Source organism: Vicia villosa, linkage group LG6 (genome assembly GCF_029867415.1).
Source record: "Vicia villosa cultivar HV-30 ecotype Madison, WI linkage group LG6, Vvil1.0, whole genome shotgun sequence".
NCBI lineage: Eukaryota > Viridiplantae > Streptophyta > Magnoliopsida > Fabales > Fabaceae > Vicia > Vicia villosa.
The window spans coordinates 149,885,887-149,957,975 of record NC_081185.1 but is presented as its reverse complement, the minus strand read 5'-3'; the positions used below and the strand labels follow the sequence as shown (position 1 = coordinate 149,957,975).

The 72,089-nt window shown below is 35.4% G+C and overlaps 5 protein-coding genes, 1 long non-coding RNA gene and 1 other non-coding gene across 9 annotated transcripts; 2 read left to right on the top strand and 5 right to left on the bottom strand.

Moving 5' to 3' along the window:
* The first annotated feature begins 14,433 nt into the window (after nt 1–14,433).
* On the top strand, nt 14,434–17,328 carry LOC131610483 (probable WRKY transcription factor 47). The gene is made up of 6 exons (XM_058882441.1): nt 14,434–14,743; nt 14,841–14,912; nt 14,988–15,131; nt 15,512–15,724; nt 15,810–15,923; nt 16,057–17,328. The coding sequence occupies exons 1-6, from the start codon at nt 14,582–14,584 to the stop codon at nt 16,645–16,647; spliced, it is 1,296 nt and encodes a 431-aa protein (XP_058738424.1). The 5' UTR covers nt 14,434–14,581; the 3' UTR covers nt 16,648–17,328.
* A 6,024-nt stretch (nt 17,329–23,352) lies between these two features.
* On the bottom strand, nt 23,353–26,730 carry LOC131610481 (probable polygalacturonase). Of its 3 annotated transcripts, none has more exons than XM_058882438.1 (6): nt 26,153–26,730; nt 25,423–25,740; nt 25,004–25,124; nt 24,678–24,923; nt 23,803–24,477; nt 23,353–23,717 (listed from the first exon to the last, which is right to left on the bottom strand). In XM_058882438.1, the coding sequence occupies exons 1-6, from the start codon at nt 26,174–26,176 to the stop codon at nt 23,692–23,694; spliced, it is 1,410 nt and encodes a 469-aa protein (XP_058738421.1). In that variant the 5' UTR covers nt 26,177–26,730; the 3' UTR covers nt 23,353–23,691. The 3 variants fall into 3 exon arrangements, with proteins under 3 accessions (XP_058738421.1, XP_058738423.1, XP_058738422.1); XM_058882440.1 differs by having other exon boundaries at nt 23,353–23,714; XM_058882439.1 differs by having other exon boundaries at nt 23,353–24,477; nt 26,153–26,728.
* A 5,643-nt stretch (nt 26,731–32,373) lies between these two features.
* LOC131612742 (uncharacterized) lies at nt 32,374–34,136 on the bottom strand. The gene is made up of 2 exons (XR_009287468.1): nt 34,046–34,136; nt 32,374–32,865 (listed from the first exon to the last, which is right to left on the bottom strand). It is a non-coding gene; the product is annotated as an uncharacterized LOC131612742 (long non-coding RNA).
* Nucleotides 34,137–36,864: 2,728 nt separating this feature from the next.
* LOC131610480 (proline--tRNA ligase, cytoplasmic-like) lies at nt 36,865–41,302 on the bottom strand. Its single transcript, XM_058882437.1, has 12 exons — nt 41,011–41,302; nt 40,852–40,937; nt 40,623–40,715; nt 40,296–40,412; nt 39,845–40,032; nt 39,453–39,519; nt 39,132–39,254; nt 38,883–39,035; nt 38,506–38,790; nt 38,181–38,399; nt 37,304–37,397; nt 36,865–37,107 (listed from the first exon to the last, which is right to left on the bottom strand). Exons 1-12 carry the CDS (start codon nt 41,120–41,122, stop codon nt 37,043–37,045), a joined length of 1,602 nt encoding a protein of 533 aa, XP_058738420.1. The 5' UTR covers nt 41,123–41,302; the 3' UTR covers nt 36,865–37,042.
* A 16,295-nt stretch (nt 41,303–57,597) lies between these two features.
* Nucleotides 57,598–62,630, bottom strand: LOC131610479 (protein transport protein SEC23 A-like). The gene is made up of 6 exons (XM_058882436.1): nt 62,471–62,630; nt 61,835–62,369; nt 59,567–61,387; nt 58,423–58,539; nt 58,263–58,334; nt 57,598–58,173 (listed from the first exon to the last, which is right to left on the bottom strand). The coding sequence occupies exons 2-6, from the start codon at nt 62,261–62,263 to the stop codon at nt 58,036–58,038; spliced, it is 2,577 nt and encodes an 858-aa protein (XP_058738419.1). The 5' UTR covers nt 62,264–62,369; nt 62,471–62,630; the 3' UTR covers nt 57,598–58,035.
* A 205-nt stretch (nt 62,631–62,835) lies between these two features.
* On the top strand, nt 62,836–62,906 carry TRNAG-CCC (transfer RNA glycine (anticodon CCC)). The gene has a single exon. It is a non-coding gene; the product is annotated as a tRNA-Gly (tRNA).
* Nucleotides 62,907–63,951: 1,045 nt separating this feature from the next.
* LOC131614979 (uncharacterized) lies at nt 63,952–64,533 on the bottom strand. Its single transcript, XM_058886502.1, has one exon. The coding sequence runs from the start codon at nt 64,531–64,533 to the stop codon at nt 63,952–63,954; it is 582 nt and encodes a 193-aa protein (XP_058742485.1).
* Nucleotides 64,534–72,089: the final 7,556 nt, after the last annotated feature.

The following is a 72,089-nucleotide window of genomic DNA, read 5'->3' as shown; positions in this document are numbered from 1 at the left end:
GAAAGGACACTTAGAATGTGAAACCAATTAATAGTTCTGATTATTTCATTCAATGTGAATTGTATTAGTTAGATGGAGAGAAATCTCATAGCCTTATTGTGGTTTATGACCATAATCATCTTATACAAAGAAGGAACCTCTAGAATGATATAAAGAAATTAGAAATAGTGTTCAAGGCCCTTGGATGGTAATAGGAGATTTTAATAATATGCTAAATGTAACTGATAGAATAGGAGGTAAGGGTATTCAAATTGCTGAGTACTCTAATTTGGAAGAAATGATGGAAGAAATAGGGTTGCATGAACATGATAGAAGAGGCAGCCACTTCACTTGGTCCAATAAACATACCAGTGGTGTGATTTATTCAAGAATAGATAGGGATGTTTGTAACAAAGACTGGTTCCTCAAGTACCCCAAATGTGATATTGAAGTACTTCAACCACATATTTCTGACCACTCATCTCTAAGAGTCCAGATGCCTGAGAACAAGAGAGAGACTTATAAGTATAAAAGTGGCTTTAAATTTCTAAACTGCATAATAGAGAGATATGATTTTCTGTAGGTTATAAATTATAGTTGGAGTAAAGTAAAGAAGGGGAGACCCATGCAGGTCCTTTGGGGGAAGTTAAAAAGGCTTCAAATAATCTTGAGGAAGTACACCAATGAAGCCACAACAGGAGTTAAACAGATCCATGAGAGCATAACTAACTTAGAGCAAGCCCAACAGAAGTTGATAAAAATTTTCAAATATTGGTCAGATGAAGTGATTATACTATGGAGCTAGAGGAAAAAATTATGAATCACAAAGCTAAAGTTGACTGGCTACAGCTAGAAGATGCAAATAATGCATATTTCATGTTATTGTCAGAGGGAAGAACAAACAATATGGGCTTTACAATTTAGAAGACCAATAAGGGAACATCCTGACTGATTTCAGAGATGTAGAAAGAGAGATCATTAGATTTTATAAGGATTTTATGGGGATAGTGGCTCATGAGTTAAGTCATGTGGATGTTAATGCTCTTAGAAATGGTACATACCTTCAGAGAGACCAACAAGAAAGCCTCATTCAACCCATATCTGTGAAGGAGAATGTGGATGCCCTCAAAGGGATTGGAGATAACAAGGCCCTTTGAATAGATGGCTTCAATGCCAAGTTTTTCAAGGCCAGCTGGAATGTGATAAAGATGGATGTTGTAGTAGCAGTTCAAGACTTCTTTAAGAAAAACCGGCTCTATGGAGTTGTGAACTGCCCTTTACTAACCCTGATTCCAAAAATCCCATATGCAAAAACCATGAAGGACTTAATGTTATTGAGATATCTAGCTGGAACCAAGCCATAATTGCTAAGTTAGTTTGGAATTTGTAGTCCAGAGCTGACAAGCTTTGGGTAAAGTGGATAAATGCGCATTATCTCAAGAAACAATATATCATGAACTGGAGGGAGTCCCAGCAGTGTTCCTAGATATTCAAAAGAATCCTAAGAAGTATAACAACTATGACACAAACCAGATACTGGGAGGAGGCCACACAGAAGAACAAATTAGTAACCTAGTTTAATATAGTTATGAGGTGCAGGAAAATATCATTTTTAATATAGTTATGAGGTGTATAAGGCATAGAAAAATAGCTAACCACACCAATGAAAATTTACTATATATTAAGTAATTTGTTTGGCCTAGCTTAGTCTCCTAGTTTAGCTTGTATAATTTTCTGGATCCTTGGCATCGGATGTACTTCATTATTTTTTAAAATAAAAAGTAATCTTTCAATAAATACAAAAATAAATAAATATGTTGATTGTTGACTAAATATGACACTCATCTTAATATTAATCTTAAGTAATAGAATACTCCATCTACTCAAATAGCAAATGCTACTTATTGATGTTAAGGATATTAAGGAAGTCTCGAGATTGCATTCTCACTATTTTGTTTTCTTATCCTCTTTCCTTATAATAAAAGAAAAGACTTACCATGTTTAAAATTTTAAATAATTTCATTTACTAAAATAAGATCAAATACATAAAATAAAAAATTAATTTTATATTAAAATCAGATATATTAATTTTTCAGATACAATTTTTATGTATATATATCATTTTAGAGGGATTTAATTAATATAAATATGGAATGAAATATCAAAAACGGTCCAAGATGCCTCTAGAGAGGGTTGTGAGAAGCATCACAAAATCCAAATATACAAGTCGTGTGATTTGTAGTCATTCCGTTCCTTTTCTTTTTCTAATAATAACTTTTCTTTTTTCTTCTTCTAATAACTTGTTTGCAATAAAACAAAACAAAGGTGTGTTCAAAACAAAGAAGAAAACATCATATATGAAGAAAAAAAGTGGTCTATATTTTTGAAAAAATTGGAGACTTCCTTGGTTGCTTCCCCTTTTCATATTCTTAAAGATATTAAGGGTTGGACTTGGCCACCCTATTGATGGTGACACCCTCAAATTGGTCCATGGAGAAATATTTTAATTATTTATACACGTTTTTTAATTAATAACTTTTATGTTATGTGTCCAATGTTGATGTTGGAGTGTCTTCTTCATAGAAAAAATGTCACATATTTATTGGCTATATATGCAGATCAAGCAATGCAAGATGGAGGGGAATGCAGAAAATAATAAAATGGATTAATTAAGTTTGTATTTTATGTGCAATGAAAAGCATCACTTTGTCTGTTTTATGACCATGGAGAAATAAGATCGTAGACTTGCTCTTACATGTTTAGCTATTTTTGTTAATAAATTTTACTTGGTGTCCCATATATTGACTTTTTTAAAGTAGATATTAGGCCCTGTTTGCTTATTTTATTTTATCTAGCATTGAAGAACCTAATTATCAAATTAATTGTTTGTTTTTTTCAATAGAAATGAATATCATTCCGTGTTGAATTTGTCTGAGTAACTTGTAATTTTTTTCATACAAGTAATCAAATTAAATGCTTTATTAAAGCTGTATATACAAGGAAGTCTCTTAAGAAATAATGTAAAATTTTATCATATTATTATATTTGTGGATAAAAATAATAATTCGGACACCCGTTAAATTAATATAAAATAAAAATTTAATTGCAATTGTGATCTCTCTATTTTGTCTTTTTCTTTATTTTGATTCCTTTATTTTAAAAATTATTATTTTAGTCTTCTTTTTAAATTTTTTGTACGATTTTCGTTATCTTATTTTACTTTTTTTTTTTGCAAAATTAATCTCTACTACATTAAATAATTTAAAATGGATTTAAATTTAAATTTTGTTAACTGAATTATTCAAAATATGTGGTTCAAGTTGTTTTGGATTCAATGCAACCATATTTTTGAACATCCATATAGATAGTTATTACATTTGAACTAATTAGAGAAAAGATTTCCGTTTTATTTGTTTGGGTATATCCATTATACCCCCTTGGTTAATATTATTGCTTATTTAAAAAAACTAATATGTTAGACTTGACTGAGTCACTTATAATCAGAACTGATTAGATAATTAAAACACAATCATCTATTTACTTTGATTAAGAATCATTAAAGCCATTATCTTATTCTTCTCCATTATGACAAAGGTAAATTTGATTCTGTTAGACCATTCAAATATCTGAAGGTTTGAACTCTGAATGATAAGTGAAGATAGTTGTTGATAATAGGAATATTGATGTGGTTGGTTGCCCTAAAAAAAATTCTATTAAATTGAGATCTCTTAAACCTATTTTTAAAAAATGGAATGAAGAGAAATTTGGCGATACTCATCTTAAAGTCACTCAAACTACTAATGAAGTTAACATGATACAAAGTTTGATGAATGATCCAGGTTATAATGATGATCTTGGAATGGAAAAAAAATTCAACTACTTTTAGATTAGACATTAAATATGCTGGACTAATTTTAAAGGAATAATGTAAGGAATAAATGATTAAGGATGGAGATAAAAATACACAGTTTTTTCAAAATAGTCAAATTGAAATAAGTTGCTGACAAAATCACCTGACTGAGACATAACAATATTTTTTTGTTGGAGGACATTGAATTAAATAATCATGTAATTAACTTCTATAATAATTCGTTTAACTAAAAAAAATTACAGTTATATTGATATGTTGGAAGAAACTATCACACAATTTGTAACTCATGCAGATAATGAATATTTCACCTACAAAAAAAAAATCATGAATATCTCACTATAATGGATCAGTCAGAAGAAATAAAAAATGTAATACACAATATGAATGATAATTTTGCTCCTGACCCTGATGACTTTGGAAGATATTTTTTCTAGACCTATTTGAATATAGTAGTAATATATTTAATCAATTCAATTAATCAATTCTTTGGACAATGTTAGATCCTTCAAAATCTCAATTTAGTGATATACATAAGCAACATCAAGCAGATTTTATTGAGCAGTATAGACCATTTACAAATTTTCAATTTAAAATCATGTATATAGATTGACCATCATAGGTCTTAAAATTGTTTCAAACACCAAAACATCTTCATTATGGACCGACATATTTATTAGTACATTGAAATTATTTCATAAACAAATAATTTGTTAGATACAAAAATTTTAGACGTAATATGACTTTAAAGGTAAACATCACAAAAATCTTTGATACTTTACGTGAATATTCCTACTAAAAGACCAACTTTATACAATAAAAGAAAAACATATAAACACTAACTTTTTAAAATTATTAAGGTTGAAAAACAGCATATATTTGGTCTTATGAACCGAACGTGCAAGCAAAGTAGAAGCTGAGTAGGTAAGGTACTACGTGAGAGCCCTATTTTTGCGGCTATGTTACACTCCTTTTTCGGTTCCTTGTCTGTCGTCGCGTGCGCGTCTCTGCCTGCGCACCTTATTCTTCTCCCTTAGTCAATCGTCACACGTTTAATGGCCGCATTTGTTTACCTTTGTGTTCGTTTCCGCTTATATACTCTCGTCGACACTCTCTAGCGAACTACTACTGTTGTATTACAACTTACATACATGCAGAGTGATTAACGTATGACGATGATACAGCTGTACACAACTCACCATACTGGTTCTGGTCTATAGAGTGACACCATTGTCAAAGCTATCACACGACAGGTTATAAAAGAATCAAATTTAAAACAAATTTTTCTAACCTGCCATTGACTTCTTACTTTAACATCAATAAATAAAGAGTAGAATTGAGAGAGAATTCCATATCAATGTGTCTTAGAATTGTAAGGTAGCTTAGATTAGATTAGTTGAATGTCTAATTCATTCTCATTGATTTTGATTCAAAGCTCAAAATCTTTACAAGGAGAGAAAGAACTATTAATAGAATTTGTTGAATTTGGTTAGGCAATTAAAAATTATAGTTAACATAACCACTTTTAACTAATCCCTAACTAAATTTCTAATAACAAGAAAATTATTTCTAACCAGTGTTTTAAAAATAGGACCGGTCATCAAATCGGTGAAGGTACTGGGTCACTGGTTCATTGGTTGAACCACTGAGTCACCAGTCGAACCGCATGCCTGAATCGATTAAACCAGATAACTCGGTTGAATAAACTGATCTCTATTGCAATACTATATATTTATTTAATCGGTCGAACTGGATGACTTAATCTCTAAAAAATATCACAACACCTACAAAATTTTACAATTTTAAAATATCATTATTTCACATGTTTATTTTTTACATTCAAATTCTAAATATAATCATCACTCAAAACAAAATAATACAAAATATAAATTTAAAATAAATTAAAACCAAGTCTAATTACAAAAAGGGAAAAAGTTGTTCTAAATAAGGTTTGAATAAAGTCTAATTATATTTTAATTATATTTTTTATAAAAAAAAAAAACATGAAAATGATGTCGTTTTGTGAAAGAAAAAAAAAAGAGTATGCATTTGAACCACCGGTTTATTCCGATTTTGACCAATTTTGGTCGGTTCTCAGCGGTTCAATAGCATATCTGGTCCATCAATCAGACCAGACCTGTGACCCCTCCAGTTTCCGGTCCGACTGGCCGGTTCGGTCCGATTTTTAAAACACTGCTTCTAACTAACTTACAAAAAATAGTGTAATACTCCCCTTCAAGCTTATGGTGGTGGAGAACCAAATTTAAGCTTGACACGCGAATCACTAAAAGTCGTAGAGCCGTGATCTGCAATCTGAAAGTAACTCGAACATGTTTAACGACAAGTTTTTTAGACGCCGCACATTCTCTGGAAAATGGATGTCCAACTTAACATGCTTTGTGCACGCATGAAGAACTGGGTTGTGGAAGACATGTACAACACTTAGATTGTCACATAGCAGCGTGAGAGGAAGGAAAAGGACGTGAAGTGTAGTTAGAAGTGATTTAAGCTATATGAGCGTTGAAGCAGTATGTGACAACATGCGGTATTCCGCCTCTTCACTTGACTTGGTCACAAGGGACTACTACTTAGAGCTTCATGGAATCGAGTTAGAATTAAAGAAGATACATGGGCCAAAGGTGGATCTTCTATAATCCACATCACTCTCCCAATCACTGTCAATAAGCATGAAGAGAGAATTTATGCAAGGCATAGGAAGGAAGTAAGATAAGACCAAAGTTAAAAATGCCACTTAGAGACCTTAGGATTCGTTTAAAAGCCACCTAGTGTGTAGTAAGAGGAAAAGCCATGAGTTGGAGTGCCTAATTGACACTAATGCAATGTCAGAGCGTCTCAAGGTGACATAATGTATAGTCTTAACTATAGACATGCAGTGATGAGGATCTGAGGACACGTCAGGGCCAAATTTGCTAAGTTTCAGACAGTTGATCATTAGTGTGGGAGCTCTTTTGGCATTAGGCATATGGGCACGCCTCAAGAGGTCTTTAATGTACTTCTACTGAGACCACATAATGAAACCTTGATCGTGATGAGTGACTTATATTCAAATAAAGAATTCAATTTTATCCAACATTTTTCAGTACAAATTTCAGATGAAGCTTGATTATAAAATCATGAATGGAAGTTAAGGATGAGCCAATAATTGGGATGGCATCCACATAAACAAGGGCATAAAGGAAAATTCCTTGATGAGACTAAACAAACAAGGAATGGTCACATTTACTAGAAATAACCCCCAAACAGGAACAAGGCTTTGTGAAACTTCTCATACCATTTCCTTGTAGCATGTTTAAGACCATACAAGGCCTTATGCAACTTGCAGACCATAGACTTATCAGAGTTAGTAAAGCCTTGAGGTTGCATCATGTAGACCTATTCTTGTAAAGTTCTATTAAGAAATAGATTATTGATGTCAACCTGTTGTAGCTCCCACTTATAAGTGATGGAAAGTGTGAGCATAACCTTAAAATTTGTAGGCTTTTATAACAAGAGAGAAGGTTTCTTTGTAATCAAAACCTGGTTGGTGATGGAAATCTTTAACAACTATACAAGCCATGTACTTTTTGCACTTCCATCCGAATTTTCCTTGATCTTAAGTAACCATTTGCATCCCACAACTTTTCTATGAGCAGACAATGTGGTGAAAGACCAAGTTTTGTTAGCAACCAGAGTTTTTTTTTGTCACTTTTTTGTGATTGAATCAAATGAATGTGAGAAAAAATAATCCATTATCATAAGGAATTCTTCAAGGACAACTTGATTAGAAATCCGAGGTTTCATAAAGCACTTGTTAGCAAGAAATTCAAAAGTGACACAGTCATCTTGAGCAAAATTTGAAACAGATAACAAGTTCATATTTATATCGGATACATGGAGAATGTGTTTAAGAACTAGCTTAGTGTTAGGTGAGGACTGAGGAAAAACCATGAAGATTCAACATACTTAATAGAAAATATTTGGCCATTCCTTATTTGAAATTTATCATTGCCTAAGTATGCAACCTTATATTATATGGAAAATCAAAGCAAATAAGGTGATCTGAAGCACCTGAATCAGCGAACGACGCTTGGGACTCCAACTCTCATGGCATTGAGAACTCTTTAGTGTAAATTTATGGATTAGTTGTTGCCACATTGACAGTTAGATCATTAGAGCTAATTGGTATAGCAACACCTCATTCTGAGTTTGATTGTCTTTCACTCGTGCATTTTCACGAACACCTTGAGCGCTTAGTGGAGGGACAAAGTATTCATCATACACTACTACAAAAAGTATGCATTACCACGATTGGGAAAAGGATTTCATCACAGATGATGTCCCGGTGTAACGAAGGGCGTGATAGTAAGTAAACTTTACACCACCTATTAAGGAACACGGTGAAAAACTGGATAGCACACTACATTTCACCATAGTTTGAAATTCCAGCTGCGGTGATAAGTAGTCAACCTAATTTTCATCACAGTTGGAACTTCTAACCGTGATAAATCGTCAGTTAGCCACTTTTTCACCACTGTTGGAAGTTCCAATTTTGAGGAAAAGTCACTAAGCCCAATTTTTCATTTTTGCCACATATTTTGGCTGGCCACGTGCTTTTGCTATTCACATTGATAACTTCCATCACAATGTAGAATATTAAAATCTTATAATATAACAACAAAAATAACAAGAACAACAAAAATAACAAGAACAACAAAAGTAACAACAACAATAACAACAACAATAACAACAACAACAACAACAACAAGAAAAATAACAAGAACAACTAGAACAACAACAATGAAAACACAACATTTTCAACAACAACAACAACACCATCACCACCACCACCACCATCACCACCACCACCACCACCACCACCATCACCACCAATAATAACAACAACACCATCATCACCACCAACAAGAACAACACAAACAACAACAACAACAAAAATCATTAGCATCGTTAAACATTAAATCTCAACAACAATAACAACAAAACAAAATCACTAAGAATCGTTAAACATTAAATCTCAACAATAAAAACAATAATAAAATTTATATCAATAATATTGTTAAGCATTAAATCTCGTCAACAACAACAATAAAAGCAACAATGACAACAACAATACAAAACATTGCTAACTTGAATCCATGTTTTCCTTGCCTCGTTCAAGTTGGAGAAGAAATGATGAATTTTTTAAACTTGTTATTGAAATAAATAGTGTTTTTTATTTTCATTTATGGAAGAAATCATGTTTTCAAGTTTGGTTTAGTAGAGAAATAAAATTTCTTAAATGGAAGATAAAGTCCGGAGGTAGAAGATGAATTCTTCTAAGGAAAAAGTTTGGTTTAGCTCCCCCTTCTCCAGTCACACCCATCTTAGAATTTCCTGCTTCCATAAGATCTTCCAACACATCAACATCCTCACTTGAACTCCCATATTATTTCAACTCTTATTAATCTCTATGAAATCTACTAAGAGATACCATACATCTAAAGTGGGCACTATAATACTTATGAGTTTATCACTTCGGTTTGGTCAAAAGCATCACTTATGTCATCATCATCGAGCAAGTCTACAAAGAAAAAGAGATAGAATGGTACCTTGAGTATCTGCGGGATTCGAGGGAATGAGAAGCAGAATCACGAAAGTTCCAAAAATCTCTCACTAACAAAGATAAAGATCAAAAGAGGAAGAAAGATTGTTCGGAAATGAAAATCTTATAAAATATTTTAGGGATATGGAACTCTGAAGAAAAAGAAGCAAATGGCTGCAATATTCCCTCAATTCCTATGCAGGAAATGACATTTGGATCTACGGTCGAGAATCAACGAAACATCGGACTACGCGATCAACGACCTAAATTCAACCTCTGTCTAATAACAACATTCGAGCACACTTGATCACCCTTATTATGTCGCCTCCATATCCTAGAGTTCTAAGTCCACGTGGAGGGCCTCCACAACAAATCGTTTCAGTGATGCAAAAATCATTTAATGTGCATGTTCCCAAGTTAAATATTATCAATGAAGCTAACGTTCATGTATTGGATGATATATTTACACTGTGTTTGCATTATTATAAAAATTATTTATTTTAAAATGTCTAATAGTTTAATAATTATTTATTATTTTAAAATTGATATTCATATGTTTTTATAAATAATACAAATAAGGGTTAAATATACGATACTTCCTGCAATATAGGCGGGTTTACCCCTGTAATTTTCTTTTTTTTTATTCCCCCTGTAATTTTTTTTGAATTCTCCCCTAAGCGTACATGGGGTAACATGTGCACTTATGGGGTAAAAGACATAGAATTTTAGCATTTCAAGGGGGTGATCCATAAAATATTTTTTACAGGGGAGTAAACCGAATCTCGCCTTTATTGTAGGAGGTATCATATATTTAACCCTACAAATTAAAAAATATAAATATATGGATTTTGCTGGTATGAAGCAAAATGAATAGTAAAATACTTGTGTACACACTCATACATATTTACTTTATAGTAATAATTAATGTTCATACTCATCTCAATTTACGAGTTTTTACTATAAATAGTTGAGTATTTTTTTTGGATACTCACTAGGTATGGATCCAACTACATCTATAACACCCTAAAATCCCTGACTCTTTGTTTAAAGGAAAAAATACATTTAGGATGCTACTCAGCGGAACATGCATACTTTTCAAATAATCTAAAAACTCCTTAATAAGAAATAACAACTCACAGCATAATTCAAATAATTAATATAACCGTTAAATATCTCATCAATTTGAAAAGATTAATTTAAACAACATAATTCAACGATTAACTCAAAAACAAATAAAACGTTTTGTATCCGATGTTACAGAATCAGAGCATTAACCAACTAAAACGATAAATTGAAACAGTAATTGGGAAAGCTTCACATCAGTCCTCCAACTCACGGCAGCTACTACTCATGTTCCTGAGTATCTATACACATAATGCATCCACACACAAACAAAACAACAAAGGGGTGAAAATACTCTTAACTATATTAGCGCTGTAAAAGATCAAGAAAGATAGTATAAACAAAACCAACAATTATCAAACAGATAATTCATTCACGCCGCAATCAACAAATCACAATGCGAACATGTATGCAATGTGCAACACCTCAACCCTATATACATGTGGTATCAATTTGGACATCAAAGTTATGTTACTGATCTTCTCCACTTTCGATGGAGTCCCTCTTCGAATCCAAAACACATCACTAATCCCCTTTTCGAAATCAACAACTTGTAATTTCACAACAACAACACATATGATGCATCATAATGCAACAACAATATTTAGATACAACATTCACCAATGGTCCCACTTCAAATCATATGCAACCTGAAATACAACATTCAAATAGTCCACACTTCTGAACTACACACTTCAATTTTCAATACAACATTTATGGTTTTATACATAACACGTGATTTCAATAATCAACTCAATTATCATTTCATCGTGTTGATAATTCATCAATTAACATTAAATAGTACCAACCAATGTTACTCAACAACTAAGAGTATCAACGCTCGCCGAAAGTAAAACTCTATCGCGAAAGCGATTCGAAAACAACAATTATGCGCTGTCATATGCGCTAAGTGCATCTTTTTGGGGCTGAGAGCGGGCTTGGCTAAGCCCAACTTTTTGGGGCTCAGCAGAGACGCCCAAAACAGCAAAAAATATAAACTCGATTTTCACCATTGGAGCTCATTTCAAGCTCCGATTTCAACTCCGATTCACCCAATTCGATCAAAAATACATATATATATACATATTATATTCTTAACAACACATATCCATCAATTAACACATCAAAACCATCACTTTTCATAATTTTTAAGATTAGGTTCAAAACTCTAAAAAACACAACCATGACAGCACCAAAATTCAGAACTCATATCAACACAATATGTATAAAAATCAGCATATAACAGAGCATGAAATTATACATCAACGTGGTAATTGACATGAATTCCACACGTTAACAATCAAGAACTCGTAACATACAACAATGGAGAATTCAATCTAGATGAGGGTGAGGATCACTCTCCACCCTTCATACAATATACATCCATAGTAGAGTAATCTCCCCCCTTTACCTTAATTTCAAGCAAAAACACTACAACAATGGTTGATTCTTCTTCCCTTAAGCAATTAATTAGCCTCCTATTTGTCTTTGCCTCTTTTTGTCTTTTTCTCTCAATTCTACGTACGGTAAAAGTCTCTCAACCCTCACTGTTTTCTATTTAAAAGAAAACATAATTCCTATTATTTAGGTTATTCCTATTTTACCCTTTCCAATTCAATTTTTCTTTTCCTTTTTTTTATTTACTCTTATTTCCACCATTCCTCTTATTTTCTAATTATTTTCTAATTATTTTCTACAAACTCTATTTTTCCACCAAAATCTCACTATTTTATTTTTATTCTATTATTTCCATTATTCAAAATTCAAAATTAACTAAATGCTGAATAATGTCTAACATCAACTATATTCCGAGAAACACCAATCAATAACACATAACTGATAACACATTTTCATCACATATTTAATTAAAAACATATATCACTTAATAATTAACTAAAATACAATTAAATTCAATTAAATAATTTAAGTAATTTAATTTAATTACAACATAGAGTCTTGTGGCACCTATTCTTTGTATGAATCCAATTTACTTCTTCGAGATAATTGAATCAGATAAGCAAGCTTCTAGGACCTTTAACCCTAAACTCATATATATTTTCTATTGGAAGACCGCAAGCAATTCATGACTCTGGAATTGTGGAAAGAGACGAGTTAGATCTTTGAATACGCTTTGTTGAGTTCAAAGTCAAGGGGATTAGGTTTTTAGTCTTGTGGGTCCATTCCCTCTAATTACCGTCAAACATAGAAGCAGTTGTACCGTCAACCATGTAGACCTTGCTGGACTATACCCCACGTGGATGTGGACGATAATTTACCCTACAATATACGTCTTCTAGGTTCCTCAAATCCCTGTTATAGAGTTTAAGACCTTGAGTTTTAACTTGAATATGGGCATGCACTAGAGTTAAAATATTTAGGGAGACTCTACCGTCTAATTGGGTCTTAATAAATTTGAGAGATAAAATATTATATTGTCAATATTAAAATATTATGGTAATATAAAATTTACCACGAGAGAATAGTATATATCTTTTCATATTTTATTTTTTATTTTTTATCTATATTAGTTCATATCATATGAATTGAAAACTGGACATGTGTTATAATTTATTTCCCTCTACACCCTATTGTATCATAATTTCACGTATAATAGTAAAAATATATATATAAGTGAAAGAAAGAGTGATTTTGAAGATATTTTTGAATTTTTTTAATCAAAATTGCTTGAGTCATGTCAAATTTTAATTTTATCGGTCAAGACAGAAGAAGGCATGGGTTTCTCGGCAAGGTTTTCACCATCGTCAGACTTTGTCGGAAACAGAATCTTTAAAGGGTCCTCAAAAAAATTCTTCTGAAATAGATTATCCAGATGACTCTTCCATTTCTAAATTACCACTTAAGAGGATGATTTCTGGTTTAGAATCTCCACTAACAGAAAAGAAGGAATGTGATTCATACTCCTCTCCCATTTTTAAAGACGAAGAAGCACTACTATCCGAGTCACTATCGACAATAATAAAGTTACCATTTATTCTAACAGAAATGCAATAAATACTTGAGTAAAAGCTAAGGTGAAAAGAAGGTACCTTCAAACATGAGGGTGAAAAAACTGAAGCAAGAAAAACGACCGAAGAGTCAAAACACCGAATCGGAGATAGAAAATACTAAATAACGGTCTCACATCAAAATCGATACGTATGGTTCAAGAAGTACAGTGATCATAATCTTCGATCCATGGTGTCGCATTGTGGTAGTGCTCATAAAATTTTACTTCGTCGTAATTTCTACAATCCTTCCTATATTTCTGACTCCGCAACTAAACACATATATTGCTCACTCTTTAGATCCAAGAACTTCCAAAATACCCAACATCTCAAAAAAAAAAAAAAAAAACTCAATTTATCAGGATTATATTTAAAATATGATACTTCTCCTTTGTATATAAAGAGATTTTTTGATCTACAAATTCCCTTCTATAATAAATCACAATATTAAAAATTCTATCCATGGTAAACACTAAACCCTAAAACAACCACAAAGAACAACATTTCAAACACATACTAATTCTTAAACTCCATTTTAATTTCAAAACCCTAACAATTAAAAATAGCAACCTCATATTGATAGACAATCACTCATTCGTACCATGAAATGAAATACACAACATGATCTTACATGACCTACTTCAACTTTATGGATGATTCTAACATTTGCCATAAGGGATGTGTGTTGAATATGGATTGCATTAGCAATTGCTAATGATGACATCATTGTTGGCCAAAAACGGCTATTGTCTTCACATGAAGTTCCCTCCAAGGTCTCTTCACTCTATTCTTCTACGTGGGACCCCTAGCTCAAGGTCCAAATAGGGATGAGAAGGTGTGCGCTTCCACATTTAAATTTATCAAACTAGTAAACTATACCTTTGCGTTGAAAAACCATCGTTGATTAATTTCATACCTTAACTACCACCTCATTTCTCAATCACTAGCAATATTACCAACCTTCTCTCTTCTCATTCTCTCTCTATACATCCCTAAATAATTACACTAATGGAAAACCACCACCACAACCACCGTGAATTCTCCTTCTTAACCTCCTCCGGCGACTTCCTCTGTAACAACACAGATCCTTCAATCAAGGAAATGAATCTCTTCTCATCATCACCTAACGACAACCAAGATCAAGAACAAGATCAAGATCAACATGTTAATGTAATGTTTTAAATATTAATATTGATTATATTATATACATATATATTCTTAATTGATTTAATATATGTTTCTATTTTAATTTTCTTTTCATATATAGACAGGACTGAATTTAACGTATGCAAGTGCTACAAAGTCCAAAGTAGAAAATCCTGAGAATTCCGAAACTGAGGTTTGTTTGTTGTGTGTGTTACAATTTCCAACAACATAGTATATATGTTTTTGTGTTGATAAAATCTCATTTCAGCTGATGAATACACTGCAAATTGAATTGAGGAAGGTGCAAGAAGAGAATCAGAAACTAAGAAATGTGTTGGAACAAATCACCAAAAGCTATAGCCAATTACAAGCTCAGTTGTTCATCGCTTTGCAGCAACAAAACCATGTCGATGTATGAATCTATACATTCCATATGATTTTATTTTATTTTATTTTCTTCTATGATGATTTTATTTTCAACCTTTGTTTGTTTCTTCTAGATTTGTTTTTTTGTTTTTTCTCAACATTAATTTCGTAGTCAGTAATAAAGAAAACAAGGGTGGCGTGCTTCACTTAAATTAGAAACCGTGGCTATCTTTTTTCAAATCCTTCTACTAAAATATCTATTATTTGGATTTTTCTGCAACTATAGTCAAGAAACATTTAATACATTTTTTTTTTATATTTCATTTTAATTTTTATAAACTTTTCTATATTATTTTTTTTGAACATTTGAGGTTATTATCAACATTTCATAGAACTGATTACTGATCAAAGATAAGTCTGAAACAGAATATGGAAACAAATCATGTGATGGAATCATCGGAACAAAAGATTATGAATGATGCATCCGTTTCGGATGGAAAACAAGCTTGTCCTTCGGATCATAGTGCGAAAGATGTTGTTGAATGTTCTTCTTCACACTCATCCAAAACTTCTGAACAAGATCTAACGCATTTCAGAAAAGCTAGGGTTTCGATAAGAGCAAGATCAGAAGCTCCTATGGTACATACTATATATGCATATGAGTATATTAATTAATTAAATGAAAGATTAATATAATGATTAATTATTGATGATTTGATTTTAGATTAGTGATGGATGTCAATGGAGAAAATATGGACAAAAAATGGCGAAAGGAAACCCTTGTCCTCGCGCGTACTATCGTTGCACTATGGCGGTAGGATGTCCCGTTCGAAAACAGGTAATCATAGTTGATTATAATTTTGTTCCCAGATCTTTTAATACCATTGCTTATTTAAAAAAAAAAAAATTTGTTCCCAAATGAAGTGGTAATAACTATTAGAAACTCAGACAACTGATATGGATATGTCCAGGTCCAAAGATGTGCGGAAGACAAGATCGTTTTGATAACAACATACGAAGGCAATCACAACCATCCACTCCCACCGGCCGCAGCCGCAATAGCAAACACCACATCAGCAGCTGCATCAATGCTACTATCAAGTTCTTCAACCTCATCAACACTAAGCAAAGAATCAGCACCATTTTTATCTTCATTCCCTTACGCTACAATATCAACCCTATCATCTTCTCAACCATTTCCAACCATCACTCTCGACTTGACACACGGCCACAACCTTGCCATGCAACACAACAGAATTCCTCTACCATTACAGCATCCACAACAACAACTACTAGGTGTTAACCCGTTCTTGTTCTCACAGAAGCTACCAACTATGGCCTTGCCCTTACTTCAGCTAGGGCAAAGACCACCTTCATCAATGGTGGAGAGTGTGAGTGCAGCCATATCTTCGGATCCAAACTTCACTGCAGCCTTGGCGGCAGCGATTTCGTCAATTATTGGAGCACAAAGAGGGGGTGATGATAATAATAACAATGCAAGTGTGGTTCCTGCAGGTTCACCTCAGCTTCCTCAGTCATGCACTACATTCTCTACCAATTAGCTAGCTAGTATGTGAATCTTGTTTGACCAACTACATTTATATACCATATAGTATCTATATTTTTTTCTTTGTACAGAAAGAGATGGGAAGATTAGTTGTGCCGGATGAGTACATTTTACTCTACACTTATATATTTTGTTCTATACTGTATGTAACACGGGCTTTTAAATTGCGGCCAAGTTATTGTTGATGTGGTAGCCTTTGCAATGACATGTCGTAATTGTGGTTTAATATAAAATTAAGTCACAATTGTAGTGTAATTTTAAATCATCACTTGCAGCAGTGCAGTAACTTCAAGTGTTATGGTACGGTTCGTGAGAAAAATTGACTGAACTGAATTAAACTATAATAAAAATTCACTCGAACTGAACCAAATCGTTTCAATTTACTAAGAACTAAACTGAAATAAAATTATTGATTTGGTATACCGTGTCAAAATTCCAAACCGTACTAAACCGCTATAGGGGTGGGAATAGGTCAGGCCGACCTGCAGGGGCATATAGTCTAGCTTATTTTAGGTCAGGTCAGGCTAGGCCTATTTAATAAAGAGGCTAGGTTTAGGCTTTTTTAAAGGCCTATTTTATTAAATAGGTCAGGCTTAGACTATTAAAAAAGTCTATGATGTCTTATAAACTGACCTCTATTTCCACACATATTAGAGATATGCTAAAAAGGTTGGCCCATGTATGCATATATATTAGAAAAAAGGCTAAATATGCTAGCCTATGTATGCATATATACTAGAACAAAGTCTAAATAGGTCGGTTTATTTATGCATATATAGGGAGACCTATAAGATTTTTTAAGTAATATGAATTAATTAAAAATTTTAATGAGATGTAAGCTTTTAAATATGTTTTCAGGCCACCCTAGGTTTTAAAAAAGGTCAGGCCAAGTTAAAAAATTGAAGTTTATCGTAGGACAGACTCAGGCCTTCTCAGTGGCGGAGCTAGGACCCCGACTCGGGGGTGCAATTTTTTTCATCAAATATATATATATATATATATATATATATATATATATATATATATATATATATATATATATATATATATATATATATATATATATATATATATATATATATATATATATATATATATATATATATATATATATATATATATATATATATAAAGTTAAAAATGAAAATCTTTTATTTTAAATATTAAATTTAAGTTTAATATTTTTTTATCTCGTATATTAATTTCGGGATTTATTTTACTTCTTTAACTTAAAAAATTCTATATTATCATTTTACTCTAATTAGCCACAAAAAATTTTAGAAATTAATTGTTAAATTTATTGCTAATTAAACAAAAATAATTAATATAATACATTTTAAAAATTAAAGAATCAGTTTAAATTTTTTGAAATTAAAAAATTAAAATGAACTTTAATGTTAAACTTTAAATTCTGTACTTACATTAATATTTGCAGTAAATGAGTTGTATATGGAAAAGCAGTAAAGTGTTTAAGAACAATAAGTTAAGTAAATAATAAATTAATAAAATAGTATAATGAAAAGACAGAGGACATCTAGCTTAGGCAGTTAAACGAAAACATTGAACATTGGTTTTCTTTGGGTGCAAACAGGAATATTCAAGGGGTGCAAGCAAGAATATCCATGGAACAAATTACAAGTATCAATGTATTTTTCAAAAATCCAGGGGCGTGCAGCTGCATCCCCTCACTTGCACCTGAGTCTGCCATTGGGTCTTCTAAAACTTAGTCTAGCCTAGATTATTTCCACCTCAACTGTTAGAAGACAATTTTTCTGTATCGAACCGTTAAGTTATTTTTCAATTTAAAAAAAAAAAATTTACCTTATTTTAAGTATTTTTCAGTTTAAGTTACGGTTCGATTTTAAAACTGCTTGTACATAATGGTTTGGTTCACCATCCAAACATAACGGTTTGATTATTTTAATTTCAGTTTGATTGAGTTCGACGACTTGATTCAGTTCTTCGATAATTATTTAAACCTTGCGTTCAAGTTGTGTTTTTGATACAGAGCATATAATGAACATAAGAGACTCAACATAAGAGAATATAAATCTAACATGTTTGTTATCATTTTCTTTGACATGTATATAGTTTGAAAACTGATCCAACATTTTTATAATTTTGAAAATGAAAAATCATTGTTTATACTTCTCATTGTTTTTAAAAGTGCATTCACTTTGACTTGTCTTCTATATTTTCTCTACTTATTCTCTCAACACTATTACTAAAAATATCTTGTTCCAACACTACTTTTCAATAGTGTTGGGCGAGAGAGCGAGTATTGAAAAATAACTTAAATCTTACATTGGTTAAAGATAGAATCTACAAAAACAACAATAATGTACTTATCTCAACAAAAATAATAACATATAACATTAATCTCAGTTTAAATAACAATAACAATATTAAACCTCTAGAATTTAGGGTCTCAACAACAATAATAACAACAACAACAACAACGTTAACGACGACGACAACAACCACAACAACAAAAACGACGACAACGGCGATGAGAATAACAACAACAACATCAACAACAACAATTTTAATGTAACATGAGTAGTGATGTTATGTGAGAAAGAAGTGAAAGAAATGACTTCAATTTTTTATTCTGGAAAATATCAAATAAGAGCCTTAAACACATATCATCTTCGTACTTCCTTGCTTTTTTACGAGTTAGATGATGATATGTGTATATGGCACTCGATGTTTAGAGCATTTTAGAAGGGTTCTATGTGTGTTGTTTTAGTGTGCTATTTTAGGCAAGTGAAACTAAAAACTACAAGCTAAGTTGTATATTAAAGAGTAAACTATTTCACCTCGGTTGTAAAGCATAATCGAGGTGAAAATGTGAAGAGTCATGACCAAGGGTATCATCAACATGCATATGCTTTGTTTGATCATCACCATCATCTTCATCACTCAGCCATGCAAGATCAGAAGTCCTCTATAATCAAGGTGATTTCCATTACTTAGGAACTTGGGGTAGGACTTGGGAACAATGCATTATAAGGGTTAGATTGTGATCAATTCATTGCATGCTTGATTAATTGATAGAAATTGTGTTATATAATGATCATGTTTGCCCTTGGTTTTTGATACATGTTAGGGTTGGTTTTTTGATAAATTGGGATGCAAAAATGGAAGTTGTAGCCCCAAAATTTGTGTTCTTCTATTTTATGAATTTGTGATTTGAATACTGTAAAAGTTCTCTGAATTTTGTGATCTTGAACTGGTAGTGTTGATCACCATCACGACGGTGCGGGGTGGACATGTATGGTTAGTACTCAGACGCTCTGGTCAGTTCAAGATTCAAGATGAGTATAGCTAAAAGTAAATACCAGAGAATGTACCATTACTTTCCATGTGAACTGACTTTTATATCTTGTGTCAAGTTGAGTGGATTTGAGGCAAGATGGGCCTTAGCTATTTGGGTCTTTGGTCGGCTCAGAACAATTTCCCTCAAGGCATTGTCGGGCTTTGAGTGAGATGGGTAAGCCTTTAGTGATTTGGCCGGTCTCTAGGATGTTTTCTAGTGTGAGCTAGAATTGAAACACTTTGGCTATGGAAGAGGTGCCTAAGGTCGGTTCTTCAGGGGAGATAACTTCCCTCTTATGGATGCCTGGAATTTTCTCGCCGCGGCTTGCCGCATGCCTGAAGAATTTGTTGTTACCGTGTCGACGACGTACGTGTCCTTTATCTAGAATCTCTATGAGGGGGAGAAGGTGGAGCTTGTTTCTGAGGTCACCCTCAACATATATTAATTCGTCTCTTTATTCTCCCTTGTCGCTGCTAGTAGAGGAGTGGTATGGGCTCTTGGCAATACCACATGAGAAAATTGAGAGGTAAATGCCCAAATATAGATATTGAAGAATTGAGGTAGAAGCTCTGTCTAATTGAGAAATCATCGTGGGTTCTTTTTCATGTCCTTCTTTGTAATACCCCAAATTCTCTAAGCATGAGTATGAAACGCTAAGAGATAAATCTATAATCAAATACCTAATGGCAATTAGGTAGAAGTTAGTAGAGTAATCAAGAACAACATAATTGGCAAATGTTCTAAGATGCAAGGGAATTATTGGAAAGAGGTAAGAAAATCTATTTAAAACCAACATTTCCACCTTAACACTTTCATTCTCCCATTCCTCTCTTCACTCTAAGCAAGGAGAAATCAAAATTGACAGAGAATGAAAGAGAAACCATGGATGGAAGATAAGAGGAGGAAGAGTGGACTCAAGTTCTTTCCATGAATGCATGCATGAAGCTTTGTGAATAGTCATGATCAAGGGTATCATCAATATGCATATGCTTGGTTTGATCATCAGCATCATCTTCATCACTCAACCATGCAAGATCAAAAGTCCTCTATAATCAAGGTGAGTTCCATTAGTTAGGAACTTTGGGGTAGGATTCCGGAACAATGCATAATAAGGGTTTAGATTGTGATCAATTCATTGCATGCTTGATTAATTGATGGAAATTGTGTTCTATAATGATCTTGTTTGCCCTTGGTTTTTGATACATGTTAGGGATTTTTTTTTATGAATTAGGATGCAAAAATGGAAGTTGTAACCCCAAAATTTGTGTTCTTCTATTTTCTGGTTTTGTGATCTGAATATTTTTCTTCTTCTAATGTATACAATCTATGAAGCTTAATTCTGCAAGACCTTCACTCACTCTTGAATGTCCACCTACTCATATCCAAAATACTATCCAAGCCTCAACTTTGCAACGATGTTTACTCAATCTTACCAGTATTTTTTCCAAGCTCTTGGTCTATTTGAAAGAACAGAAACTCTCAACTTCGTCTGTAACAATCTTCACTCAGTTATACTAAAGTCTTCAATGGACAAGAAATTATTTCTCTTTTAATATGAAGACACATCCCTATTAAAAGAAGGACAGATGTTTAATAAACATCTCCGACGAAATTTGAAGGTGGAATGGAGGAGGTGCAAGGAAGGGGGTGGGAGTGATAATGTTGAAAATTGCTCCGCTCTATTGCCATACCTAACTAATTTGGCTAGTAAAGCCCATAACTAATATGAAAACTAAAAATAAAGAATGTGTAAAAAGCATGTGTTTATTTATGTTTAATTTATCATTTTCCTAACCACAACAACCAAGTCGTATATCATTAAGTGGACTCGGCTACATGAATCAACTTTTGTCATGATGTTCTATCCAAGACCATGTTCCTATCCAAATAGTTAATCTCAAAATATTTCTTAATAACTTCTCTTATAGTTTTGCTAGGTCTACATCTACCTCTATCACTAATTGTTTGACGTCTCTTCATCCGACCTACTTTCCTTACCATGGAATCTATAAATATTCTCCTCGCTTGCATAAACCACCCAAGTCTATTTTCCACCATATTTTTTACTATACGTGCTACCCTAACACACTCTAATATTATCACTTCTAATATTATCGTGTTTAGTCTTACCACACATTCAACGTAACATTCTCGTATATGCTACACATACTTTATTCTCGTGTTCATTTTTAACTGTCATACATTTTATGTTGTACAACATTGTAGATGTTACCACCTTCAAATAAAATTTTATCTTCAGCTTGAGTGGTACATTTGAGTCATATAAAACCCTTGAAGTCGTCCCTCATTTCACCCACTAAGCTTGAATTTGTTTACATCTCCTTCTATTTCTCCATCGGTTTTAATTATGGACCCTGGATATTTAAACCATATGACTTGTGGGATGAATGGTCTCAAACTTTCACTTCTATGTTAGAAATGTTTCTCCCTTTGTTAAACTTACATTCCATATAATTTGTCTTACTTTTACTTAGGCGGAAGTCATGTGTTTTTTAAACTCATCTCCAAACTCTAATTTAAGTTCTTCTTCGACTCTCCGAATAAGATTATATCATCTAAAAAAACATGCATCTCGATTCTAATTGCTAACTCTTGGTTGTGTTTAGTGAATACATCTAAAATCAAAATAAAAAGGTGGCCGATTACGGTTGAACCTTGACACAAACCTATTTTAATTGGAAAATCGTCTATCTCTCTACCATGTGGCTGCACACTAGTCAACACCCCTTCTTACCTATCTTCATAATATCACTTAAAAGAATTTAAGTAAAAATACTACTTGATAATATTTTCTTAACTTATCATACAACTTCAATAGCTTATGTGAAGACATCAAATTTAGAATGGGAACTTTCAAAAAAAAAAATTAGTGGAACAATTGCGCTGGACAAAGAAACACCGCCATAACATGTTTTTCTCCTAATCATTTTGGCCCTGTTAATTGTTAATGCTGCTAAAGTTTCCTTATTTTCAGACAAAAACTTGCATTCCAACTCCATTATAGTCATTTCACAAAGCTCTTAACTCATCACTGAAAAGAGGGACTTCAGTTGCTAAGTTTTCATCTAACTTACAAAATCAATTCATTCAAAATCAATTTTTATACCGCAGAACCAAACACATACTTAAAACGGCATCTGTTACTGATTTTATTGACAACTCTAACCATAAAATGTCCAATTTTTTGGTTTATGCCTTTATGTACTCATTTTGCTTTCCAGCAAGATAAGACTCTGACCAGTAACTACCAACCCAAAAGAAAAATGAAACCAAACCACCAAACAACAACTATTTATTATTATTATTATTATTATTATTATTATTAGTTGTAAAAAAGGATGTAATTGATTAGATTCCACCTTTCTAGGAAGTTTGTTTATTGGATTCCTTATTCAATCAAACACCATCCTCCAACTTGTGCAAAATCTTCAATGTCCAACAACATTGTATCAAAAGGGAACTGTGTCAGAACAATAACCATATTTCCCTTACAACCAAAAAGAGACACAAAATTTTCATTTTTTTTTCCTTTTCCAAAAGCCAAAGACATGAAATAATTCAACTTCCTATTTTTTTTTCTGATAAATCAATCACTCGATTATTCGTCGCTGCACACAAACGTTACACGAAACAATCATCTCTCTCGGTATACCTTTCTGCAGATGAACAAATCACAGATCAGCAACTCCACTTAACTTCTTATGTCAAGTGAAATTTTTGTCCTGCTGAAAAAACTGCACCAAATCAAATTTCGGCTTTGATATGATAATGCTATAAACTCCACAATTTACCAAGACATAAACCAACCACCTCTTGTTTTATCGTTTGAACTTTGTTGGTGATTCGACAAATGGTAACAGTCTGAACAATGGTCGGGGAATATACGTTCCTTGAGCGGCTCACAAGCTTCCGGGGAAACCGTGTCAGAGTAGCCTCTAACATTAGAGCAGTTCCATGGATAGTTTGAGCTTACATTAAGGATGACGTTTGATAAGCAGATATCGACGAAATGGTCGCCTTCTATACCTTCTATAAGACCCGCTTTTTTAATATTGTCTCCTTTCACGTCCTCAATTGTGATCTTTTCGATTACCGGTAGAGCGTTTGGGTCATAACCATCGTCTGGATGGTCGCCGTATAAACCGGTGAACCTAATAGCGATATCAACATTAGCCAATGTCATGTTAGAGACATAGATGTTTCTAACGTAACCACCTCTGCCAGGTGAAGTCTTTATTCTGATTGCTGTATATGAATCGTAAAAGCGAATATCTTGAGCATGAACGTTTGATACACCACCCGACATCTCACTTCCGATAGCAATTCCTGCGCTTACTTGAGTTTTCCCGACAAGTCTGTGGATGATAATATTTGTGCTGGGCCGACCAAATGCAATTCCATACTCATCCCACCCACTTTTGATGGCAATCAGATCATCGCCAGTACTTATATAACAGTCTTCGATGCATACATCATCGGAAGAGTCTGCACACGTTCCGAAAAATTGTCAATAAATCAGAACATTACATTCTAGTCTAAAGGAGTATCAGAGATAAAGTTCGTTAACCAAAGTTAGTTAGGTTAGTTATCCTCTTTATTTTCATATGGACTTGCATCACGTGTATAAATAGAGTTTTTTTGGATTCATTATTGATCGATTTTTCAGTAATAGGCAGAAAGTTTACCTGGATCGATCCCATCGGTGTTTGGTGAATCAAGAGGAGCAAGAATCGTCACGTTCTGCACTGTAACTTGGCTGCAATAAACCGGATGAATAGTCCAAAACGGAGAATTCAAGAAGGTTAAGTTTGAAATGAGAATCCCGGTCGAATTCATCAATTCTACCAAATGAGGACGCGTATAATCCAGAGTTTTGTTCCTAAACTTGCTCCACCAGATACTTCCTTGACCGTCAATAATCCCCTCATTACCTTCATCGCCACAACAATAGCATCAATAAACCAACATTTATAGAGAAAACAATTATTTCTTGAATTTGAACACTACTAACCTGTTATGATAACATCGGTCAAATTGCTTCCATAGATGAGGCTCCTATGCCTTGCACCCGGCAACTCCCTTCCTCGCCCATAAGACGGTAGAGGATCAACAACCGGCCAATCGTCAGAGTTCTGTAACAAAAATAAATATCATAATCGAATCGAGAGAGAAGACCACAGGATACAAGAAGATTAGACTATAACAAGTTTTTAGAACTTGCCATATAGATTACCAACACATCAATTTTAGAAAATCAGTACACAATCTTTTTATAGTAAATTAAACCATATCTTAGCAATTACCTATATATAGATATCAACAAAAATAAACCAAAACTACATTGATTGATTGATTGATTAGTAAGAATAAGAAAGTTATGCTGAAATTGATAGGGACATTCCAAATTATTAACAAAGACTGGTTGATTACCGTTGATCCAAGAATTATAGCATCCTTATCCAACCACAAAGTTAGGTGGCTAATGAGATCAAAACTACCGGTTAACCACCGACCAGCAGGAACAAAAAGCTTAGCTCCCCCTTTATCAGAGAAAGAATTTAGGTAGAAAATCGCATTCTGAAACGCTTTCGTATTGAGCGTGATCCCGTCTCCAACAGCACCGAATTCAGTAATACTGACACTATGAGGCCTAACTTTGTCCAAATTTGTCTCTTTGCAAAGTGTGTTGCTCCACACTTTCCATGAGCTACAACACAACAATGCAAGTACCAGAAACACATCCACAACCTGCAAAACCGTAAAAGAAGAAAACAAATTCACCATCAGTGAATGAAAGTATGAAACCACAACACAAACACACTAGAAGCTTCCCAATTTCAGATTCTATCGATTTCTTTCTTATTCTTCTTCAAATTCAAACAGTAACTAAAAAACTATAAAAATTCTGAAACTCGAGTAGGATCTGGACATAGGTAAACACAATTCAAGTTCAAGAAGTTGAAAAGTCACTCAGATCAGTTACATTATCTCAAAAACAACCAAAATTGTAAAACCAAACACAAAATCATCATAATCAAATCAAATCAAACTAGTAACAATTCTTGATCTGCATAAACTAAAACAACAAAAACAGTTATAGATCTTACTTAATTACTGGATTAAACAACAACATTGAAACCGAAAGAGAAGTTTTACTTACAGTTACAGATGAAAGTCTCCTCATATGAAAGAGATCCGATTTCGCCTTTCGAATTGAAAAATCTTTGAAGTGATGAAAAAGATAACAAATTTGAAGAAGATGAAGAAGAGGGTTTAGATAACTAGATAAAAATGTTGAGGAAGAAAGAAGAAGAAGAATGATGATATTGAAAGAGTGGGTGAATTGATGATAGAAGAGTAAGCAGAGCAGCACTCAAAATCATTGATAGAGACTGTAGTTGCTAACAAAAACATAAACAAGAGTAGGACCCGTTGAATTGAAATTGAAATTGAAAATTGTTTCTCTCTCTAAGAAGTGAAGAGAGAGAAAGTGTAACTGAAAATTAGTAGTACTGTTGTTATGAAGAAGAAAGTGAAAGTGAGGAAGTTGTAGTGAATGTTGGAATTGGAATGAAAAATGAAATGTTTTTGATTTATGAATCTTTGTTTGTTGTTAAAGTGGAGACAGTGATTTCCAACAAGGAAACAGAAAACTAGGTTGAGGTTTTGTTCATGAAATTGAGGTTTGCATGGTTTTGATGTTGTTGTTTGTGAATGATGTTTCACTTCTTCAAAACCCCAATTTTTTTTCTATACAGTTCGTAAGCTCCGTCAATCATAAGTTATCACTTTTTTTATTTTTTTAATTTTTTAATTTTGCTTTTAACTACTTCATACTACTACTAGTACTAAAAGTCTATACAAGTATATTACAAGTGATATTGTAGTAATCATTAGTTCTTTGTTTTTCCTATATTAAGTCAACATAATATAATAAAACGTTAGCAAGTTGTTAAATATGGAGTATTTTTTCCTAAAAATATAAGTTTGATTTCATTTTTCAAATTGGTTAAAGTTTACTAAAATTAAGTTTGTTTTGTTGTACTAATCATCTTACAACGGTCTCATTTGAAATTTTATTTTTTTAAATTGTAAAATCAAATTGTTAACAAAGTTGACATTTTATAAATCATGTCACATAAATTAGAGGTTTATATTTGGTGATTAGGGATGATAATTTGATTTACACCTAATGAATTGAAATACTCAAAATTTGATAATTCTATTTCAATTGACAAAAATCAAGATTGTAAAATTTACGTCTTAATCAAAATTTAAATTTTAATACTCATACTGTATATGTAAATTTCTGGTGACTATTATCACTTTGTCTACATACCAAAAAATTTGTGATACCAATGCTAATTACTATGAGTATGATTGTGGGTGGATACATCACATTAGTTTTCATCTTTGCTTTATACCCTCGTAATATACATGTATTTATTTTTATTGTATTATTATTAAAAAAATAAGTTTATTATTTTTTAAAAATAAATTATTATTAGATAAATTATAATTAAATAATAAAATTTATAAAATTTTTCATGCTGTTAAAAATTTTAATAAAAATATCAATCGTTAGTTGATTTAATGGTGATTATTAGAGTTGTTATTGAAACTATGAAACCGGAAAACCACCCAAAAATCGGTCCATTAGAACCGGACCAATGGACCGGCCGAAATATTATTCGGTTTGGGAATGAATAATTTTTTTATCCGATACTAAAAATGGATACTATATTATATATTTATTTGATACTTTTGTCGGATATCCGAAATAACGGTCAAATTTCGGTTAAAAAAATGATTTATCACTGTTTCGGTCCGGTCCAAATTTATTCGATTACTATTTCAGTCTGGTTTTTGAGATAGAAAATATTCGGACCGGACCGATAATAACATAGTGATTATCACTGGATTTGATTGTAAGGGGTTAAAACTATTTGATTCAGAATTTAAAATTTTTATAGTATATGAATTCATCCATTTAATCTTAAATATCTTAATAACTGTTATTAAATTGATATATTATATACTTAACTTTTTTATTATACTTCCGTTTTTTATTAAATTAGTCATTGATGAGGTGATAAATATTTCATAACTATAAATATGCAAACAAAACAAAAAATTGTGATGTTTCTTTTTCATTACAGCTTGCTAAGTAACAACAGAAATGAAGAGAGAAGATGATAGTAAAGTAAAATGTGGCAAGATGAAAGGGGAAAATGGGACGGAGACAATTGAATTTTTATAGCCTAAGAAAGCAAAACCTGTATTCATGTCTGTCACTCTAAGGTTCCTATTATTTTGTCAATGTCAGCCTAGACCTACTCAAACGTCGTCGTACAGCAGCTGTCATTTTATCCCTTTCCTCCTTAAATCTCTCTATTCACATCAAACTTAACTTACTATAGTAATTTTTTTTTAAAATTATCTATTTAATATCTTTAAATATATTTAAAAAATGAGCTTTGTGAAGTGATTGGACCGAAAGAACTTAGTCGTTTATATATTATTGGCCAACATCATGGAAAATGAAATAGTTGATGGTTTCCCAATCCTAGGAATGTGCTGTGTGAAGAAATAATAACCTCAAAAAGTAAAATTTTGGAGTGAAGCAATATTAATTTCTTCAATAATGTTAGTATTGAACATAAATATTGATAGTTTCTTTATTTTTATATAATAAAGAAAGGAGAGCATGGTGTTAGAAGAGACAAGATTAGAGACAGAAAGTTTAGTCATAAATTTTGTGGGATGTGAAAAGTGAATGTTTCCAAAGTCAGGTATCCTATGCTAGATATACCAACGGTAAATAAGGTGATACTAGTACTATTACTATGATATAGCATAGGGATGAACGAATTCATATTCATATGGTTTTGTATAAAAAACATAAAAAAGACAACACTTGTTTCAAATTCTCTCAATATTTTGCCAACACTTGTTTCATATTCTCTTAATATTTTGATTTAGAATAGCCAATCTGCACTTGTTTTTTTCTCTTTTAATGTTCATTGTTTTTTTTGTGATTAAATGTAATATTGTTTGGTTGGTCGCTTTGGTGTGATGTCTTTTGATTTTATGTTTTGTTGCGGACCACAACTTGTGGTGTGCATGTTTATTTTGAAGGGATGATTTTGGTTCATTATAGATTTAATTAATGATTTAGGCATCAATTTATTTTATTTACTAGAATATCAACTAACTAATATGTTGTAAATGTATAGTATATATTCTGAAATAAAATTACTAGAACTTGATTATGATATTCTGAAATAAAATTACTAGAACTTGATTATGATTAGTAGATGTAGGAATAGATCAAGCCAACTAAAGGATCAATTTTTTTTAATAGAAAAGACCTAGGTTTTTTATAAACCTATTTAGTTAAAAAGACTAGACTTCAAAACTATAAAAAAATCTTTTAAGTCTATCATATTGGTTAATTTAAATAATATGAATAATTTTACTATTATTATTATTATTATGATAATCTATATTGTATTTTAAATTATAGTACAAAATAAAATTTAGTTATCTAGAATAACTTATGAAAATCGACTGAAAATTCATAATAAATAATGTCATAAAATATTTTCATAAGTTTTTTTAATCAAATAGACTTTAGATTTTAGTATCACTGATTTTTTATTCTCTCTGTTTTTTTTTAAGTGTCATTTTTAAAAGAAAAATATGTTCATTTTTAAGTGTCGCTTCAAATTTCAAAATAATAATGATTGTTATTTTGTCAAAATTATCCCTTGTCATTTATTATAGAGAATGAAAAAAGTCAAATAAAATAATAAAAAGTTGAGAGTATTGTAGACAAAAAGATAATTATTGTTTAAAAAGTAACAACAATTAGTATTCTTGGTATATATAAAAAGTTTAAAAATGACAATTAAAAAGAAATTGGGGGAGTAGTCTTTGAGTGTATATAAATATTAGTTGAATTGCTTGTTTATATATGTTCAAATGAAATATGCTTTTGGGTAGGCTAATCAGACCTTCAGAAAGACTAGTATCAGGCCTAAAAAAAGTCTATGACAGGTTACAGGTCAAACTTGGGCTTTGATATTTTTCATAGCCAGGCTTAAGCTTGGCAACGTCTATCTCGGCTCGGCCTATTCCTACCTCTATTGATTAGCTAAAGAAAAAAATATTTGATTGGTTTAGTTATTTTATATATTTTAAATGTAATAAAAATTAATCTTAGAAGTAAGATTCCTTATCTATTACAGGCCTTGTAAAACTTTGTTCCTACTTTATTTATGAAATTTTTGGTTTTTATGAAATTAATAGATAAATTTAAATCATACTCTCTCTGGTCCTATTTTTCTTTAGAGTCATTGTAATAGATAAATGTTATATGTGACTCGAATCAAAGACATTGTGAAAGTTGGAATTTTCCTTTGGACTAATTGACTCGAATAACAAAATTAACTCGACTCGAATCACAACCTCATGTGACTTGAATCATATTGTAATCCCGACTCGAATCAAAACTCTTCATGAGATAAAATTGGTATCGGCCTAATTTGACTCAAATCAGGAATTTAACTAGACTTAAATCATAACATCTTATGACTTGAATCGTGATTTCTTCTTGGCTCGAATCATAACTTCACAAATTTAATTTTCCACCTTAGATTTAAATAGTTGTTTCTTTGATCCAAAAACGAGTGTGTGAAACCATGTGGGTGAAATCCATATAGACAAAATGTCAATTTGTCTTCTCTTCTTTAGTGTTTCTACTCCTAGCACCTTTAATCTTTCTCTTGTTTTCTAAAACAACTTCTTGAGTGTTAATCCATATGTCAAGTTCACTTTTTTTTGCAATTTGTTCTTGTGAAATTTGTTGTTGTTGAGAGAATTAGATAGGGATAGTTGTTTAATCTTGTAGTGTTTTCATGATTATCAAGCTCATGATATCCATCAAGATCTAAGACCCTTTTATCCAAAAATTAGAAAGAACCTTGTGTGTGTGTGTGTGTGTGTGTGTGTGTGTGTGTGTGTTCTTCTTTCACTTACATCTAATTCTTTGACTTACACCTTGTGAATTGAAGTGTTTGTGAGATTTCTTGGAACTGTTCATCATCTTCATCATTAGTCTTTTTCCCATTGTTGGGGACTTTCATCTCTAAAGATTGAATGTTGAGGGAAACTAGTGGTACTTTAGGGTATCTAATGATTTTGTATGAAGTTTGTTATTTGTAATAGGTGCAGGTGTCATTTCTTGAATGTAGTTTAGATTTTATAGGTATCTATCAACAAGAGTGCTTCCGTATACTCCATGGAAGATTTTGGTAAAGCCTAGTACAGATTGTTCATATGGCAAAGTTGAAAGATGTCTGACTTTGGTGAGATTGTGAAAAGGTTGGTCGTAGACAAAGTTGGGAGTTGTCCAATCAACGCGTAGCTAATGGAAATCGCTCTGATAATAAATTGGAGGGATCAGGTGGGTTGCCACACACGAATACTTGAAGCAGGTTATTGTGGATAGCAAAGTTATTAGATCAAGATCTTTAGGGATCTTGTTTATGTATCAACAGGGAGAATTAACGTGTGATAGTTTATTAACACCATTGAAGAGTGGAGTAGGCAGAGCATGGGCGAATGTCAAACCACTATATATCTCTCTATATCTTTTCCTTCTTCCCCTGCCTCCTTCAATTTTCTAGCATTCATTAATATTGTTATTGCTTTAGTGCATTATTGCATCATTTGTATGTCCTTTAAGTTAGATCGTGCTTATAGAAATTTAATGTGTAAGTTTAGATTTGTGATGCATAAATTTTAATGGATCATTATGAATTCAAGTATGTCTTGAATGAACATTTATGTAAAGTGTTTTTAAATTGCTTTGTTTAAAGCGACTTTGGTTATCTTGTAATTGATTTGCATTAGAAGTAATCAAGTCCTTAGTGATATCTTATAATATTTCAATTTATTTTAATTTATTGAGATGCTTTCAAGTTCTCTTAGTGTTGTGTTTTACTTCCGCGTTTCTTAAATTCTTTGATTTCATTCATGGGACCTAAAATGGTTTTGAAATTGTTATTTAAGGGATAGTTTTATTCAAACCCCCTATCTAACACCCTAATTATCCCACGTATTTTATGACAAATAAATCAAGGGTATAACACTTAATCACATTAGGATGTCACACATATCATTTCACAATCTATTTTGTAAAATATTAAAATTTTAAATAAAACATTCAACATCTGTCATCGCATGCTCACCTTCACTTAGGGTATCATCACAGCGGATTTTATCAATAAGCATGCATCATAAATCAAATAAGTCTTGTAAAAGTGCTTTATCAAACTGAAAAACAATTACGGTAAAAATCTCTGCAAGATCAACATAAGCAATCAACCATCGAGGGAATAACATTCAACTCCCTAATTAACATAAACTGAAATGAAAAACATTGTTCGTCCCGTCCAGTGTTACAGACCAGAGCACGTAATCTAAAGACACAAAACTAAAATGAAGAAGAATAATATTGTGTCATCCTTCTGTTATAAGCAACTACTCAGTTGCTTGCTTATCTGTACCCCAAAGAGAAGCACATACCACAACAATAACAAAAGGGGTGAGAATACATTAAAATAATAAATGGTGCTCACACATATGTCAATCATGCGCCACAAGAACAAGTATTCATAATTCACCCACATCACAATCATATGCCTTTATTTATGCAATGCGACTCACAACACATCAACGACTCATTTGCATGCAGTACCGATCTCAACAATGATTCTTATCAAGAAATGGGTTCCATCTTCTGAACCCTTGAACCCCACACCGAGCATGGAACATCCACTAGCCCCTTCACTGAGACTCGTGACTTGCCTTTTTCACCATCAACAACAACAGAAGATGCATGCATGAATGAATGAATACATCATCACAATAACTCAACAACATATAACGGTATCACATTAAACCGTATTAATTCGTTCACAACAACAACAGGGTAGTTTCCACACTGAAACCACACACATCAGCTCAAACATGTAATCAGCACATGAATAACACGCAGCCTGCAATCATGTTAGCTTACTATAACATCAACTAATTATTACTGAAAACACAACAATTTGTTAGACAATTCAGATATGTCATCACAAAAATCCCTAAATGGGTCATATAACTACAGCTCAATTATCTCACCAAGCACTGCCATGAGATAGTATTACTTATTAGTTTTCCAACTTTTTGAATGGCACTTCATTCGGGCTTACGGGTCAAAGGTTATGGCCAAAATCGTCAAAACGATCATTTTTCAAATTGTGCCCAGCATGCCTTGACCTCTAGGGAGCATGTGTCGACTTATGGAACTTATGCATCGACCTAAACAACATATGTGTCGATGCAAAAAGGATAGAATGCAGAATTTCTACGTTTTTTATCATTGGAGACCTTCCGAACCTCCTATTTTGATTCCGTGAAAATCTCCATTCTTAGAATTCAACGTAATACAACTATCTAATAATTAAAACAACAATTTAACACACATAATTCTTAATTTTCTCGAAATCATATTAACCCCAAAGCTTCAACCTTCAACAATGGTGAAAAATAATACAATTTCAAAACCGTAAATCACTTATTTTAAAACATCTCCCAAACACTCCCTAACATGTCAAAACAGCTTATTTCGAAAATCTAACATTATGGGTAAATTACCTACTGCTATTACCTCACAAAATTCGCAATTAACTCGTGATTTTACCAATTAACACAACATCAACAAGAATAACACATATAATCATGTTCATCCTCTTCAATTTACCATTAACACAACACATCCACAAGAACAACATCCACACAACTTCACATATTAAATTTCAGGAATCATCATCAAGAAGACATAATCCACTATCAATCATCATCATCATCAATTTTCATAAATCACATACAAAGCTATTAAAACACAACAATGGAGAAACATAAACCCTATTAGAGGTTAAGGGAAACATCTCTACCCTTTCATGATTTAAGCACCCTTAAATGAAGAATTTCTCCTTACCTGAATTTCTAACAAAAGTTTATTGATTTCTTGAATTTTTCTCTCTTAAGCCTTCTCTTGCTCTTTCTCGTGCCCTAAGCTTCTTTTTCTCTTTTCTCCTAGAAATTGTATCTGTAAAACTAACTCCCCACTATTCTATTTATTCACCCCAAAACAATTCCCTTAATTTCAGTTTTACTCTCTTGCCCCTCACTTTTCACAAAAATTCAATATTGTCATTCCTCATTTATTTTTTATTTTATTTAAATTCCATTCTTATTATTTAATCTTACTAATAATACAATAAAATATAATAATAATATTTTACTCCTATCTTCAGTTTATTTAAATTCATAAAAATACTACTATTTATAATTATTTTAATAGTTCTTTCAACTCATCTATTCTCCTCATACTCCAGCTCTTTTCTCTACACCCCTTATATCATCAAGCAAATATACAATTACATATAAACATAAAATTAAATCATTAGACAAAAATTGGAGTGTTACAATTTAGCATAATATAAGAGTTACAATTTAACAATAGATGAAAGATAACAATGTATGAATTGTAACGAGGAAAGAACATTAAGCTACCCTAAAAATCATCAGCTTTTTAAGCTAGTTTTAGAGAGTGAAATACAATTTCATTTAACAAATATATTATGAAGGAAAAAAATAGTACTCCAAACATACTTTGTGCAGCATCATTGTAGTAGTGGTTTGCGTAATTAATTTGCTAATTTATTCGATTTAAATAAGGTTACCATTTCATGCTTTGTCAGTCATACTAATCATAGAATTAACCAAATCCCGACAGCCTAAGAACATACTAAAACGATGATTAGATGTCTTGAAATTGCAAGAGAAATTGAATAAGCCTTCGGATTTTGAATAATTGAGGATGGAAGAGAATTGATGTAAATGTCACCCATTTTCAATTTTGAATATAATAGAAAAGATATTAAGCCATACGCCCATACCTTTTCAAATAATTTGTTAACCATATTTAATGTTCTTAATATAGTTGAAAATTAATCGAAGTTTGAAAATTGTTATGTGAGAAACTTGTTCTATAAGAATAGATAGATTATCAAAAAGTTAAAAGTAAGTCAAAACATTTTAATAATTATGAATGAAATCGAGTTTTTTTGGTACAAGTAGAAAAAGGAAAAGAAAAAAATAAAGAAATACCTAAAAAATAAAGTTTCACTAGTACTAGTATGAGTTAGTAGGAGAGTGATGATTTTTAAAAGAGATTCTGCAAAAACATTGGTCTGGTGCATCATTATTCTTCTTCCTAAGAGTATGTCATTTTAAAACCCGTCGTTCCTTAGAGAAAAACTTTTTAATGTTGAAAAGAATTGTAGCATAATAATGTCAAACATTAATATACTCTAAAATAAGTTTGATAGTAGAGTTGGAGTCAGAATAACACATTGTGTCTTTGATATCAAGTGCTCAAGTCATACGCAAACCATTATATATCGCCATCAACTCAACATAATGTATTAAATCATCTCAAATTTTCTATCGACTTATTTAAGCGAGTTTTCGTTATTTAATCTTGACTACAAAAATTGTATTTCCTTATTACTTATTAGTTATAGAAATAATCATAAATTACTCAAATTTGATATTATATATTTATTCATATGACAAAGTCTTCCGTGCTAAATATTTAAATCACTTGGTATATAAACCAAAATTATGGTGTACTATTTCCCAACAAAAATACATATTTTAGTTATGGTGTACAAAATTTTCCCTTAATAAAACCATTCTTATTCAAGAGAAAACTGAAAACAATATATTTCCTAATCTTTGGCGTAGGAATAACAGATGATCAAAATCTTTACAAAAGTAAACTTGAACTTTATGTCTCCAATTTCAGCAACATTAATAGAGTGATTATCCTCCAACAAAAATTTTTTATTCTCGACAAACGTGTATGTCTTGAACATAACACGATCTTAGCAAAATATAGTGATAGACATTAGGGTCTACCCACCATTCATATGATCAAGCTACAAAGTTGATCTTAGTTATCATATCAATAAATTGATCCTCAAACATATTAGCCTAGGAGACATGTTCCTATACTTGTGTATCATATATCCGGGCTTTTCATAGTTGTAATAGATGAATTGAAAACCATCAGTTTCAGTTCTTTAAGGAGGAGGTTGCTGCCTTAGTGCCTTGGAGTTTTGCCACTTTGAGGATAGTCATTCTTGTCTTTGCTAGAGTTGTTTCTTTTGTTCATGCTACGGTTCTAATTCTTAAGTGGTTTGGCGGATGGTTTTGGATTAGTACTTATGAACTTATTTTTATTGTTTGAAACAAACACTTATTCTGTTTTATCATGTTTATGAGGTTCTTCTTTAGTACTGAGGCAAGTTATTAAGTTATCAGACCACTCATTGTTTATTAGTCATTTCTTAAAATGACTAAATTGACAAAAACTATCCCTAAAGAGATTTAACACCACCGATACAGGTAAAATACTTTCTACCAAGTCCGTCTATGATTTTTTTATGACAATAAATTCAAATGAGTTGGATTTCAAAACTCACCAAAATAAGGCATGTCTCAATTCTCATTGCTTAAAAAGCACTTACATAAAAATATTTATAGAATATTTTCACATATATAGCCGACCACACGGTACCTGCTTTATGGTATTTTTGTCACAAAAAAAAAATAGTGTGGCCGCTTCTGTAACATTAGCTGCAAACAGGATTGTTCAATCAATTTTCCATTCCATTGACTTTCTATCCACATTAACAGCAATGGTAAATGACATGATATTACCGAAAAACCAATCTACTACCAACAATATTTGAATGGAAAAACATGTAATACTCTTTAAAAACTGAATAAATATTGTACCGTATAAAATTAAAGTATAACTATCAATTGAAAAATCAGTTTACTCAAGCAGAAGAAAACTAATATTTGCATAATCCACAAATTCAGACAAATGTTGAACTAGCTCCAAAAATACCACAGTCAAGATCTAGTAACTTCTGCCCCAGTATGACCACCTCTTTGCAGGCTTGCCTGACGCAAAGCACACGGTGCCTATAAAGTCAACCATGCAAGGTCTTATTAAGAAACATCATGTCAATTGTGATTAAATACAGAGAATTATTCATGCAGGGGGGTCATTAAAATCAACCATAGTCTATATAGCAGGTTCATACAGCAAACCAAAGCAGCAAGTAGATTTTAAAGGTCAGTTGTACAAGGGTTATATATTTGAACAAGGGTTACATACCTTCGGGGAGTTCTGGCTGATCAAATGGACTACAGAGTGTCTTTGCTGCTCCTGTCTCACCCTTTGTCCTTGCTTTGACATCCTCTTCCACTTCCTGAAGCATTATAAACCAAAAACAGTTACCAAGTAAACACCAAACCATAGTTTAAAATATAGACCCAGTGGGCAGACATCAAAATATTATGCATAAGGTTATTATGTAATATCTAGTTATAAAAATATGCATTCAACAGTTGGATTGATAACTTGATCTTCAATTTTATTATGAACTTGTGGCATTCTTAAAAGTGCAAGATTGAAAGATATTATACAATATAAATTCATTCCGATGGGACCAACATAAATTCAATTGTTCCAATAGTATGCTTTAGTTTATTTTTTGTAACTGGTAATGGAAATACCTTAAACAGGAACCAACAGACAAGCAAGGTGATTAGAATAGCAAGGGTTTACTTACCATTTACCAACTGGTAAGGACAGTTTTGATAGTTTTTTTGGTCTTTGTGATAGTTTTTTGGTATTTGTTTATGACATAAAAATGCATCTTCCCTAGATATATCAAACTGACCTCAATCGGAGAGTGACACAGTTATAGAGGTTTAGACTACAAAAGCAAAATGCCTAAAATAACAAAACTTGGCAAGCACAGTATCATTAAACCTGGATTATTGTAATAATTGTACAAAAAATGAATTAAATTGATATGCACCGTGTAAAGATATTAATATTTTATAGTCACTTAATCATAACAGTTAGATTTCTGGAAGTGTTTAATTGCATCTAAAGTGTCAATTATGAATGGCTGTGTACACCTAAAACTCTTTTACACTAACAGTGCATAGTAAATAATTAAACTGAAAAAATACACAATTCATACCTTCTCATCACACCAAGGAGCTAAGATCATCTTTTTATTATTCAAAGCTTCAATAAACTCCTCCCATGTATGTATGACCTGAATACATTCATCCCGTTTTTGTTTTGCAACATCAAACAGATTTTGTTGAATATTATCAAGCAACTTTTTTATTTCCTCAACCAAATCAGCATTAGCAATGTCAATCTTTGCTCCACTATCACGTCGAACAGCACGAACCTGTGCAAAATTGAGTAGATTAATTTGGTGTTTCATTTTGTTGAATAATACAGTAGAAGCAAAATGGCATTTTGGCAAATTAGTGCAAAAGGCCAGCAATAATCACCTGCTTATTTGCCAAGTCCTTTGGCCCAATTTCAATCCTAAGAGGAACACCTTTCATTTCCCACTGAGAATACTTCCATCCAGGAGAATAGTTATCTCTAACATCTGACTCCGCGCGAATTCCTGCTTCCAACAACGCATCCACAGTTGCAGAACAGGCATCAAGGATTCCTTGAGTATCAGCATCTTTGTAAGGCACAGGAATCACAATGACTTGAACTGATGATACTTTAGGAGGCATCACCAATCCTTTGTCATCGCCGTGAACCATCACCATCACTCCAATCTGTTAAAAAGCAGAAAGAAACACCAATGCAATCATATGTAAACAAATTTTCCAAGGCATGTATGATGTTTATTGAAGAAATTAGAGCTTACCGTTCGAGTACTATAGGCCCATGAGTTCTGCCAGACCATTGCTCTCTCTCCCTTCTCATTTTCATAGTTTATCTCAAACATTTTAGCAAAATTTTGTCCCAAACAATGAGAAGTTGCACCTTGTATGCCACGGCCAGTGTTAGGAATAAATGCCTAGGAAGATTGAACATCAAAATTATATAAAGTTTCTAAGTGTTAATGATCCAGACAACTTATCCACATTAGCATAAGAATGTCAAAGACACACACCTCAACACTGGTAGTGTAAAGGCCTCCCGCAAACTTTTCAAGCTCACTTTTCTTACCCTTTACGACAGGAACTGCCAAATACTCTTCGTATATACGCCTATATAATTCCAAAATCTCAAGAACCTGAAACCATTATAGTTTTAGAACATTGTAGAAATTGAACATTCAAAAGATAGGAAATCTGTGAGTGTGGATGAAAAAATGAACATGTAGTATCAGCAAAATGTATGCACATGAGGCAATAGGATGTTAATAGCTAATTTAAGCATTACAAAACCACAAAAGAATATAACTTCCTAAAATAACTATTTGATGGAATACCTCGGTATCTGCTTCCTCCTTTGTCGCAAATGCAGTGTGTCCTTCTTGCCAAAGAAACTCACGACTCCTGCAATCAAAATCAAAAACTGTATAAGCACCTGAAATGGACTATAAACAAGTTCCATATGAAATAAATGTGCGTGATAAAAACAATATCCGAAACATCTTAATAATAGCAGTTTTGCATGGCTGCTCCACTATGGCAAATTCACCATAATCATCACAAGATGATTCATAAAGAGAGTATGCAGAATTTAAGGCATATGTACACACACAATGATGAATATTAAAATTAAGAATTAAGCCTTCAATTGTTACTGTAAACAGGAACCAAAAAAAAAAAACTGCTATAACAGAGAAAGGAAAGCATGGTGAAAGAAAAAAAATAGTGCCTGATGAATGGTGTAGGATTGCTGAACTCCCATCTAACAACGTTGCACCACTGATTAAGTTTCAAAGGCAAGTCACGATGTCCCCTTATCCACTTAGAGTAGTAGGGATACATAACAGTTTCACTAGTTGGACGAATAGCAATGGGAATCTCTAAATCAGATTTTCCAGATTTTGTCACCCAAGCAACCTGGTTAAAGTATATAAAGGGAAAATCATGCAATCAGAAAATTACAAAGTCTATTAACACATAAGATAGTTGCAGCAATAAGGCACAAAAATCAAAATAACATGGTTTCTCAGTAAACTAGATCATCGAGCAAAGCATGTTCCATAAAGAGACTAGTTCCATAGATAGAACAAATATTTTTCAAGAGCAAACTAAGAATGTCCCCTATTTCAAAAAACACATAACCAAACTCATTGGACAATCTACATTTAAATAACTCTCACCTCTGGAGCAAAACCCTCAATATGGTCCTTCTCCTTTTCCAGTACAGTAGAAGAAACAAACACAGGGAAGTAGCAGTTCTTGATCTTCATTTTCTTTATTTCTGGATCAAAAAATGCCTGCACATTTATTTTCAAAATTAAAAAACAATTAAGAGCTACATAACCCGAAACAGAAAGAACTATACAATTTCTACATCCATATCTAAGAAGCTTAGTTAGTATACATCAACAATATAAACCTTTAGTATAAAAAAAACGCATTATAGATAAACACATACCGAAATTGAACTAAAACTCTATAACAATAAGAATTATCAAGAAACTAACCTGCAAAATCTCCCAAATAGCCATTGACCAAGGTCTGAGAATATAGCAACCAGAAATATCATAATACTCAATCATTTCCCCATTAACAACAACCTGAAAGATCAATTCAATCAAAAGTCAAACACATCATGCAAATCAATCAACCAGATCGAGATAAAAAACTTTGACCAAAACCAAATCAGGTCAAACCAAAAACTAGAAACAAACAATTTCCAACTCAATTGATTACCTCAGAATACCACTCTCCGAAATTCTCAGCCTTCCGATAAGTAAGACCTAATCCAGTCTCTTTCTTCACTTCCTTCTTCTTTCCACCTACAAACCTTCACCGTCAAATTTAACCGTAAAACAACAACGACGTGAAGGAGCATCGTTAATGTGAAATTACCGGGTTGATGTTTTGCGGCGGTTTGCTTCTTTTCGCCGGATTGCTTTTTCTCGCCGGCGGCTTTCTTTTTCTCGCCGGATTGTTGTTGCTTTTTGTCGTCGGTTCCCGCCATTGTGAACGACGAGGACCTGATACGGTTGGAGAGAAGGCGGGGGAGGAGGGAGCGTGCAAGAGCGATTGTGGCGTAAGGGGGGACTGTGTTTATCTCTAGGGTTTTTGCTTCAGATTAAATTGCCAACTTGTCTTGATGTATACTTGTCTTTTTTTTTTTTAAGTATTTGTGTTTGTGTCAGTCTTGTAGGTTCTTACGCTCTAGCAAATCTCAATTACTTCTTATAATAATGCTATTATTATTATTGGTCACATTATGTTATTTTTATATAATGACAATTATATAATGTTTATTTTTATTTTTTAATGGTATCTTTTAATTAATATAATTATATGATGTTTATTTTTTATTTTTTAATAGTATCTTTTAATTAATATAATTATATAAACATTTTTTAACTTTATATATTTATGATCATAAATTGATAAAATGAATCGGACTTATCAATAATTATTTTTAAAAAAAATTAATAATTCTAGCGAATCGGACCTGTCCACCCAAACCGTTTGACCCTCTATTTTTTCCGAGAGGGTTTTGTTTTGTCTATGTATGTTTTTTTTGTTAAAACTTTATTTTTTCTTAGAATAGAATTTAGCAGTGGATTAAGAACAAGGCAAGTCCACTAATTTTTTTCGTGTTATTTCGCGTACAGTGGCAGTGGTCGTAAGTTGTTAGCGAAAATCAATAATTTATGAGATAGAAATTAAAAATTAAAAAGTAATAAAATAGTAAACTTTTTGATCGTACCTGATCAGGAGAATCGTCGTAGGCTGCTCGGACTGGATCTTCTAGGAAGGAGGAGGGGGGTGTACCTGCAAGGTACTCCGATGCCAAAGTAAGAAGACGAGCAAAGGAGTGCAAGTACTAGCTAAAGGTTAGAAGGAAGTGAATACCTGACCCTCTAGTTAAAGAGGGTATTTATAGCCCCCAGCGCTGGGCCATGATCTCGCTATTGGGTTGGACTCCCAAGCCCAACTAGGAGACTGCCAGGTTTCCTGAGCGGAAATATCGGAGGTGCGTGCATGCCCTCTGTCCTGGTTAACCGCTCCGAAGTTCAAGGGAGACACGGTCTTTTAGGAGCCACGTGGAATCCGTGTTGTTCGGAGGGTTGGATATGAAGGAGCCCTGCGCGGAGCAGGGTCCTCGGCAACGAAGGTGTTCGCGGGAATGTTAGTGCCGAGCATGCCGGGTGCCATATGCTCCGGGGATATGGGGCAGCCGAGCACGTCTAAGGTGGGCATCCTAGGTGCGTAGGAGGGTCATGGAGGAACGTGGGCCTCTGAGGTTTACTGGGCCGAAAACTATATTGGGCCTAACCTTGGCCCAGTCCAGAACAGGAGCCCCCCAAGTCGGAGTTTTCTGGTCAAGAAGCTGTGACTTTGCTTTATGCTCGGACCCATGACCTCGGAGATGCTCGGTGAGATGGCTCCTCGTCAACCAGATGTGCTTGGAGGAACAGCCTGTGGAGGGGGCGAAACGTCGCGCGTGGGCGACACGCGCTGACGTGGCATAGGTAATGATGGCCTAGGGTCTAGGAGGCGGCGCTTGTCAGGAGAGGTGACGCTTCGCCTTTCGAGCCCCTTCCTTATAAAAAGGGGCAAATTCTCTCATTTGGAAGTTTTCCTCTCTCTGTTTACGTGCTCGGCATCAGACAGGCGTTCCTCGGAAGATACTCTTCCAGATTGTTCAACATACTGTTCGTCTACCGAAAAGCTCATTCGGTCATCGTCATCATGTCTTCACGTAAGTTCGCTTCCCTCTTCGTTGCTTTATTCTTTTCCTTAGGGTTTGTGCGCTTTATTTTCGCGGTCGTCGTCGTAAACGTAGGCTGGGTCCAACGAGCGGTCGTTGCTTCCTCCCCGGGTTATCCAGGCGAAGCCCGGGGGTTAGCGTGGGTCGGTGGACCAGATGATGTTGGTGTTAGACCGTCGTGCCTGTTTGGACACGATTTTTCGTTGTCGTGTCACGTCATTTCGTGAGTCCCCGGCGGTCGGACGTCTTTCCTCGATGAGGGTTTAGCCGGGGGCTCCGCAGCTCCTGCTCTATCCTTTCGCTTGCATTACGGTGGAAGGGTGGATTTGATGAACTGTCGAATTCACTTTCTCCCTTCTGCGTGCAGGTGGGTCTGATTCGAGCGCCAGCTCGGAGTCCAGCTCGGAATCTGATTCATGGAGTAGCGAGTCGGACGACTCGACGGCCACTAGCTCCGATGTTGAGATCATCGAGGATCAAAACGCGCCCTCTCTGGTCGACAATGACCATGCTGATTCTCCGGGTTCTGACACCGAGGGAGGGGTCTCCCCAATGCCTTTGTTCAGTTACGAATGCACGGTTGCGCTCGACTGGATAGCCGACGAAGCCTTAACGGTCACTTCCCGATACACTGAGTCTCTAGACGGGGCCTTCAAAGAAATTGAGGTTTTGGGAGAGGGTGAAGCGCCGAATTACCAAGTGACGTGCCCGTCTCGGGACGAGCGCATCTGCTATCGGTTCAACGGGGATGGCTTTGCGATGTACGAGTATGTGTTCAAGGAGCTCGGCTTCCGATTGCCCTTCTCCGACTTTCAGAAATCGATGATGGCGTTTCTAGGTTTGGCGCCGTCCCAATGGCATCCGAATGCCTTTGCTTTTATGCGAGCATTCGAGATTGTCTGTAACTATTTGGGTATTGGCGCCACGACCGCATTGTTTGGCCGGTGTTTTCGTGTCCAAAGGCAGGCGGTAGACGGGCGATATAGCTGGGTCTCTTTCAGAAATGCCGAGAGGAAACTCTTCGGGATGTATACTGACTCTGTAAAAGGCTTCAAGGACCGGTATTTTGTCGTCCGTCCGCTCAGCCCGACGGCTTACTATGATGTGTCGGATTCCGTGGTCCATCGTGACGCCGACGGGGAGATAGTGAGGGGTGAGGACGGGCAGGTAGCAAGGGAATTTTGCACGAGATTCCCGTTTTTCTGGTGGAAAGGTCACTTCTCATCTCCCCCGAAACATTACGTTTGGGAGGATGGGGATCTGGACGAGCAGGACACAGAGTCATATTCGGTCCTCTGCAAATACGTAGACAGCTTTACTATGTCCCAGTGGGTGACGAAGAATGGGAGTCCCGTGTTGGACGAGAATGGTGTGCCGGTTGTGGAGCAGCGGCCTATCAATACCAAGGCTTTGTTGTCTTGTCAGACTCCCGAGGAGACTCGGGCGTTGTTAGGTCGTGTCCCTTCGCCCTGCTTTTCCTCTTCTGTCCAGTGTTTTTGCTGACTTGTTTTATTTTTTTCTTTGCAGATGCCATGCCGGAGAAGGTGGACACGGTCCTGAAGATGGCTCTGGACGCAAAGAAGAATCAGAAGAAGAAGAATCGGGGAACCGGTACTGCAGAGAACTCGGCCTCGCCAGGCTCTCCTCGGGTGAACTTGGACGAGAGGGCTTCCAAGAGATCTCGTGCTACCGAGGGGGGACGCCATGAGCCGTCGAGCCTAGGTCCCGAGCGTGCCTTTGTATTGCCTCCTTGCTACAAGGATGGAGGTTATTTTGAGAAGTTCCCCCTGGTTACCTCTCCGGATGAAGCTAGTCGGATCGGTGAGATGGACCCTCCGTCCCTTCAGAAACAGCTGGCGTGCGACAGTGCCGCCGTGATGAGGGTTTTGGGGATGGCCCAAATGTTAGCTAATGGTGGCTCGGGCTCGACCGAGGCCCGGAAGGAGGCGGAGGCGGCAAAGAAGGCTGCCGAGGACAGGGTGAAGACCATGGAGGCTGATCGCAAGGAGTTGAAGAAAAAGATCGATGCGGTTCTGAAGCAGAAGGACGGGGAAATTGTGGCGGAGAAGAAAAAGCTTGCCGACCTTCAGCTTGAGTGGGCTCCCTCGGCTGACGAGTCGCCGGACGTGGCTGCTCTGCAGTCTAGGGCGGAGTTCGTGGAGAGGATAGATAGCCTGAAAATAAGCCTCGCTGACATGGCCGAAGTCGGCTTCGACCGTGCGGTTGGTCAGCTGAAACTTCTGAACCCTGGCCTGAAGGAGGATAATATTGGGCTTTCTTCGAAGATTGTGGACGGCGTGTTAGTGCCCGAGTCTCCGGGGAGTGAAGAGTAGATAGTGTGTCGTTGGGCCTGTGTGCCTGTCTTCTTCGGCCTGCGTGCCATTTTATATTTTGTTGGGTAATGCCCGGATTACTTTAGGGGCCTGCGCGCCCGGCATTTGATTGTAACCTTTGGACATCGTCGACCAATTTGGTCGGCAATTTTAATGTTTTATAATCTTGCTTGCTTATATCTGTTTATCTGCACCTTCAGTGTTATCATTGTATGCTCGTGGCTTGACAACTTTTCTATTGTGCTCGTAAGACGAGGTATTTCCCCCATACTTAGAATATTTTTCGATTGTTTTAGGTAACTGATGATTTACGCTCGGATACGCCGGAGAGTTACCTCTATACTTGTGATATTATCGGTTTTTATGGACTATGCTCGGCCTAGATTGATTGCCCGGGCGTGTTGAGTACGGTCCGGGTGCGCATAGTAGATGTGCGCTGGTAGCGAGTACGAGACCACGATTGGGGCCAAGTTCTCGCGGCGTGAACGATCCCATCGCGAGCTGGGGTTCTGCCGTGCAGGTACTTCCACGGAGGGTCTAGGTGTAGAGTCTTCCGTGTGGTCGGTCTTCCCGTTTTGTGGGGAAATCCGACCGTTGCTGTCGTGGAGTCCTCGCGTTTGTACCGATGACGCGGGTCCCTGCCCGGCTAGCGCCCGTGTTGGATACGGGTGTCCGGGGGCGTTAGGTTGGGTCTAACTGTAATAACGTCTGAGTTTTTCAGCGTTCCAAGGCCGAGCAAGTTTTACTCCGAGGAGATCCTCGAGGTAGTAGGCGCCGTTCTCGGTTTTATCGTAAACTCGGTACGGGCCTTCCCAGTTTGGGGCTAGTTTACCCTCGCGCGAATCCTTCATATTTCTGCGGAGCACCAGGGCGCCGACTTCGAATTCGCGCTTGATAACTTTGGTGTTGTAGCAGAGAGCTATCTGTTGTTTTAATTTTGCTTCTCGGAGGGAAGATCCTGTGCGAATCTCCTCGACCATGTCGAGCTCTTCCCTCATAGCTTCGTCGTTGAGCTCCTCTTCGAGGGGTGACTCGGTGCGCCGGGAAGGTTCTCGGATTTCCACGGGGATCACGGCTTCGGTGCCGTAGGTTAGCCTAAAGGGAGTTTCGCCTGTGCTCGAGTGGGGGATTGTCCTATATGCCCAAAGCACACTATGTAGTTCTTCGACCCAAGCTTTTTTGGCTTCGCCGAGTCTTCTCTTTAGTCCTCGGAGGATGACTCGGTTGGCTGCCTCGGCTTGTCCGTTTGTCTGAGGATGCTCGACTGAGGTGAAGTGCTGCTTCGTGCCGAGCTTGGCCACAAACTCTTGGAACTTTTTGTCGGTGAACTGGGTGCCATTGTCGGTGACTATGGCCTGAGGTACCCCGAAACGGGCTAGTATGTTTCGCTTGTAGAAACGGAGCACGTTTTGAGATGTGATCGTGGCGAGCGCCTCGGCTTCTATCCATTTCGTGAAGTAATCGACGGCGACCGCGAGATATTTATTTTGGTACGAGCCGACCGGGAATAGTCCGAGGAGGTCCATTCCCCAGGTGGAGAAAGGCCAAGGTGATGATAGAGATTTGAGTTCGTTGGGGGGAGCCAAGTGCATGTCGGCATGACGCTGGCATTTGTCGCATTTACGGACATGTTCTTTGGCGTCTTGTTGCATGGTTGGCCAATAGTAGTCGGCCCTGAGGGCTTTCCTCGCTAGTGATCGGCCGCCGAGATGCTGGCCATTGATCCCCTCGTGGAGCTCTTGGAGTATCTCAGATGCTTGCGATGTGTCGACACATTTAAGGAGAGGGATGGAGAAGCCTCGTCGGTATAGCTTGTTCTCGATGACTGTGTACGAGCAGGCTCGTCTCTTGATAGTTGAAGCTTCCTTCGCGTCGGTAGGTAGTTCGTCCTTGGTAAGGAAGTTATATACCGGGGTCATCCAGCAGTTGTCGTCCCCGATAGCGAACACTTGCAGAGCTTGCGCACTTTTGCTTATGCTCGGTCTGGGTAAGATTTCTTGGATTACCGACTTGTTTCCGCCTTTCTTTCTCGTACTCGCAAGTTTGGATAATATGTCGGCGCGTGAGTTATGCTCCCGGGGAATGTGCTCGACGTCTGCCTTTGTGAATTTTTTCATCTTCTCTCTGACGAGAGTGAGATATTCGGCCAGCGTGTCGTTTTTGGCTTGGTACTCGCCGCTGACTTGGGAAGCAACGAGCTGGGAATCGGTGTAAATCATGACCTCTCGAGCTCCTACATCCTCGGCAAGACGTAAGCCTGCTAGGAGAGCTTCGTACTCAGCCTGGTTGTTCGACGTGGTAAAAGATAAGACCAAGGATACTTCGATGATGAGCCCCTCTTCATTCTCTAGGATAATGCCGGCTCCACTCCCTGAGGTGCTCGAAGCGCCGTCCACGTAGATGGTCCATTTGTTTTCGGTGGGGGTCGGGCAGCTGGAAATAAAGGTCATCTCGGCCACGAAATCAGCGAGCGCTTGGGCTTTTAGTGCCTTCCTGCCCTCGTATTGTATGTCGAATTCCGAAAGCTCGAGGGACCATCTCAGCATTCTCCCGGCCATGTCTGGTCGGCTGAGAAGTTGTTTGATGGGTTGGTCTGTCCGGACGACAATGGTATGGGCGAGGAAGTAATATCTCAGCCTCCTAGCAGCTGTTATCAGAGCCAGTGCGACCTTCTCTATTTGTTGATATCGCACCTCGGGTCCTTGTAGGGCTTTGCTCGTGAAGTATACCGGTTTCTGCCCGTCTTCAGCTTCTCGGATCAAGGCCGCGCTGGCTGCCTCGTTTGAGACGGCCAGGTAGAGGTATAGGATCTCGTCGCTCTGGTCGGGATAGGACGGGCGGCTTGGAGAGAACTTGTTTGAGGTGGGACAGCGCTTGCTCGCATTCCTTGGACCATTCAAAGGTTGCTTCTTTCCGAAGTAACTTAAAGAATGGGAGGGCATGCTGGGCGGATCTCGCGACGAAGCGGGATAGTGCCGTGAGCATTCCGTTTAGTACTTGGATAGATTTTTTATTGACGGGGGTAGGGAGTTCTGAGAATGCTCGGCACTTATCGGGATTGGCTTCTATTCCTCGCTCGGTCAGATAGAAACCGAGGAACTTGCCTGCCCGTACGCCGAAGGTGCATTTCTCAGGGTTGAAACGCATCTTGCAGGCTCGGGCCTGCTTGAACACTCGTTCAAGGTGCGTTGTGTTGTCGGCGTCTTCCCGAGATTTGACGATCATGTCGTCCATATAAACCTCGAGGGTGTCGCCGATCTCTCCCCGGAAAACTTTGTTCATCATCCGCTGGTACGTAGCTCCGGCATTCTTGAGTCTGAACGGCATTACGTTATAGTAATAGTTGCCCGACTCGGTCATGAAGGCCGTGCATTGCTTGTCGCATCTCGCCATGGGAATTTGGTTGTAACCTGAATAAGCATCCATAAATGATAACAATTTATAGCCGGCCGAGTTGTCGACCAGTCTATCAATATTAGGTAAAGGATAAGCATCTTTGGGGCATGCCCGGTTAACATCAGTATAATCAACGCACATTCTCCATTTTCCATTAGATTTTTTGACAAGTACAACGTTTGAGAGCCAAGTTGAATATTTGGCCTCGGAAATAAAATTTGCCTCTAGGAGGTCTTTTACAGCTTTCTCGGCAGCCTCCGCTTTCTCGGGAGACTACCGACGCCTACGTTGAACTACTGCCTTTACAGCTGGGTCGATGGAGAGGTGGTGGCAGGCGACCTCAGGGTCGAGTCCGGGCATTTCCGTTGCACTCCAGGCGAACAAGTCGGCGTTGGCTTGAAGACATGCCACGAGCTGCTTCCTCGGAAGATCTGGGATGTCCTTGCCGATCTTTACCGCATTGTCGGGGTTGTCGCCCAGCGGGATGAGGTCGAAGTCTCCGTCTGGGATGGGCCTGACGGGGTGAGTTGCATTCGGCCTTCTTTCTTCGGCATTCTTCATCTCTTCGTCAGTAAACCGAGCATCTAAGTCGATGGAGCTGACGTTCGGTGGATGTTGATCTTCCTGAGGGTGACTGTCTTCGACCCTCGGCTTTTTGTTTGGATCTGATGGAGGGGCAGTCAGCTGCAACCCTTTCACGGAGGCGTCGAAAATCCTTCTGGCCGCTTCGATGTCTGCGTTGATGGTGACCACTCGTCCTCGCTTTGTGTAAAACTTTATTTTGAGGTGCACGGTGGAGGGGACGGCAGTGAGCTCGGCCAGAGTAGGACGTCCGATGATACAGTTTTATAGAGTCTTGCAGTCGATTACCAAGAATCTTGTCTTGACCTGCCTGGATGCCTCCCCTTCTCCGAAAGTGACGATCAGTTCGACGTATCCCCACGGCTTGGTGGTAGCACCGTTGAAGCCTTGGAGATCGGAACCCACATAGGGAGTGAGGTGCGAGTCGTCCAGCTGGAGTGTCCGGAACAAGTGAGAATACATGATGTCGACCGAGCTGCCTTCGTCGACCAGGACTCGACGAACGTCGAAATTCGCCATTCTGGCTCGGACCAGTAAAGGAATTGTGGCGTTCGGGGCGCCGCCCGACAGCTCTTCCAAGTAGAAAGTGATTGGGTCCGATTTCCCTCGATGCTCCGAATATGGTCGTCGGGGTCAGTGGTCCCGTCGTATTGGTCCAACACTGGCGGTTTTTCCATCCCCCGAGGGAGGTGGGCTCTCCGGATACTGCCGGACAAGGGGCTGCGGAAGTCCTCCTCGTCGCTTGTTCCCGGTGAAGTGTAGTGTCTGTTTCGCCGGGGTTTTCCTTGGTTATCGTCCGAACTGGTACGGTTGTCCCGAGGGGGACGTTCGCCAGGTTTCGGTGCAGCTTTGGAAGGGCCCCGATGATCCTGTTCGGGGGAGGGGCTTCTCGCTTCAGTGGCTTCTGGCCTCTGGTTCTTCTTGCTCTTTCTTGGCGGAGAACGGGAACGTGTCCTCCGGCGGCGATATCTTCTTGGTGGAGACCTTGAAGAGGATGGGGAACGCCGGCGGTACCTCCTTGGCGGTGAGCGCGAGGAGGAATAGGAGCGTGACCTGTAGTGCTTCCTCGGAGGGGAGCGACGTCGTCGCTGTCTTTCCAGCTCGTGAATTCGGTCGTCCTGAATTCGGAGGAGGCTGTTTGTTAATTGTATTTCTTTGAGCAAGCGGACGGTGATGGGGTCAGCGTCCTCGGGAACGTTGAGCAGCTCCTCTTCTTCTTCGTGACGGGCTCTCCGCCTTTCGGAGGTGTGGGTGAATGAGGAAGGAGCCTGCCCGTCTCTGGTGTCGGCCTCATTCACATTCTGGGCATGTTCTGGCCCATTGTGAGTTCGGTGCTGCCCGTCCTCCCCGTTCTGAACGTGTCCTTCGGGAGGGACTTGGTCAACATTCTGAACCTGTTGGAGGCCCTGCAGCTGCTGGATGCTATGGATCTGCTGCCTCCTAGGTGGTGAGGCTTCATGCCCGGGCCTTCTTTGCCCGGTGGGGGTATGCCGATTTCCCCCCTGTCGACGATGATTCGCCCCCTCACGGGTGGACTCGTCGATCAGGTGTTGCAGGAGGAAGGGATCAGCACTTGGGATGTTGTTGTCAGCCATGACGATTGGAAAAGGATTAGCTTTGATCTTTGTTTTTCTAAAGACGGGGAAGCAAGATTCCCACAGACGACGCCACTGATCGTACCTGATCAGGAGAATCGTCGTAGGCTGCTCGGACTGGATCTTCTAGGAAGGAGGAAGGGGGTGTACCTGCAAGGTACTCTGATGCCAAAGTAAGAAGACGAGCAAAGGAGTGCAAGTACTAGCTAAAGGTTAGAAGGAAGTGAATACCTGACCCTCTAGTTAAAGAGGGTATTTATAGCCCCCAGCGCTGGGCCATGATCTCGCTATTGGGTTGGACTCCCAAGCCCAACTAGGAGACTGCCAGGTTTCCTGAGCGGAAATATCGGAGGTGCGTGCATGCCCTCTGTCCTGGTTAACCGCTCCGAAGTTCAAGGGAGACACGGTCTTTTAGGAGCCACGTGGAATCCGTGTTGTTCGGAGGGTTGGATATGAAGGAGCCCTGCGCGGAGCAGGGTCCTCGGCAACGAAGGTGTTCGCGGGAATGTTAGTGCCGAGCATGTCGGGTGCCATATGCTCCGGGGATATGGGGCAGCCGAGCACGTCTAAGGTGGGCATCCTAGGTGCGTAGGAGGGTCATGGAGGAACGTGGGCCTCTGAGGTTTACTGGGCCGAAAACTATATTGGGCCTAACCTTGGCCCAGTCCAGAACACTTTTTATTATTGTTTAGTAGTAAAATACTACAATTGTTATATATTTTATTGTTTAATGACTTTTAAAGGTATTTATTATTGTTTGGGAGGTAACGATATATGGAATCAAACTTCAATTATCAACTAGGTATAAAAGTTTATAAATAATGTAGTAAATGAAATTGTAAATAAAATAGTAAATTATTTTTAAAAGATTATAAATAAAGTAGTAAATCAAACTAAAAAAATTATAAATAAAATACAATCTTTGATCTCTATTTTTATTATACTTATCTCGAATTTGAACTAACTTGGGCGTTGGAGAGCTAATCATACAGGTCCATTCCGCGTCGCCGTAATGGAGATCGGAGCCACCGTTCAAGATCATCAGTTATCTAACTGTATATATTTCTGGTTCTCGGGCGAAACTATGTCTAAAAGAGTCTATTCATCACGTCCTTTTACTTTAACCCGCCTCCATTCAAGTTCTTCTCTTTATCAAAACCTTATCTAATGTTGATTAGGGTGCAGACCCTGATGACATGAAGTCTACTTTAGGGTCTTGATTCTTCATAACCCTAATCTCATTTCTTGGTGGTCCAAGAAAAAACCTTAAAGGAGAGGTTTAGCATCGAGGCTAAATATGGAAGCTTGGAAAATCCAGTTTCAGAAGTTCTATGGATTAAATCTCTTCTAGAAGTTCCATGGGTGCTTACAAATTTGCCCCTCTGCTTCCGTAGATGTACATCCGGACGCATTATTTTTTACATTTGCGTGAAAACCTTCTGTAGATGCATATACATAACACTTTCGTATGTCTATCTACGGAATATACCAGATTCAGAATACCAGAAAAACAACATTTGCAACGATAAAAACAACATTCATAGATTGAAATCGGCATTACATATATAATTTCAACAACAAATTAAACATTGCACTTCAATATCCCGGTGGACGCTTGCACATCTCTAAGATTTGCTCAACCGTTCCTTGCACCTTAGCACATCTCTAAGATTTGCTCAACCGTTCCTTGCACATCTCTTAGAAACCTAGTGAAACAACTGGATCGAAATCATCAAAATGAAATCAATGAAGTCGCCATCGATTGTTTATTTATCCCAAAAATGGGAAAGGAAAACATCAAGTAAAAACCTAAAGGGAAACAAAGACAGGTCTTACGACCCAGAGAACCAGGTAAGGGTATCGGTTACGCAAGGAGAAGGGGTTAGCACTCCTCACGTCCGTCGTACTAGACGGGATCCGCTCTTGTTAGTCTAAATCTAAGGGTGTTATCTAAAAATCTAAACCTAAAAGCTAAAGGGAAACGCACGAAGAAAGAAGAGAAAAGAAACGCGGGGAAAAGAAATGAAATATATACAAGATTGTGCTCGTTCAGGCCCCGCGACCTAATGCCTACGTATCCCGATTAAGGAATCAGAGCAGCTGTAGTTCGGCCCAAAACATTTTGTGTGTGTGTGATGTTAAACGTTGCATTCCACTGCTGCTCGACCTTTGGAGACTTATACAATTGTCGTGGAACGGAGTTAACATGTGCATAAAAAGAAAATAAAAGAAAATCGAACAAAGCATTTTAAAAAAAAAAAAGAAAATATAAAAGATGAATATATACAAAAATAAGTAGCTAAAAAGGAAAATAGACAAGTTAAAATATTTTGGTGATTTTTTGATATGAAAATAAAAATAAAGCCTAAATTTAAAATAAAAGCATGTTTTTATATTTTTGTGATATCATGTATATGTTTTGAAAGTTAACAAATATCAAAATAAAAAATTAAAATGAAAACAAAATACAAAATAAAATAGAAATGGGCTTAAACAAAATAGAAGAGGTGTAATATGAATGGGGCGCTGGGCTTGTAATGGCAAGGCCCAAGTAGAAACAAACTATCCAGCCAGGGGGTTCACAAATCGTAGCAGGGTGTAAGAAGGAAAACGTGTTTGGGCTTAGATCCATGAGCCCAAAGAAGAATAAGAAAACCCTAGCAACTAAACAGATCCGCCCCTTGTTATCTTCATTCGGTCCTCCCCTGTTTCAAACTTTCTCTCAATGTTAAACTCTCTATCTAATCTCATAATCTCTCTGTTATGAACATAACAAAAATCCTAGAAAATTTCTCAATACTAAAATGGAATCAGAAAACTAACCGACTCCGGATGTGATTCATTTTTATGATTTTTCCGTTATGAATTTGCAAATGAATTGTGGGGATTTTTGAAATGGATGATGGTTTTTGTGCTGTGCTGAAAACGTGAGAGGCATGAGTTCTTCTTTTGGCTTTTTTTTGCTTAATTGCTCCTCGCCTATAAAACATAACAAAACTAAAGAAATAAAAGGTTAAAAAAATGATTTATAAATTCTAATTTTAAAAATTCAACTTAATTTTAAATTGAACTTTTAAAATTAAAAGTTATAAATCCACAAAATTAGTCATGAAAGAAATTATTAAATATGAGTGATCGAAAATGCAAATGATGCAAATGGAATGGGATCGTAGGGTAAAAATCAGGGTGCAACACCTAGATATTTTGTTTTCGTAGATGTACCTACGAAAAAATCCATAATTTACAATTTTTAAATGTTCGGTAGATACATTTATGGAACTTTCCCTGTAAGTTCTTTCAGAACAGAATAAAATTAGCTCCACGTAATTTATAAAGACATAAACACATACTAAACCTTCCATTGAAATTTATAATTAACAAAAAATGGTTATATTGCAATGTTAAAGAATGTATATATTACACTTTGAGACGACAAAACACATCAAAAGAACTATCATCGGCTAAATCTATCGGTGGTTCCAATTTTGACTTTTCCTTATTTGATTCTTTTTCGATGTTGTTCAATCTTTCGAATTCGTGCATCCTATCAATAAAAAGATCTGGCCACGTCTTGGCATCTTCGGTATGATGAAGCGCCCATTCCGGTGACGTAGGTGGTATTGGGCATCCCGGTTTCAAGTAAACTTGCACAAAATGACTCAATTTTGAAAGTGATCCAATACACATGATGCGGCCATTTGGATCTGTTGGTGGTGCGGTGCAGAGGGGGAAATAAGGTTTTCGAAAAATCATAACGCGTCAAGTCAATGCACACCCTTTTATACGCGCATGCAATAAGATGTCTCATTTTTTGGAATCTCATTCATTTTGACACTGGTGCGTAAGCGCCCAATCAAGAAACAAAAGCTTCGTTAACCGCTTTAAATTTAGCTTCCTCTCCATATAACCGCATGTACAAGTCTTTATGCGTCTTCAACTCTTGGATAAGTTGATGATAGACAAGAGTATGACTATCCTCTCCATTATCAAGCAACCCCAAGACGGCCCGGTAACCGCAATTACCGTCCCCGCAACATTGACGATCCGCTAGATGTATTTGTGCATAAAAACCGACATTTCTTCGATGAATGGAATTTTCAGTGGAATAGGCATTTCTTTGATGATTGGAATTTTCGGTGGAATAAGTGTCTGAGGCGGTTTGCTTATGTGAGCTCCTTTGTTTGAACTTGTTTGAGATTTTTGAGATATATGCGTCGGTGAGCCAGGAAAAATTTTATCGGCGTGCACACAATACGAAGGAGGTCGTGTAGTCGAGTTGTCATTTGGTGTAGGCTTCAATTACTTCGGAGCATCCTTTGGCTTAACCAGTTGAGAAGGTGGTTTCATATCATTTGTTTCGGGATACTCAATCTTCCGTAATTGTTCTTTGATGTGGAGTTACATGTTGTCATCGACCTTTGAAAACCTCTCTTGTATCACTTCCAATTCAGAAGTAATAAAGATATGCGACTTTTCTCCTTCGATGCAACCATCATCATCGAAACTAAGTCATTTCCAATGAGGGATAACTTCATCCATTCTTATAACCTGACCTAGTTCTATCTTTTCAGCAATAACACATGCACACAGGAGATCATATGTTTTAGAAATAGTGCAACCACACTTTGCGCTATCGGAACCTACAACTTCACCTTATTTGAACTCGTGAAAATATAGTTCAACCCGACCCGAGACACATTACCGATCAATTGAGACTAAAGTATGTTGTCCTTAAATCGATGTTCCAATACCGTAATACTCCGACCAAAAGTTATTTTGTATCTCATTGTGTTGGTATTTAATCATGAGATTTACAGAGTCTCAATCTCGACACAAGTCACCCTTGTTATTAGCCAACCAAATTTTCAAACTACCATGTGCCGACTCGACTATGTTGGTGGTTGTATTCCCAAGGTGTCAGACATTATCAGTCCATGCACACACAAAGTTCTCCTTCATCTTATCAAGAATGGTGCTTTCAACATATTTCAATAAATCGAAATACTTTTCACACACTTTCCGAAATTGGTATATAATTCTTTTGTTGAAGAATTTTCGATTCGACTCCATGCGTCCATTATTTGTTCAACAACCACACCAGCCTTCACCGACTTCCCATCTTCGGTCTCTACTTGTTTTGTCCCTTCCGCGGGTTTAACCTTACTTCTCACATTACATGTTATGTGATATCGACAAAGTAATATGTTAGAAGAATGAAACACCTTTGGCACTGCATTCATCAACGTGGTATCGCAGTCCGTAACAATTGGCTTAGGCATCTCTTGTTCCTTCATAAGTGATCGACTCACCTCTAATTCCCATGTAAAATTATCCTCTTTTTTGCACTCCAAAAAAGCAAAATCATTTGTGTATGTCTTCTCGGTGGATGTTACACCAACCATCTCAATATAACGGAAGTCTATACTTGTTAGTCTTGTAGGTAGAATCGAGAATGAGCACTGTCAAAAACGTGTTGAACAACTTTATCGAATTCGGATGAGTCCAAAAAATATCTCGGACCGTAACTCCATTGTCGCAAGTTCGGTACCGTAACACGTATTTGTTATCATCCAACAATTTCAATAATTGTTGCATCTCAGTTCTATCTCCCCTATTCTCCTTATTATTGCAGTACCGGATGTTATATACTTGCCTTATATTTGATATGTTGTTGGATTCCTTCCGTTTTCATGTGGCAAGTATATTTTTCGGTTGGACAAGATTCAAGGACATGTCACTAATTAATACATGTCTTCTCTTCTGGTTTGAGTCGACATACACTAAGATGACCTTGTAACTTTGAGCATAAATCATGGTTATGCAAACCACAAGTAACACTAAATTTCCACTTCTTGCTAGCCAACATATAACCACAGATTTTAAATGGACACACGCATTTTCTAGTATTCGTGTCGTCTCTTTTAAACTTCCTTAGAGGATTATGGTATTTTCTGCTTCTTTCGTACAACATTGTTACGAAAGTGTTTCTTCTTGCCGTACCATTATCCGATCTTCCTATTACCACACCAAAACCAAGGTTTGTTGCATTCATACGAATCCATGTGAGCATGCTTTCACGATCATCAAACTCTTGCTTGTTATTTAAGTCACCGCCGACATCTACCGCTTTTACAACTACCCCTTTAACATTTAGAGAAACAATTGCGGAAGGAGCTAATTCTCTTGGGATATTGTCGGGGTGCACCATACCTATTTATAAACAATAACACAAATAACACGAAATCACAAGACTATTGGAAAAAACAGCACATACACGTTCTGTAGATGCACCTCTGAAATATGTTCATCTTCAACATGTTCCGTAGATGTACATACGGAAGCAACGTTATTTTTTTTAACAGAAAATTGATTCATAATGTGAACAATACAATGGACAAAGATGATTATTTACCTGAAACTGAGTCTTCTCTTGCTCCCTTTGATTTATTGCACCAAAAAGTTGGAGTTTTGATGTGAAAAATAATATTGATAATGTAGAGTTTTTAGGTTGTGTTGAAGTGAATGTTAAGAAGAAATGTAACAATGGGGTGATCTTGCTTGTTCAAACTATATCAGATACTTCCGTAGATACATCTACAAAAAATCTTGACGCTACGCCGTTCCATAGATACACCTAAGAAAAAATCCCTAAATTGAATTAATTTGTATTTCTCCCAACGTTCACTAGTTTAAAATGCTTTCGTATATGCATCTCTGAAAAAATTCAAATTTTAACAAAAAAATATGATTTCGAATGTGCATCTACAAAAGTAGGGGGCATAATTAAAATTTCGCCAGATGCCTAAGAGAATCAGGGTGTAATGAGATATTCTCAACTATTATACAAAGCACTAAATAAAAGCAATTTTACAAATTTATAATGAGACCATGATCAAGGTGTTATAAATAAAAATAAATAAAGGGAAATCATTTATTGCTCTATGGTAACATATCAAACAGGTCATGTAAATTGTGAAAAATTCTGCCGAGGGACATCCCCAAATAATAAAACCAAAACCAAAAGAAAAACTTTTTTTTTCTAAGTGCAACTTGCACCTTTGTGGATGTTATGTCTCTCAGAAGTGAACAAAATGAATGGGAGAGGCTCATAATCAAAAGAGTTTTGGGACATCTGCAAGACTTCACTCTAGGTATGTATTCCACATAAGGTGCAAACAAACTTGGCTTCACCAAGACCTCTTCAGGGTTTTATAAATCAAACCACCAAATCACCGAATGCACAGACTACTGGTCATCAACTCAGTTGTGGTGGCACGGTCTTCAAACTTCGCATCCATTCACAAAAACTCGGATCGTCAAAGTGAACAAAATTGCTTTTCAGCTTTGTTCGCTGTTCTGATGTTAATGTCCTAAGTTGTGGGAACCTTGCCTCCTGTAAAGAAATTGCATCATTCAGTAAATAGGTGATTTATTTAGAACAATGAATTTCGAGTTTTGCACATCAAAGGTAGTGTTGTTCACCTGCTCATAAGGTGGATCCTTGTGAGCTGGTATGAGACGAGAGACAAAATATCGAGCCTGCGAGCTACCCTCCTGTTTTCAAATGTAAACTCTGAGTTATATAGTTTTCTTTACAAGCAGAAGATGGCACAGAGAACTAATAGTAAAGAAGAAAATTAACCTTGAATGCGAGGATGCGAGGAGCTGGAAAACGGAACTCGGTCAGCTCTTCAGCCAATGTCCTGCACGCAGCCAAAGCAGCGGCACTTTTTCCTTCATCAGCTACAAGTTCAGCACCCTAGAAGATCCATCCATAAAATATCTCAGGAGAAAAACAAATGGAAAAAGAATTTGAAAATTCTAAATAGAAAACGAAAATAAAAATATGTTTGACCATACAAAATGTCCAAAGAACTACCACAAGCTTAAGATATAGAATATAATACAAGCAAAGTTTCAGCATCATCCTGGCTTTAATTGTAATTTAACAACATAGTTGTGCACATGGTTGTATGCCATTGAGACTGAATGACAGAGCTGTATAAACACTACTGCTGATTTGGCCTTGAAAAGCCATTCCACCAAAACCACAGTTATTTATGGCAATCAGCATTTTAACATAAGAAAAATAACAAAGAACAACAATAATCAAGTAAATTAACAAATGTATAAGATAAAATACACTCATGTATAAAACATAACAAAAGTCTCGTTGGTTCTAACAATCATCCAAAAACCAAATGCTTCACATGTACAAAAGCAACATCAAAAACTTAAGCATACAAGTTTCTCAAACAAAAAAGTTTATTAAGAGACTAAGAATGGAGTTTTTGTAGGTTGCAAGTTGCAACAACCATTGGTTGACCATCTCTCACCGGCCCACAATTGCTGCTGGAATGGCAGCCACTGGCATGGTGACAAAAAAAAGTAGGGTGGCCTTCCCATTCAAAAGAACAAGAGAAGAAAGGAAGATGAAAATGAGAAACAATGAAGACATCACCCATGTGCCCACTTTCTGTGGCTCAAACATATCGCATCACTCAATACTGCACATTATTAACAAGTGTGACCAGACCAACTATGGTTTCTACATTCTATAATGCAATGACATTTCAAGTCCATTACCATTAGAGGTTAAACAACACGAAGCAAATTTAAAAACAATTTAAGCATTTGCTGGCGGCAGGATAGCAAATGCATTATAACTGATTTAGATTATTACCTAACAAAAACCTCTAAACCATGAAATGACAATAACTGCAAGTAATCTATCCACAAGGTCAACTAAGAAAACGTAATGCTGGAACAGATAAGAGGAGGCATACCAGCCAAATGAAGACATCGGTGCCATGGTCAAGAACAACAGCAGTATCAGACTGCATAGCAAGATCATAAGCTGGTAGCTCCTCAAAAGTTCCCCCCTCCCTGTGCATTAGACAACGAGGAGCCACCATTCTGAGCGATAGATCAAAGGATGCATTTAGAAACAGGTTCCTCAGCACAGACCTCTCATCTTCATGGCCAATAATACATCCCAATAGTGGCCCTCTCCTGAGATGGAAAAGGAGCTCCGGTAAGAGAGACAGCTCTTTTGGGAAGCAATGGAGTTTAGATTTGGGTAATTGGGTGCCAAATTTTAGACCAATATCCTTGATTCTTTCATCTATCGTTTTCCGCATCTCAACAGCAACAGATTGGTTTTTCGCTCGTAACAGAGTTCTCTTTGCAATGAGGACTGCAGCAACTTCATCCTGAACACTCTCGAGATATCCCGAAACACTGTCTACTGTAGGCAATCTTACAGTAACAACCCTTGAAACATCAGCCTGATACACATTTGAATACTGAATTGCAAACTGGAAAAAGACATAATCGCTTTTGATATCTCCTTTGGTTTCCATAGAGAGAGAAAAGCTCTGTGTCTCTTCAACACTTAGCATTTGGATATAAAGTGCGGTGTCATTTTTAAATGTTTCATGGGTGTCTACGTGTGACTCTTCCCCTGGACCCACAACTTGTGTAATGAGAATATCATCTGATGTCCGCAATTCTAACAATCCATGGGAGCCTGCTGATCTGGAAGATGCCCTTTGTAAATTAACACCAAAAGCTTCTCCAAAATCATCATGAAGAACCAAAACTCCACCTGATGCTTTTGCAAGAGGATGTAAGATAGGAACTCTTACAGGGCATGTTCCAGCACATAAAATATCTACCAATACATTGTGTCGATGAGCCTCGCGACCTAAATTCTCCATCCATTTTAATGCTGTCTTTTCCATATACGGATAATTAGGGTGGTTGAAAGAATGAGGAACAGATCCAGGCCCATAAGTGTTCGGTCCACCAGCACAAACAATAATTCTACTATTGCCCCCTGACCTTTTGACTACCCCTCTGGACAGATCAGCAGATGGCCCCTGAATTATAGCAAGAGCAACCTCAACCGCGGTTCCTAGGCACCGATCTCTGGAAGCTTCTGGTACATTCAACTTATATGGCCTCAATGATGAAAACACGGAATGTGCTACAGCCAGTGAAGCATGCATGGGAGACAAATATATACCGGTACCATAAATCAAAGTTTTCAAAGATTCCTGACTTGCTGACTTGTCCCCGGGAAGCACGTCAGCAGACGCAACTGACTCTTCTACAAAGTCATACACTGATACAGTACGGCCGTATAGTATAATTCCTAATCTTGTTGTTGGAGGGAGAGAATCAACGAACGCATGCAAAGAGCTCTGAAGATGGTGCAAGTGAGGTTCATCTAAACATTCATCTATTACAAGAACTACTAGTGCAGACATTCTGGAATCTGAAACTGGAACAAAACCAGGTCTCTTGGTCCCAGTTTGAACAAAGTCAACCATTGGAGAAGCTAGTTCAGGAAATCTGTGAAGATCCTCCTTGTTATGTGCAATATACTCACCATCACTTCCATTCAGTTTTCGACATATAACACACTGCCACTGGCCTGATCCAAGCAATATGTTGCAATATATATTTGCATATGCCCCACAGCTCTGACAGCGATGGGGATCACGCTGTATTACCTGGGGGCCTGTTGACACCTCCCTCCCAGGAGAGACCAATGCCCCGAAACCCAAACTGGGTACATTAGCCTGCTTCTTCTGCTTCAATACCTATTTATCAAATGGGAAAAAAAACAAGTTTACACATTAAAACATATATAATTGAATGAAAAGAATATACTACAACAACAACAATAACCAAGCCTTATGTTCTATCCAAGTTCATGCTTCTATCCAAATCATTAATCTCGAGATCTTTCTTAATAACTTTTTTTATAGTTTTTCTTGGTCTCAATTTATCAACTATTAATTCAATATAGGACTCCATGTCATGATTATGAATTATGGTCATGTTTGGATAAACAACTTAATGAAGTCGTTATAGGATAAGCTCTAATTATATATAAGTGCTATGTGTAAGTTGTTTCAATAACAAAGAATAAACAAGTAAGCTGTAGAGCTTACAAAAATAAGCTGAAAAATCTTGCAATTACTTAAGTCAGTAGATATGTTCAAAAAAGTAAATACAAACACGCTTAAATGTAAATCAGAACTCACCTTATGAGCTGAAAAAAGTACAAAGGAAGGCTCCCCAAGTGAAACATGGTCACCAACACTATCAGAAACTTGTGGCAACAAATCAAACGATCCATTCGTATACTGCGGTGGCGACGAAGCTGGCAAAGAAGAACCGGAAGAAAGAGCAGGCGGCTGAGGCGAAGCAGGCGAAGTTCGAAACGGAACAGCCGCAGGCCGAACCGGCGACGTAAAAACAGGCGGTCCAGGAGGAGTACTCATGTGAGGAACAGGACTTCCACTTGCAACAGCCCCATTGGCAGGTGATAGTGAATTGGAATGAGGTGAGCCTTGATCTTTGTGCAAATGTAACAAAGGTGGAGGAAAATTATGTGGAGGGGTAATTGAAGAAGTCTTGTCAGGGTTTGAAGGGATGAACCCAACATTAGGTTGTGTTGGGTTATTAGCCATTGAAAATTATAAAAACACTTACAACAAAAACAAACCCAGAATCAAGAAAATATATTTATTTATCAAAGATTACAAATTTTGCAGAAACCAGATGAAACCCCCACATCTGCATGAAAGATTTGAAATTGAATAAAAGAATTAGGGTTTTAGATATGGTGATCGAGGATCAAGAAATGAACGAAAAATCAAGATTTGAGAAATGCGTACCTGAGAGAAAGAAAGTGGGAAATTGGGATCGGGGAAGATGAATGGTTTTCTTTCTTTCCCTCACTCTTTCACTCACTCCGATTCAGAGGATTTGATTGGGTTTTTTACATGAAGAAAAAAACATGAAACAACTTCAACTCAATTCAACCTCGGTTTTTTTTTACGTTCGTGTTTGGGGTTTTTTTTCTCTCTCACGTGAGTAGCATGCCACGTCACTGCATCGTTACAGAGGAGGTCCAATGGGAAGCACGGAAACACGTGTGTCGCTGCCAACTAATAACGATATTTTATTTTTTAAATTGTGTATCTTTAATAATATGATAAACATATATTAATATTTAAAAGTTAACAGCCGAATATCAAAAGCGCATCTGGTGTAGTGGTATCATAGTACCCTCCCACGGTACTGACCAGGGTTCGATTCCCTGGATGCGCAATTTATATTTTTTTTGAAATTTTGATTTATGTTGATTTTGTAAGATTAACATCTATACACTGACTGTGTAAGAATTTTTTGTAAGAATTTTTTATACGTGTATTTAATCATATTGTGCCATATAAATATTTGTAGAATTTATAAAAATTATGTTTGTTAATTTGTGATATTTTTTTGTGTTCGTTTTATCATTTAAAATAATATCACTCAATAATTAAACGTGTTCGTTTCGAGTTAAAAATTTACATTGTTAGATAGGGCCAGTTCTGACTTTTTAGAAGTCCGGAACAAATGAAAAAAATGGACTCTTAATAAAAAAAATTGAGTTTCACTCAGCCTCTAAAATGAAGAAGAATTTCAGAGACAAGATCAAAAATATAAAATTTTGGTTGTTTCTAACAACAAAAAGAATTTCAATTCAGATAAGAGTTTTTAACAAAAATTTGATAATAAGTTAGTTAATTGTATGATAAATTTTTAAATATTTAATTATAACACATAAATATAAAATTATAAAGATTATAAATTAAAATTTATACTAATATAAATTTAACATGATTATATTGTTTACCGAAATTTCATTTAGAAGTTTTTTTTTAAAATAAAATATTTCTATCCTTTTTAAATTGTGGTTTAATGAATGAATGTTTATAAATTAGTGCTATAATTAGTATAATTATTAAATTATATTTTTTATTTATAAGAATTGGTAATTTATATAATACAAAAATATTATTTTTTTCTTAAGCCTTAAAATTGCTCTATAATATAATTGGCCACAGAAAAATGAATAAATGAGTACACTTTTTTTTCCATGTTTGGTGATACATAGCCCTAGTGATGCAAGTAAAAAGAATTTATTTTTACTGCAGATATATTAAGGAAAAGAAAGTTGGTAAAAAAAGGATAGGGGGACCAGACTAAAACTCTATCAATAAGTCACAAATCTAAAGAACGACATGTCGAGTCTGTTCTTTACAAAATTAGCCCTTAAAAAGGAGGGGATGGAAGAAAAAAAGTATAATCAGGTAAAGATAACCCATGATTAGCAAGTGCATCCGCAACTACTCTCTTTTCTAAAGATATGAGAAACCATAAAATTCCATCTAGGAACAATATTTATACAATTCAACCATCTATTTCGAATTTGCCAAGGAACTTTAAGCGGAGAATTAAACATTTTGACAACCGCTGTCGAGTCCGTCTCCAACCAAATATTATTCCAATTTCTCTCAAAAGCGAACTCAATTGCAAGAATAGCAACGTAGAGTTCAGCTGTGAGAGAGTTGGCACCACTCAAAGAAGAAGCGAATGCTCCCAAAAAAACGTCGTCACGGTTTCTACCAATGCCACCACAACCAGATAAACCCGAAGATACAACGGCACCGTCACAATTAAACTTAATCCAACCTCTAGGAGGGGGCTTCGAAATAACCTCCAATATATTTTGTGCTCTAGGCAGACGAATAGTGACATTGAACTTTTTTATAATCATAAAATCATCCATATTAACATATGAGGTAGCAGAAGAACAGTTCCCCGCCAATGAGACAGCGACAAGAATGTAAGAAATGGAAGAAAAAACTGAACAGAAGTTGTTATGAAATCTAACCTTATTCCTTGCCATTCAAATAGCATTGAGAATGAATATGAAAGCAACTATCAAAACCGTTTTGCATTGGGCATAATAAGTCTTTCTACAAATACTCCAAATATCGCACCATCCAGAGATAGGGAGGGGAAGATTGAGAATGGTTTGTAACCATTTCCAAATATAAGAGGCATAAGAACAGTAAAAAAAGATATGTTGATTTGTTTCTTCTACCGCACAACATAAGACACATTTGGAGGTCATAGCGAAATTCTGACGTCTCCATTGTTCATCCGTAGGCACCTTCCGGTGCAAAAGTCTCCAAACCAAACAAGATTTGGATGGAGGAATTGATTTGGCCCAAATCCACCGCCAACACTCCTTCCGATCACCTTTCAGCCACTTAAACTCATAAGCAATCTTAGCGGATAAATCTCCAGACTGAGAATGAATAAACTCTCATATCATGCCAACGATCAATAGGAATGAAACACTTTGAAATTTGCATCTGCAGATAAGCAGGAATGGGAGTAAAAACTTTAGGGAAGACCCATTTGCCATTAACAATGATGTTGCGGACATTTTGATCAATAATCAACACCGGATCAGCCAAACCACACGACAGCGGTGCACCACACCAATTATCAAACCATAAACTAATATTTGCACCATTACCCAGACACCATGAAAAGTTAGCAAAAATAGTGGACACCTCCGACCTGACGCTAGACCAAATAGAAGAGAAAATATGATGATTTATCATCCTATTCTTTCTCATAACTCTCTGTCTCATGAGTACAGCCCAAGATTTCGAGGAAGAAAAAAGATCCCAAACCAGCTTGAGATTCGATGCTTCATTAAGCTTAACTACCGATCTAAGCCCAATACCGCCCTCATAAGTAGGAAAGACACATAAAACTCCAAGCCACTGCAACCACTTTGCTTTTAGAGGATTTTCCACTCCAAATGAAGCACATATCCGCACACTTAATACGAAGAATAAGAGAAATCGGCCACGAATAGATGGACATGCTTTGAGTTAGCATTTCTTGTATAGTGGACTTCACTAACTCCACTAACTCCACCCTACTTACAAAGGACAAAAGGGAACCTTTCCAAGAAGACAACTTTGTAATGATTTTTTTTGGCTATAGGTTGTAAAAAGGCAGCTCTCGGTTTACCTTTGAAAATCGGGACGACGAGGTAAGTGAAAGGTTGAGAACCTAATTTGAACCCCGATAATGCAGCCATAATGTTCAGCCTAGAAATAGACATCGCTCCTCCAAAAATGAAAGATTTGTCACTGTTCACCACTTGGCCCGAGACTGCAGCATAAGCCTGAAAAGCGGATATGAGAGTTTTAACATTTGAAAGTTTACCTTTACAAAAAATGAGCATGTCATCCGCGTACAGGATGTGAGACGACACTAGAGAGTTGTTAGGCCCCTTGATTAAGTCCAGATTATGGGAGGAAACAAGTTGTTGGAGCAGCCTACTAAGAACCTCTTCGGCGAGGAAAAAGAGCATGTAAGTAAAAATAATAGAAATATTGGAAGTCAGTATTGAACCGTAGACAATGTTATCCTATAGTTACACATGTGCCGCTGTAATGCATGTTCTAACTTGTAAATAGAATTCGTGTAGATTTATATATTTTACATATACAATATTATAATATTTTAAGCCCCCATTTTCTAGGAAAATTGTACCTCGCACCCCTATCATTATCCCTCTACCCCTACATTTTTTAAAATATTCCAATTATATCCTTTTAATTTATAAAATAATTTTATTAATTAATATTTAACATTTCACACCCCTGCCAAAATGCATAGGATAACTTGCAATCAAATTTTCCGAGTTGTAATTTTTCTTCACCGGATAACTTGCAGTCAAGTTATCTGGTTTGTAATTTTTCTTCACCGGATAACTTGCAGTCAAGTTATCCGGTTTGTAATTTTCCTTCACCGGATAACTTGCAGTCAAGTTATCCGGTTTGTAATTTTTTTTACCGGATAACTTGCAGTCAAGTTATCCTATTTGTAGTTTTTCTTCATTGGATAACTTACAGTCAAGTTATCTGGTTTGTAATATTATAGATAACGATTTTATTTACTTTTGGCCACGATTTTTCCTTGTTGCCTAAACTTTTTTTATTTTTTATTTTACTTACTTTTGGGCACGGTTGGTCCTTGCTGCCTAAACTTTTTTTTTTTAATTTTCGGATTAGTTAAAAACTATACACCATCATCATTTTTAAATGGTTTTAGATTTTTTCCTAACAACCCTTTCATGTTTCCATCATATTTTGACTTCATCAAGATTAAATGTAATGTCTGTAACGCCGCAAACTACTTTCAAGATTACTGATTGACCACACAACGTGTGGGTGAGGAAAATGTATGATGAAAAGACTCGTGTTGGTTTGTGGGGTTAGTCGGTAATCCTGAAAGTAGTTTGGGCGTTGCAGACACTATATTTAATCTTGATGAAGTCAAAATATGATGGAAACATGAAAGGGTTGTTAGGAAAAAAAATCTAAAACCATTTAAAAATGATGATGGTGCATAGTTTTTAACTAACCCGAAAATAAATAAATAAATAAAAAGTTTAGGCAACAAGGAACAACCGTGGCTAAAAGTAAATAAAATAAAAAAGTTTAGGCAACAAGGAAAAATCGTGGTCAAAAGTAAATAAAATCGTTATCTATAATATTACAAATCGGATAACTTGATTTCAAGTTATCCGGTGAAGAAAAATTACAAATCGGATAACCTGACTGCAAGTCATCCGGTGAAGAAAAATTACAAACCGGAAAACTTGATTGCAAGTTATCCGATCCACTTTGGTAGGGGTGTGAAATGGTAAATATTAAATAATAAAATTATTTTATAAATTTAAAATGTAAAGGTAGAGGGATAATGGTAGGGGTATGAGGTATAATTTTCATTTTCTAGAGGCCCTGGATTGTGGGCCTGCTTGCCCGGGCCCTGGGCCTATCCTGTTGTTAGAATATTTTATAAGAAACAAGTTAACTCGTGTTTGTTATAAGTTTGAAAATAATTATTTGTAAGTATAAATATTCTAAAGAACTAATTTCTTATAACTTTATATTCCCATGAAATTACTTTTAGGTAAAAGAATCGGAAAATGGCTTCCCATAAAATTTTATAATTTTTTTTTAAAATTAATTAAAACCACAAAATTTTCAAGGAATGTTATAATGTTTGCCAAAATATCTTGGAACAAATTTTCTCCCAGTGTCATATAGACGCCTTTTAAAATATCCTATAAAAAAATTGCATTCTCTAATATTTAAAGATTCTCTTATTTTTTATCTTTATCACTTGAAGTCATACAAAAATTGACGTGGCAAATTGAACCGACACCATTTCCTTCATAGCTCTAGCACCTTACCACTGGGCTAGAGTGAACGTTAATTTTTGTGCTTTTAATTGATGTTATGGCATGTTTATCTTACTGTAACATTGCTTTCATCTACATAGTCAGATAGAAACAAATTTTAATAAATGTATGAAATTAATTTAACTAACATCATATTATAAATATTTTACTAATTAATATTAAATAAATTAAATATTAAATAATAAAACATTTTAAATAATAAATTGAAATCAGATGTAATTTTTTAATATATTTTAAATTGATATCAATTAATGTTATATATTTATTAAATAAATTGAAAACTATATAGGACCTTAAAAAAATATTAAAATGTATTAAACTAGTAACAAACCCGTGCGTCTGCACGGGTTCTGATACGGGACGCGCATTTGTTTCAGATTTATATTTTTTAATAGAAAAATGTTTGGTACCTGTAAAAAATAATAATGGAATGTATAGGAAAAAAATCTGGTACCCGTGAAAAAATAATAATTGAATGTATAGAAAAATATCTTGTACCCGTGAAAAAATAATAATTGAATGTATAGAAAAATTTCTAGTACCCATGAAAAAATAATAATTGAATGTATAGAAAAATGTCAAGTACCCGTGAAAATAATAATAATTGAATGTATAGAAAAATGTGTGGTACCCGTAAAAAAATAATAATTGAATTTATAGAAAAATGTTTGGTACCTATGACAAAATAATAATTGAATGTATAAAAATGTTTGGTACCCATGAAAAAATAATAATTGAATGTATAGAAAAATGTCTGGTACCCATAAAAAAAATTGAATGTATAGAAAAAAGTCTGGTAGCCGTAAAATAATAATAATTGAATGTATAGAAAAATGTCTGGTACCCGTAAAAACATTTCGATCAATAAAATTTTCAATACAAAATATAATTTTGTTATTAAATATGTTATTAGAAATGTTAGATGAGTTAGATATGTAAAAAAAAATGATGCAGAAATTTGTTGTGTTCCTAAGAAAGTGCATGTCTGTAAATCATGTGCAATATGAAAACAACAGGTGAAGCAACTGTATAAGAAAATAGGTATGAAAAAAAAAAAGGCTGGATGCAGAGCCTATCCACGTGTATAAACATATTACTATATCTTAAAAGTTAAATTAGTATAATAATTAAGTATAAGAGATTTAAATAAAATTAGACAACAATGATGGGTAATAAGATTTATTTTGGTTAGTGATAATGGGATCAAGTGGTTGACAATGGAGATAGATTACATTTGTCTATTTTATTTGTACCTCTCACGTAAAAAAAAATAGTAAGATAAATAATTACAAAATAATTTTATATTATGAACATTTACTATTGTTTAGATAATTTGTCTCAACAATTTATAATTATCAAATAAGATTTTAATATGTATTTTAATATATTATAATATTATAAATTATAATTATTTATGACCTATGATTCATTGATTTATGGAAGAAAAAATTGATGAAGGGCCTGGTTTATGTTGTATAGAAAGAAGGTGGAAAGAAAATGAAGAATGGTGTGTGATGGAGAAAAAGAATTTCTGAGTAAAAACCAAATAAATGAATATTACGGTGAAGATAGAAAAGTAGAATTTTGATTAGATATTTCAAACTTTTGAAATCTAAAAATAAAATATACATTGGAATAATGCAAAAGTAGGAGTAGGTAACCAAACATTTAATGTGAGGGGATAAAGAAAAAGAAGTTAAGAAAGAATAAGAAATTAACAAATCAAAGTTGGAAGGAGAAGACTTACACGTGGCAACATATTGTAGAAAAAAAGTCATATTAAAAAATATTATAGAAATCTAAAATAAACTGATAAAAACTTACCTTAAAAATAATTTTAAAAAATAAAACAAATATGTATGTTGATTTGAATTATAATTGAATCAAGAATATAAATTTATAAAATAATTTCATTGAATTAAAATGAGCAAATATTTTAAATTCATATTGAAAAATAAATTTAGTTTAAATTCTTCTTATAAGAAATTATATGTTCTCTTTTTTAAGGTTTCTATAGCAAACACATGGTTAGGATTTAACTATAGTAGAATTTTGAAAGAAAAAAAACACGAAAATATATTTTTGTTGATATTAGTTGTCAAACTGTATACACAGGAAAACATAGAATGCTAGTACATGATATCTGCAAAAGTAAATTAAATGTGGGTCTCAATGTATTTTAGTCTTTCTAGATCTGACATTGAAATGACAACATGTTGGTCTCTTAATAGTAATAATATATTGAGTATCTCTATTTTTTACATTTTCAATAATGAAATATCACATCAATTTTGATCTCATATCTTTATTCAAAATAAAGTGTTTTAATGATCATAAATGAAATAATAAATAAATTATTTTACATTATTATGAATAATATTAATAAAAAAAGGAGACAAAAGAGATTAAAAAATTTAAAAATATAATTTATTTACTTCATAGAAGAAAAATAGACAAAAATCAAGAACTAATCAATGTATTTTTTTATCAAATTGTTTTATCAAAATTGTTTACAAACTATAATATTACAAAACAACACCAAAACACTATGCACTCCCACAAATTCAAATATTATATATAACTCATAACACCAAACCAAAACTATAATAAAAAATCTTACCAATTAATTTCAAAATTTTACCAATTTATTATTCAAATATGATATATTTTTTATGAGATAAAAAGAATAATAAAAGATGAATTGCAGTGATTTAGTTATATAATACTCAAAATTTAAATATTTCTCCATCAATTTTATTTATTCATTTCTTTAAAAATATTGTATTATTTAAATATGACATTTTTTATGAGATAAACAGAATAATAAAAAATGAATGTTGATAAATATAATACCAAATTCAAAGTGACCGTATGACATATTTTAATGGTATAAATTAATGATATAAATTTTTTGTGATCACAAGGCATTATTTTAATGATATGATTTAATGATATAAATCCATAATGATCACAAAACATTATTTTAATGATATAAATTTTGATAAAACATCATTTATAAAAAAAATAGGCTAAATTACAGTTTTGGTCCCCCTATTTTGGCCAACTCATGAAATCAGTCCCCCTATTTATTTTTTAAACAGTTTTGGTCTCCCATGTCCATTTTTCATTAAAAAAACACTGTTGTGTACTATTTTTTAGATATGTAACATACTTTTATTGACTTGGAGTAAGAAATATTAATTATTGATGACATTTTCTTCCTTTAATCGTCTTCTCCGATCGTCGTCTTTTTCTCCCAGCTTGTTCGTTCATCTCTTTCATTCTCCAAAAAACGCTCTCTACGTTCTCTCTCGTTCAGAAAGTATCCCACGAATACAAAAAACAGAAAAATCAACATTTTTTGGACGAAAAATGGACATGGAGGACCAAAACTGTTTAAAAAATAAATAGGGGGACTGATTTCGCGAATTGACCAAAATAGGGGGACCAAAACTGTAATTTAGCCAAAAAAATATTAAAGAGAATGATAAATCCAATTAACCATTATTTATAGTGGTCCTATAAAAAATCATAAATTAATTTAAATTACTATAAAAAGAATTAAGTACAGTTAACAATGAATTGATTGTGGAGAAAAGATGGAGTTGAAAATTGAAATAAAAAATAATAAAGTAGAAGAAAAATAGTGAAGGCACGGGAAATGAAGATTGCTTAAGTCATCCACTTATTAATACTCCTTTCACTCTCTTGAAAAGTACCAGTATTTCAAAACTACTCTTTTCTTTTTCATGTTAAAATTAAACCGCTTCATACTACTTCCATTTTTCTTTTACGGTAATTTTTCCTTTTGGAAGACATAAAAATCTTTATTTATTTATTTTTGTTTGATGGTTTCAAACTTCACAAACACCATATCTTAATTAATTGGTTTCTATGATATAATTGAAAAATATCAATAGAATTCATTAACTTTGTTTAAATTAAACTTTTTTATACACACGGATAAGAAAAAAACGTGTATGTTTTGATTTTTTTTATAAGAAATACACTTTTTTATTTCTATAATATATAGAATCAAAAGTAAGTTTATGTAGTTAAACTCGAATCCGTCCGATTAATATATATATATATATATATATATATATATATATATATATATATATATATATATATATAATATATATATATATATATATATATATATA

Coding starts and splice junctions, on each gene's coding strand:
- LOC131610479 (XM_058882436.1), bottom strand. CDS start 62,263: ATGGCTAATAACCCAACACAACCTAATGTTGGGTTCATCCCTTCAAAC. Junction 61,388..61,834: donor TACTTTTTTCAGCTCATAAG/GTGAGTTCTGAT, acceptor TTTGATAAATAG/GTATTGAAGCAGAAGAAGCA. Junction 58,335..58,422: donor CTCGCATCCTCGCATTCAAG/GTTAATTTTCTT, acceptor ATTTGAAAACAG/GAGGGTAGCTCGCAGGCTCG.
- LOC131614979 (XM_058886502.1), bottom strand. CDS start 64,533: ATGGCAAGGAATAAGGTTAGATTTCATAACAACTTCTGTTCAGTTTTT.
- LOC131610480 (XM_058882437.1), bottom strand. CDS start 41,122: ATGGCGGGAACCGACGACAAAAAGCAACAACAATCCGGCGAGAAAAAG. Junction 40,413..40,622: donor CTATTTGGGAGATTTTGCAG/GTTAGTTTCTTG, acceptor ATAAATGTGCAG/GCATTTTTTGATCCAGAAAT. Junction 38,400..38,505: donor AGGACTTGGCAAATAAGCAG/GTGATTATTGCT, acceptor AATTTTGCACAG/GTTCGTGCTGTTCGACGTGA.
- LOC131610483 (XM_058882441.1), top strand. CDS start 14,582: ATGGAAAACCACCACCACAACCACCGTGAATTCTCCTTCTTAACCTCC. Junction 14,744..14,840: donor ATCAAGATCAACATGTTAAT/GTAATGTTTTAA, acceptor TTTCATATATAG/ACAGGACTGAATTTAACGTA. Junction 15,132..15,511: donor AGCAACAAAACCATGTCGAT/GTATGAATCTAT, acceptor AGTCTGAAACAG/AATATGGAAACAAATCATGT.
- LOC131610481 (XM_058882438.1), bottom strand. CDS start 26,176: ATGAGGAGACTTTCATCTGTAACT. Junction 25,741..26,152: donor GGAGACTTTCATCTGTAACT/GTAAGTAAAACT, acceptor ACGGTTTTGCAG/GTTGTGGATGTGTTTCTGGT. Junction 24,924..25,003: donor GACCGATGTTATCATAACAG/GTTAGTAGTGTT, acceptor GTGGCGATGAAG/GTAATGAGGGGATTATTGAC.